A 72,089-nucleotide genomic window follows, 5' to 3' on the forward strand; every position below is an offset into this window, starting at 1 on the left:
AATAAATGAGAAGTAGCGTAGAGAGTAGAGCAGTAGTAAAGTCGCCCAAAACGACGTACCATTTAAATTAAGGGTTAACAGTTTGTAGCGGTGGTCCGTCATAAGCAACCTCGCACTGTAAGAACATCCACAATTAAGACTCGACCAATATCAGGCATGAATTGCAGCTTGGCCTCGAGGCTACGGTGTTAAGGGGGAGATGCTCCAGGACCTCTGCTTAATGCCAGTGTTTAACCGTGTGCTTTAGATAATAGAGATTAACTTGACCCTTGACCCCGTGCCCGTTGAGTACCGCAGTATAATTTGCTCGTAACAAACAGAATCACACGACGCTGAAATCAACTGCAACCACAGCGCCCCCTCACCTCAAAGAAGGGCTACTGCATGTGCTGTGTGTAGTGGTCTCAAATGACTGAAGAGTGTTGTCATGCTTTCGACAGTTATGGTATGCACATAAAGCTTTTAAATTCCCACTCGCCCTGAAATCCTAGCTATCCCACATAACACCAAAACTTTTCTCCAACTCTGACAGAAAGTCAAACACTTAATTTTTGGCCGCCAACTTTGAGTGGTTTTCCCTCCTTCCCACAACGTGATAAGAAAGCGTTTTGGAGAGGAGCAGTCTCTGGTTGAGAAGGAGTTCAGAGTATGAATATGAAGTGCTAGAGGTACGGCAGGCAGACGGACCCCTGCTGGGTCCGAGTGTTCTCTAAGCGCCCCTCAGACCCCTTGAGGCGCTATAGGGGCCCGGTAAAGACCGCCGTTTGAGCGTCTGACTGTAAAGAAAGCGGCAGCAGCGTCGTCGGCGCCTGAGACAGCAGAGCGCGGAGCGACAAGGCTGCGACAGAGATACCTTCACCGGGGAAAGCCAATGCCCTGATTGGCAATTCGAGGAGGAAATCATCATTGTTCCCCGTCCCCCCAGGGCAATCAGAGCAGGGGTTCAGGGGAGCGGGGGCGAGCCGCAGACGCGGCCCGCGTCTACGCCGCAAATTGAGTCGGCCGACCCGAGTGGAATTGACAGACGCTGGGAACGTTATCTTTGAACAGAGAGGAATGGTACCTGTGGGAAGGGGAGGGAGGGGGGGATGTTTGAGGAGGAGGTTCAGGCAGAGTGTCAACGGAGGCAGGCTGCGGTGGCGGCAGCAGTAAGTAGGTCACCACGTTGTCTGCATACATCGTGCTGTGGAGCCGTCGTATCCATGATCGTCTCCAGGAATCTCATCGCCATGATGACCCGCTTGTTGTACTATGGGATGGATTTGGAATTGTGATTTGTAGAGGAGCTCTATGGCACATCGATGCTGGAACCCGGGGCAAAATACCCGGTGTTCCCGTCAGGAATAACCCGGTACCCGGTGTTGATCACCTGGTGTTAAACTAGCCGTCGGTGGGTTCTGGCTGAGGTGATTGACAGGTGAGCTGATGGATAGTTGAGGTGATGGACAGGTGAGGTGATTGACAGGTCAGCTGATGGACAGTTGAGGTGATTGACAGGTGAGCTGATGGACAGTTGAGGTGATGGACAGTTGAGGTGATGGACAGTTGAGGTGATGGACAGGTCAGCTGATGGACAGTTGAGGTGATGGACAGGTGAGGTGATTGACAGGTCAGCTGATGGACAGTTGAGGTGATTGACAGGTGAGCTGATGGACAGTTGAGGTGATTGACAGTTGAGGTGATGGACAGTTGAGGTGATTGACAGGTGAGGTGATTGACAGGTGAGGGGACGTTACCTCTGGTCTCTCAGGGCTTTGAGAAACTGAACCTGATAATTGATTCCAATGTCATGACATTATGCTAATCAATTTAATTGACTTCACTTCTCCCACCTCGGCACTAAGAACACTTAACCTGTAATTTCTCCTTCTTTGACACGCAAGCACGCACACACGCACGCACACACACACCCACACACACACACACACTATGCTAGGCGATATTACCCCTCTTCCGAACAGTCCGGATGTCAGTTGTCTGACAAAAGAACGCCTCAAAACTCAAAACTCAAGACTCAAACCATCCACCCACCATGGGGGAGACGTTCCCCAGGATGAGGCAGAGTCGACAGATGGACGGAGGGGGATCTGGATCCGCCCGGAGAGAGGAGGAGAGGAGCGCAAACAAGGAGCACAAAGAGAGAAGGTTCTAATCCGGACGGCGGCCGTTCAGCAGTCCCACTTCAGTAGCGAGCAGCTCTGATTACGTTCTCCAGCTCAAGTCTGGGCTCTGTGGAGTGCCTTTAAAAATAACTGGAAGAATTAGAAACCGCAATTATTTGGACGTATTATTGGAACAGCTGGGGCTCGGGAGAAACACAGAAAACTTGAGCGAGACAAAGCAAATGGCCGCCTCTCCTCTGAGCGGCGAACTGGTGACTTAATTACAAAGTGTTTGGACTGAAACGAGGGGGGGAGGGGGCAGCCTGACTGAAAGCAGCGCTCGCCAGAGAGAGAGAGGGAGATGGTTTTGCTGGCGGCGAGGGCGAGCGAGGCTGCACGCCAGTGAGAGAGAGCGAGAGGGCGAGAGAGGTTGCACGCCAGTGAGAGAGTGAGAGGGCGAGAGAGGCTGCACGCCAGTGAGAGAGAGCGAGAGAGGCTGCACACCAGTGAGAGAGAGCGAGAGGGCGAGGGAGGCTGCACGCCAGTGAGAGAGAGCGAGAGGGCGAGAGAGGCTGCACGCCAGTGAGAGAGTGAGAGGGCGAGAGAGGCTGCACGCCAGTGAGAGAGAGCGAGAGGGTGAGGGAGGCTACACGCCAGTGAACGAGAGCGAGCTGGTTCTGTGCTGGCGGCAGGGCGTGCGAGGCTGGTGTGTGGTGAGAGAGGGGCCTCCTGCAGACACAGCAGATGTTAGCGTCGAGGAAAGAAAGAGATCCACAGGCGGTCCTGGGGAGAGCGATTAGACCCCCCTCTCCCTCCCCCCTTTTACCCAAATGTATTCACGGTGATTGAGTGCAAGTAGACAGCTCCCTCTCTCCTCTCTCCTCTCAACCTACCCTCTCCTCTCTGTTCTCTATCTCGTTCAATATCTCTATCCCTCCCCCATCCCTCTCCTCTCAACCTCCCTCTCACATTCTCTCTCCCCCTCCCTCCCCCCATCTCCTCTCTCCCCCTCCCTCTCCCCCATCTCATGGTCGATAACGGGCAGGAGGGGGTGAGGAGCTTCTTGCTCAAGGAGGCCTTCAGGTAGACTGTGGGCAGTGGGTTTCAAACCCAAAACCCCGTAACCACGAGACGACCCTGACTAACTTCGGCAGAGACAAGATGGCGGGTGTTACATGCTCTTGCAACACGTGTTTTCAGATGTCATGCCAATAAAGCTTTATTGAATTGAATTGAGTTGTTGTGTGAGTCCTTGACAGTTTGGTTTGTTATGTTTTGTTTATTTGTTGTTCCCAGCGGTTGTTTTTGGTTTTGGAGGTTAAATAAATAAACGTATAGAGGTCACATTGGTCTGTTGTGAAGAAGAGAGAGAGGTAGAGAGAGAGACAGAGAGAAAGGAAAGAGGGAGAGGGAGAGAGATTGAGATAGAGAGAGACAGAGAGAAAGAGACAGACAGACACAGAGAGAGGGAGAGAGAGAGAGTGAGCGAGCGAGAGTGAGAGAGAGAGAGAGAGAGAAGGAGAGAGTGAGTGTGAGAGAGAGGTGGAGGAGAGAGAGAGAGAGAGGTGGAGGAGAGAGAGAGAGAGAGAGAGAGAGAGAGAGGGGAGAGAGGTGGAGGAGAGAGAGAGAGAGAGAGAGGGGTTGTGATAACTGCTGGCAGCTCTTCAGTAGAAACACTTTAATCCCGGGTGGGGGGTCCATGGGGTGATGTCAGGGTCTAAGACCGGGCCCCTCCTGACACAACCGCTCGTTGTTTTGACGGAACTCGACAGAAGAACCAGGTGGCGGCCATCTTGATTCTCTCTGATGCACCAATTACTGACAAAATAACCTTTATAAACAACCTGGTCCCCTAGTTAGTCACCTAATTAGTCCCCTAGGTAGTCCCCTAGTCACCTAGTTAGTCACCTAGCTATCCCTTAGTAAGTCACCTAGTTAGTCCCCTAGTCACCTAATTAGTCCCCTAGTCACCTAGTTATGCCCTAGTAGGTCACCTAGCTAGTCCCCTAGTCACCTAGTTAGTCACCTAGTTAGTCAGCTAGTGTTCTCGTTCCTAGCTACACCGTGCGCTACAACATGCTCCTCATTGTAGCTTCTCCTAGTCCGTTGGTCCGCTCGTCTCGGCAAAGTCAAAGTGGACTCTGGTCGTCATGACTCCCTCTCCTCCACCCCACCTCGGTGGAGGCTGAATGTGTGGGTGGGGCTGATCTGTTCACTGTCGTTCTCACTATCAGCCCCCGCTAGGATCAAGAAGAGGCTAATTATTATAGGATGAGGGTGTGCTAGCTCGTTAGCACCGGAGATGGGACAGCGTGTTTAGCCTCGACATCACGGTTCACAACGCTCCGACTAAAGAGGAAACCGCTTCCAGGAAATTGTTTGAATTTCAACGATTACATTTCTAAAAAAAAAACGGTTAAAATATAATATTTACTGCTACAGTAGACGCTCTTATCCACGGCATAGTACATAGACAGGTCATTGAGGAGCAGGAAGGGGTTAGACAGTACAGAGACAGGTTGTTAAGGAGCAGGTAGGGGTTAGACAGTACAGAGACAGGTCATTAAGGAGCAGGTAGGGGTTAGACAGTACAGAGACAGGTCGTTAAGGAGCAGGTAGGGGTTAGATAGTACAGAGACAGGTCGTTAAGGAGCAAGTAGGGGTTAGACAGTACAGAGACAGGTCATCAAGGAGCAGGTAGGGGTTAGACAGTACAGAGACAGGTCATCAAGGAGCAGGTAGGGGTTAGACAGTACAGAGACAGGTCGTTAAGGAGCATGTAGGGGTTAGACAGTACAGAGACAGGTCGTTAAGGAGCAGGTAGGGGTTAGACAGTACAGAGACAGGTCATTAAGGAGCAGGTAGGGGTTAGACAGTACAGAGACAGGTCATTAAGGAGCAGGTAGGGGTTAGACAGTACAGAGACAGGTCATTAAGGAGCAGGTAGGGGTTAGACAGTACAGAGACAGGTCATTGAGGAGCAGGTTGGGGTTGGGGGTAGACAGTACAGTGACTGAACTGTCTAACTGTAGTGCAGTACATTCTAGTGCAACACCGTATACATAAGTTGAAGTCAGAAATGTCTTGGCCCTGATTATACATTCTAACCGTGTGATGTCTTCATTGGCATTGCTGTGGCTAAGCTGGGGTTAGTGGGGATGGATATTATGGTCTGGAACATCCTGGTTTAAGTGTGTTGCTGCAGAAGATTAAAGATTTAATATGAACTCTGGGTCCAGCCTGCTCCCTGTGTGTACATAACAGATAAGATGAACTCACACTGCATGCACAACACCACTCACACACTGAGAAATACACACACACCCGCACACAAATACACACGCACACACACACGCACACACCACGCACGGATGACAAATAAGTGTGCAATTGTTTTTTTTAGAAGTGATGGATCATCCAACCAGTAGGTGAAGTCCACTGGGGGCGGATGGGCTGAGCTACCCATCATGCATCTGGGCGGGCGTGTCACCACTTGTGATGTCACAAATGGGAAGATAATATAGGATGCCCTTTAAGGAGCAGCGGTGGGAAGAATCAGGAGGAGAGGAACAACAACAGAGCCGTTCCAAGTGTTGCTGCTCAGCGATCAACTCGACCCATTAGGAAAGTCATTTAAATGCTAACAGGTAGACAGGAGAGAGTCTGAGGAACTGAGGCACTCACACACCGAGAGAGCTGTGATCAGCAACAGAGAGAGAGAGAGAGAGAAAGAGAGAGAGGGAGAGAGAGAGATAGAGGGAGAGAGAGAGAGAGAGAGAGAGAGAGAGAGAGCGGGAGAGAGAGAGAGAAAGAGAGAGAGAGAGAGAGAGAGAGAGAGAGAGAGAGAGAGAGAGAGAGAGAGAGGGACAGAGAGCGAGAGGGAGAGAGAGAGGGGGGGCTAGAGAGGGGATAGAGAGGGGAAGGAGAGAGAGGGGGAGGGGTAGGGGAGAGAGAGGGAGAGAGGGAAGAGAGAGAGGAAGGGAGGGGAGAGAGAGGAGAGATAGGGAGATGGGAGGGACAGGGAATGGGCGAGATAGAGGGAGGGGAGAGAGAGGGAATGGGCGAGATAGAGGGAGGGAGAGAGAGAGGGAGAGAGGTGTTGGTAGTTTAGAGAGGTGGTGTAGTTTAGAGAGGTGGTGTAGTTTAGAGAGGTGGTGTAGTTTAGGTAGGAAGTGTAGTTTAGAGAGGTGGTGTAGTTTAGAGAGGTGGTGCCGTTTAGAGAGGTGGTGTAGTTTAGAGAGGTGGTGCCGTTTAGAGAGGTGGTGCCGTTTAGAGAGGTGGTGTAGTTTAGAGAGGTGGTGCCGTTTAGAGAGGTGGTGTAGTTTAGGGAGGAAGAGTAGTTTAGAGAGGTGGTGCCGTTTAGAGAGGTGGTGTAGTTTAGGGAGGAAGAGTAGTTTAGAGAGGTGGTGTAGTTTGGAAGTCTCACATCACTAAGTCTCGGAGGGAAGCCGGGCCGAGATGAATCCCACCGAGGTGTAAGGCCTCACACACAGGGCCTCGTGTTGACCCCCGACCTCCACCCCTATAACACACTTGTTGAGCCTCCGTCCAGAAAAACGCCATCCTCCCCTTCCTCATAGAAAGAGTTTTTTTGGCCCAGTCCCTGCAATGTAAATGGAATGTAAATTCCACTTTTGGCACGAGTCACTCTATCATAAATCAAAGCTGTGCACTCGCTCCGGCAAAAGGACTTAGTCGACGTTTCAGAGCTCTGGACTACATTATATTCGGGAAAACTGTGGAAATCAATTTCGCTTGCCGTATTCCCCTCCGTGTTCTTTTTCACCTCCTCAAAATGGCAGCCTGTGATGTAGTGACTATCTGAGGACGGTGTCTTACACGGCGGGCCCCCCCCCCGAGGGGTCCAGGGGGGCCACTGGGGACCCCGTGTCGCCGGGTTTAGCTCTGGCGGTTGTTCCTCATTAGGACTCCCGCGCTGATTAATCGGGACGCTGTAGAGGAGGTGCAGTGGGGGGGGGGTTGACCAGGGGTACGGCGGAGTCTTAATTAGGTATCGAGCGTCTCAGGACGGCGTCGCCGGGCCGACCCCACAGGCCGCTATGCTAATTAAAGCCTCACTCCTGTCAGGGCCCGGCGTGGGCCCCCTCCCCGTCCTGTAGAGGGGCCCCCCAGGAGAGAAGGCCTCGGCTCTGGAGGAAGACGAAGTGGGGCCCGCTGCGAGGCGACCTCTGCCCTCCGGGCTGTCGACCGGCGCCCGTCTGTTTATTACTCCAAACAAGCGGCGGTGACTGCGGCACCACGGCGCCGTCAGACAGGAAGAGGAAGTGAGAGTGGGCAGAGAGCCACAACACAGCGATGGAGACGTCAGGCGACAGGCGGCCGGGACCCTGGCGGCGGCGGCGGCGGCGGCGGCGGCGGTTGTTTCTGCCAGCGCTCAGACGACGCCTCGCTGAGTCTCGCTCGGGAGGTATAATGAGGAGGAACCGCTCGCTCATCACTTTACCGGAACAGGAGCGCTGCTCCGGTGATGAGACCTGGGAGACGGGAGGCGTGGGGGGGGGGGGGGGGGGGGGGAGGGGGGGAAGGGGCTTTGGGTTCATCTCAGAGGACCGTCTTGGCAGACTATCGTTGTTTATGGAACAACTCTCCGAATCTTTCTTTGTGCTCAGTCATCCCTGCTGGAGACGCACAGGTACCCTGGTCTTATGAAGTCCAGGTCAGTACCTCAGTACCCAGCCTAGGCAGCCCAGGTCAGTACCCCAGTACCCAGTCTTATGAAGTCCAGGTCAGTACCCCAGTACGCAGCCTATGAAGTCCAGGTCAGTACTTCAGTACCCAGCCTAGGCAGTCCAGGTTGGTACCCCAGTCTTATGAAGTCCAGAGAGGTACCCCAGTACCCAGCCTATGAAGTCCACGTGGGTACCCCAGTACCCAGTCTTATGAAGTCCAGGTTGGTACCCCAGTACCCAGCCTAGGCAGTCCAGAGAGGTACCCCAGTACCCAGTCTTATGAAGTCCAGGTACCCCAGACAACACAGGGGCGTGATTACCACACATTCTGAATTGATTGGACGATCACCATTCAGTCACTTCCCTCCCTTCCGTGCTGAGCAGCCCAGCAGGTAGCGAGGAACAGCCCATGGCGTCACCTCCTCAGTGTGTGGGCCCCTGTCCACAACTCAGGCCCCCTGGGGCCAGACTGTTTCTGTTATTTGGACCACACTAGCTTTTGGGGCCACAGGCGAGGGAGACTGTCCTGGTTCCCAGTCGGGGCAGTTCAGCGGCAGAACCTTTATCTTGTTCCTTTAGAACAAGTGACCTGCTTGTAAATAGGGTAGCGCTGAACACAGAACAGAGTGTGTCAGCTTTCACCGGGGAGTCGGGCAGGAGCCAGCGGTCCTCGGTCCTGCTGCGACGGCGAACGGAGGGTTGGCCACCGGCGGCCGGGGAAAGACGGAGGAAAAGAGATTGTGAAAGTGAAACCGAAGGTTGCTTCCCGGCCGACGCGAGTGCTCAGGAGAACCTGGAGAAGAGTTTGAATAATAACGATGATCGCCTCAGAGCAGGCAGCGGGACGTCAGGCCGCACAGGAGGACATCAGCAGGCCGGCGAGCTCGACGGCGCTCAGAGGAAGAGGAGGAGGAAGAGCGATGACCTCAATCACCACTGGAGCTCCCTTATTGAGCGGGTCTTAATGAGCGCTCCGTTGATTTCTTTATTAGTCTCCCTGTCAGACAACCCCCCCCCCCCCCCCCCCATACGAGGCGCTGAGTTGGGATTGGATGCTAATTACCCCGGATTCAGAGAAGCCTGATTCACAGACGCTATCAAGTGAGGCCCTGTTGTATAAACCGGCCAATGGCGTCGTCCGTCTGTTTGAAGCCCGGAGCGACGCCTTGGGGTGCGTAGCGTTTCCACGGCTACGAGTCCTCCAGTCTAACTGAAGGTAGGAGTGATGTGTATATCGACCGGCCGGGCTGGGATTGGACCTGATAGCGAGGGTACCTGGGTACCGCCCGACCAATCAATACCGCTCAGGGCTGGGAGAGGGAGGGGGGAGTACATTCCTGTTGGTGTCGTATTTAAAGGATCCTATTCCACCGGCAGCTGTGATTGGCCGCTGTAAGGCTGTGACACAACACCGTGTGAAAGTGTCCGCCCAGATTAGAGGAGGGGATGTTTCCCGCTCTGTCACACCATGTTGATGTATATAAAGAGAGCAGTAAACAGTACAGACGCCCCTAATGTACAGAACCTTAACGATTTACCATCCTACACACATTTATGGATCCCCGTTCTCCAGATGGCCTTCCAGGACGCCACATTAGCGGGATTTGTTGGACAATGATTGCCTTCCGTTAGCAGATTGAATTGAACACTTGTTGCACGCTGCCTTGTCTGCTTACTTCCAGGGAAACGATACAACACATTTTCACCAAAGAATAAGTGGAAGGATGGCATGAATGACTCCACTTACACTACCTTTTGGAAGGAAATGAATCCAATAAATTATTTTTATACGTCCATGCACACCTTTTTTCATCCTTGTTATTGTTTCAGCGGCCCCTATCTAGTCCCCTCTGCATTAAATTATACGTGTTGATGTTTTCAATAGGGGAGGAGCTGAAGGGGTCACGACCTCAAAGCAAAACAAAGCCCTTCTGATGCTTTAACCTGATGCTCCTCCTGAAGGACTCCTCTCAGTTGGCTCTCATTCCCACCGTGCTCCTCTAGGGCTAGGGTTAGCCTAGCCTAGGGTACGTCTAGGGTAGCCTAGGGATAGCCTAGCTGAGCCTAGAGTTAGCCTAGCCTAGGGATAGCCTTTCCTAGCCTACGGTAAGTATACCCTAAGTTTATTCTAGCCTAGCCTAGGGTAAGCCTAGCCTAGGGTTAACCTAGTTTAGGGTAAGCATAGCCTAGGGTTAGCCTAGGTTTAGCCTAGCCTAGGTTTAGCCTAGTCTAGGGTTATCCTAGGGTTATCCTAGCCTAGGTTTAGCCTAGCATAGGGTTATCCTAGCTAGGTTTAGCCTAGCCTAGCCTAGGTTTAGCCTACTCTAGTGTTAGCCTAGCCTAGAGTTATTCTAGCCTAGGTTTAGCCTAGCCTAGGTTTAGCCTAGCCTAGGGTTATACTAGTCTAGGTTTAGCCTAGCATAGGGTTAGCCTAGCCTAGGTTTAGCCTAGCCTAGGATTAGCACAGGTTTAGCCTAGCCTAGGGTTAGCCTAGTCTAGGGTACTCCCATGAGCCATTGTGTTGCGGTTCTCTCATTTATCTAAACCACCATGAGGTTATGTTGGTGATGATCCATTGGACTGTTCACCAACCTGACACATACATGTTTTTAGATGTGGATTCCACATTTCATATCACACTGGCTTCCATCTCATCTTGACTCCTGTCCCGCGGTGGAAGACTGCTCTCCTGAAGATTTGTTCTTGTTACCTTTATGGGGAAAGAGCTCCCATTCCCACCTTTTATTCCCACTCCAATTTCATCTGAATCTCAAAGATTTCCCCCCTGCCGAAGTGAACACAAAGCCCTACTTTTGAATCTTGTTAAACATCTAAATGATTGTGATTAAAGAAAATCGCTCACGGCACCGTCAGACTTTTGTACCAGCATAGTTTTGCGTCTCTCCTTAATACCCTTACCATTGCATTTTCTTGTCTCATTACAAGCAACTTCAGCTTTAGGCAAGAAAAAGCTAACAAAATGTTTTATCTTATTACAAACAAACAGTAGCCTGGTCCTCACATTCGCTGTTGCGAACAAAATGGCTGAATGTATTCTAAGCAAAAAGCAGTCTTGTATTCACGCGAGCTAAAGCTAACAAAATGGCTGATTTGCCCGGGGCTGGGCTTCAGATGGAGGGTCCCAACGGTAATTGATGAACAAAACAAGCTCGTGTTTACATTGACCCCTCATCTAGGTGAACCGTCAATAGTACATCTGCCATTGATTTAATACCATTAATTAAGTTTCGACTTAAAAAGGTTGGGTTTTCCCTCCTCTTCATCAAACCCAGAGTGTAGTGTCGGTAAAGAGCCCAGCGGGAGCATCGGGGGGGGTTAACCGTGAGAACCGGTTTGATCTGCCTTTGAATTCAACTCCCTGCTTGAAAGGGAGGCTGTAAGCAAAGAGTGTATTGAGGATTAAAACAATATTCAATATGGATAATATCATAGCCGTGTTGCACTTCAGAGGACATCTTTCAGATAGGTGTGTACTTGTTAAAAAATCGATTTGCCCGTATCTTCCCACGAGCTGGGATGTTGATAGGCCATAACAAACCATTTCAAAACCAACCCCCTGGTGACATAACAAGGGGGTGTGCTGGTAAAACAGGACCCCTTTGAGTTAGGACGCAGAACTGACTGAGCCAGCCTGAACATGAGGCTCCCCTCTGGTTCACCTCAAGATAAACGGAATCAGACCGACGGCTCGGCCCCAAACTGAAAACAGCCGGCCAATCTGTGGTAAACTAAACTCAGCCGGCCAATCGATGATAGAATAAATTCAGCCGGCCAATCAATGATAGACTAAATTCAGCCAGCCAATCGGTGGTAAACTAAATTCAGCTGGCCAACCAATGATAAACTAAACTCATCCAGCCAATCGATGATAGACTAAATTTAGCCGGCCAATCAGTGGTAAACTAAACTCAGCCAGCCAATCGATGATAGACTAAATTAAGCCGGCCAATTGGTGACAGACTAAACTCAGCCAGCGGTATCAATGTAGTGCCGAAGTTCGGACGCTGCTTTGGAGCTAGCTTTAGCTCACTGCGATACGTTTTTACCTCGACGGAAACGGCAGTGACTACCCTCGCTAACCGTGTCTGCTTTGGAAATCTCATTTCAACATAGGGTGGATCGAGGGATTCGATTGGCTGGTGTGCAGCGAATCGGCTGCACAGTAAGGTTGTCTGACGAAGCCCAACGACAAACTTTACCGACCCCAACTCTCCAGACGTCAGAGCAGAGTGGGAGACGCATCCATGTTTTATCATAAATGAGTTATCAATGCATATATTTGCATATGTTTCAGTCAAGCCCAATTGTAGCTGCCTTATTAGTTTGGGAGAGGGGCCAGGGATGTGTTCAGCTCTAATCCCACACAGGACGCCGGATTTACTGCAATTTTGCATAATTGCTACGGAATAGAAGAAGTAACCATTACAATATTCCCAGCGGTTGGATAATAAACCAAATCAAGCAAGCCAAAGTGCATTTGGAGAAGAAAGTGTCATTATTATATTGCTAAAAGACAAGCTGAAGGTTTGATCCCCATAAACGCAGGATGAAACAGTTGTTCATTAAAGGAGATATTGTGTGGAGACAATGTTTTAATTTCCTCTGAATACAGAGAAGACCGAAGAAGTTAGCAGACACAGACCCTGTCTAAGAGCCTTTGATATAAAGAAGCTCATCAAAAGGCAGTTTGCCAGTGAGTTAAAGACGAAGTCATCTGTGCTTTGGTTTGGCGGAGAGGTTTCTCCTAAGAGCTGGAGAAAGCCCAGATAGTCGGAGTGTGAGGAGGGGATTCTCTAAGTCTTTGCTCTCCCTGCAGGGGTCCTGAACCAGACCCTTCAGGTGGTCCTCTATGATCCCGGGACAGGACTGGGTGTGTTACCGGCTCAACACCCTGCCGGCAGCACATCTGAGCCAACGCTTTTATCCAATTTCTCAACACGGTCAGTGAATACGTCATCATCACTGGAGGTCCTACTGGGAATGGAACCCAAACCCTGGCAGCGTTGATGCTCTGCCGGAGGAGTTCAACCGGACTACTGCACCTGCTCCCTGGACGAGCCTGTCACCTCTAGGGGGGGGGGCAAGGTGCACAGCGACCTGCAGTCACACACACAGCGCTGTCAGAGGTGGCACCTGCCCCCAAAACTGAGAGCCAGGTGCTCCGGCTCACAACATGAGGCCAACGAGGAGAGAAACCAAACCCGGCGGAGTGGAGAGACACCCTGAGACTAGGGTCCCATTCAGAGCCCCCACCTGGGGAGAGAGTGTGACAGCCCCCCCTCCCGGGCCCTCCATCCAGGAGGAACAGGTGTGGACCAGGACGGACTCTGGAATGATCTGAGATCACCTTGGAGGAGGAGCTACAGGTCAGACGCAGAGAAGAACGGACGGTTTTAAATGATGGACGTCTCTGGACCGACAGATGTACATTCTGAGGGGTTTGGTGGATGGACAGAATGGATAGCAGGTAGAAGGACGGACAGACAGAGGGATGCTCGCAGTCTGGATAAGTCCGTCATTTCACATTTAGAAACAGAAACACTTTGAGGGCCCCTCAACAGTATCAGCTATTAACGAGAAGCCTGGCGCCCGCGGGGGGCCTCTGCGTCGGGGTCCATTAGCGCCGTTCCCCCGGAACAGAATCAGCACCAACACGCTCGTATAGAAAGACGGGGGGGGGGGGGGGGGCGGCAGTCAATCAGCCAACGGCGCTGACAGACAGCTGACTGCAGCCTCACGCGGCAGGGCGGCGTGGCTCCGGCCGCCCAAGGGGCCGCCGCCCTCCAGCGGGTCGGTGAATCAGGGGTCGTGGTGCGACCATGACGAGTGGCTCTCGTCTGGAGGTTTGAGTACGGCCGCTGAGCCGAGCCGCTCAGAAACCACCCCCCCGACAGAACGCTGCGGTGAGCGGAGAGGAACGTCTGAAAGGAGAGGAAGGCTGAGGGGAAGGCTGGCAATCAGCCGCTCGGAGCGCTCCGGTAAACAGCCGTTCTCTTGCCGCTCCGAAACAAAGGAAATATTGATGCTCCTTCTACAAAAGAGCGGACTGATTTCAATTCAAAGATCAGCCGAGTGTTAGCGCCCGGGCTAGGCCGCGTGCTGCTTCTGTTGTCATGTCTCCCCCCCCCCCAGGTCTTCTGAGAGGGGGGGCAGACGGTAAGGATGCAGAGCATGCCTCTCTGAACATCTTGAATCAGAGGCAACAAGGAGCCGACACCAGGGGCCGCGTGCGTCCGTGACCTGAACACTCGCTCCCATCAGCCCGGTGAGCTCCCGATGGGCCGACATTATCTACCAGAACACCCCGGCGCAACGCTAGCTCTGGCGGCTACGCTAAGCTACACTGTGGGTAATAAACAGTGTTCTGTACACGCCGCGACGCCACTTCCAGGCAGGGATATCACCAGTGTGTGTACACGTGTGTGAGTGGCGTGTTTGTGTGGCATGTGTGTGTAAGTATTACTTAACGATAACTTTAAGGAAGAACCTTTTTACTGAGATAATACCAATGAAGTGTGTTGTTGTAGTTACTCTAAGTGTGGCCACATTGTGTCCCTCCACACTGAAGCCATGGCCGTTGTAACATGGTACAGTACGGTACAGTACAGTACGGTTCAGTACAGTACAGTACAGTACAATTCAGTACAGTACGGTACAGTACAGTACAGTACAGTTCAGTACAGTATGGTACAGTACAGTACAGTACAGTACAGTACAGTTCAGTACAGTACAGTTCAGTACAGTAAAGCTCAGTACAATACAGTACAGTACAGTTCAGTGCGCTACAGTACAGTACAGTAAGGGGCCGGTAGCTCATCACACGCTACGCTGTGTGGGGCATCATGTGAACACGAGGCTCCAGGGGACGATAGAACTCAGGGGATTAGCGTAACACAGGTATATGGACTTCAGTTGTTAGAGGGAGCGAGAGAGAGAGAGAGAGGGAGGGAGAGAGAGAGAGAGAGAGAGGGAAATAGAGAGAGAGAGGGAGAGAGAGAGAGCGAGAGAGAGGGAGAGAGAGAGCGAGAGAGGGAATTAGAGAGAGAGGGAGAGAGAGAGAGCGAGAGAGGGAAATAGAGAGAGAGGGAGAGAGAGAGAGAGAGAGAGAGAGAGAAAGGAAAATAGAGAGAGAGAGAGAGGGAGAGAGAGGGAAATAGAGAGAGAGAGGGAGAGAGAGAGAGAGAGAGAGCGAGAGCGGAAAATAGAGAGAGAGAGATAGAGAGAGAGAGAGAGCGAGAGAGAGAAAGTGAAAGAGAGGGAGAGAGAGAGAAAGGGATAGAGACCCTCAGAGAGAGAGGGGAGGGGGGGGGGGGCGAGCGTCACAGAGCCTGGTGGCGTAGGGGAGGAGCTCTGACAGCTCCTCGCCATGGAGACAAAGATGGAGACGGGCGGTGCGTGAGTGACAGATCACAACGCAGCCTCCGCCCAATCACGCCCGGCGGCCCGCCTCCTCACGGCCCGCTCGTGAGCTCCGGGGGAGGGGGGAGTTAACGTCACATCAGTGATGACCAGAGAGGTGCCAACCGCAGCTAGCTGCTAGCTCAGCACAGCTCAGATGCTAGGAGACGGCTCTATCAGGAGGGGGAGGGGGAGGAGGGGAGGAGGAGGAGGAGGGGGAGGGAGAGGAGGAGGGGGAGGAGAAGGGGAGGGGGGGGAGGAGGGGAGGATGAGGAGGAGGGGGAGGGGAGGGGGGAGGAGGGGGAGAAGGGGAGGAGGGGGATGAGGAGAATGAGGAGGAGGAGGAGGAGGAGGATGAGGAGGAGGAGAAGGGGAGGGGGGGAGGAGGGGAGGAGGAGGAGGAGGAGGAAAACGGGAGGGGGGAGGAGGGGGAGAAGGACGAGGGAAGGGAGCGGGGGGGAGGAGGAGACGGAGAGAACTGCGTTTTGTATTTGCGTGAACTACCTGCTCGCTGTTGTCAGGGCTTCTCTCTCCTCTCGGGGAAGGTAAATATAAAAAAGTAATTACGACCTCACAACAGCAGAAAGCACCGATTCCAGAGGAGGTGTCAGAGTTGGGAGACGTCGTTAGTAGTTAGCGCTCAGGACCATTGTGACGGTTTATTCTGAGGAGCGTTTAATGGGACATCAGCGCGCTGAACTCGGGCTGAACCGACTGCATTAAGACACAAGTAGCCCCCTGCAGCAGCGCCCAACCGCCCGCCCGCCAGCAGGAAAGTTGCGGAGGAGGTTGGACTAGTTAGCGTGACTTCTAAACGAGTACAACAAGAGGGCGGTGTCGGAGACGGCCGTTAGCGCGCAGCCAACCAGAGCGGAGCTAATGGGACGAGGCCTGATGACCACAACCCCTGCCTCCGCCCATTCACCGCCCCACCCACCACAACCCCCGGGGAGGGGAACAGGAAGGAGAGACCGCTGAGTCAGGGACTGACTAACCTCTGATCAACACACACGCCGTCCCTCTGCCTGTCTGTCTGCCTGCCAGTCTGTTGGTCTACCTGTCTGATTCCCTGCTTTTTTTTCTATTTGCCCGTCTCTCTGCCTGTCTTTCAAATATCTTGCTTATCTGCCTGCCTGTCTGTCTATCATCTGTCCGTCTGCATGCCTGTCTGAGAATCCATCTCCCTGCCTGTCTGTCTGAATGTGCCCACCTGTCTGTCCCTGCGGTGGAGGGAACCTGCCTGTCTACCGTCGACGTCTCAATTCCGTGTGGGCGCCGTTCCCCCGACGGCCAGCAGGGGGCAACAGGTGAACAAGAGAGCGAGCCGGCGGGGGGCGAGAGACACCGGGGCCCAGTGGTGGAGCCGCTGTGTTCAGCGGGGCTCACCTCATCTCCTCTTGTTTCCTCCGACTCCGCTCCCGCTCGGTCTCTGTGCCGCTGTCGCTGATTGGCCCAGGGTGAGTTGTGGGGGTTGTCGTGGCGATGGTAAACCTTTGTCCGTCTGTGACAGAGAGAGCAGAAACCGCCGTTAAACACTGTGTGTGTGTGTCGTGTGTGTGTGTGTGTGTGTGTGTGTGTGGTGTGTGTGTGTTTGCGTGTGTGTGTCTATGTGCATGTGTGTGTGTTGGGAAGCTGAAGGCCTTTGTGTTCACGTTTCTAAGCAGTGAACAACATTAGTGTGTGACAAGTATGGACTGCGTGAGTGCGTACGCGGGTGTGCGTACGTACGTGCGTGCGTGCGTGCGTGCGCACCCAAGACGCGTCGCGAGGTACGGGATTCTCTCACCACGGTCACGTCAACGTTACGTCACGCATACTTAAGGTATGAAGAGCATAAAGTACCTAAAGATCAGCTCACAACACGGCGACACCTTCAAACAAACCGGCCGAGCACCCTTCCTGATAGGAGCAACAATCCAAACTCCCAGCAGCCATCTGTTGGCCGGTCGCCACGGCGATAACGACCACATCGCTCTGATCAGGTGAAGGGAGGGGGGGGGGGCACAGGGCAGCAAAATGGCCGTCCGTTTCCACAGGTCATTTGCTTAATGTCCTCTTATTAAGTTCAGCGTGGCTCGCCTCGCCTGCCCCCCCCCCCCAGCACACCAGGGTCTGCTTCATAGTTATTACCCCCCCTAACCCCTTCCCCCCCGACCCGTGATGACCCCAGGTTTAAGCGTTGTCTGTTGGGTCGGAGTCTTCGCTGAGAGTTTTGTGGGGAAGTAAAGCAACCCGAGTCCGCCGAGATCACGCCACAACGATGGCCGCCCATTTCACTGTCATTACATTGACGGACTAAAGTGAGCTTGCAGCAAGCACTAAGAGGCAAACTTCACACCCATTCTAACATTTGGGAGGGAAGGTTGACGCAGAGACACGTAAGAGCTTCCGAACCTCCGAACGTACTGAAGACGGAACTAGTCGGACGCAGGCGCGGTGTGATGACATCATCTGCTTTTAAGTTCTACTTACTGTTGAGTCGTTCAGCAGACGCTTTATCCAGTGGGGGTCGATGCATGGAGGAGTGGCAGCAGGCAGCAGCTAGGAGACCTGCTCCAGGATTCAGGTTCAACCCCATAACAAACACACACACACACACACACACACACACACACACACACACACACACACACACACACACACACACACACACACACACACACACACACACACACACACACACACACACACACACCGCATGACAGAGGAATAGACAGACCCAGACGGATGAAAAGACGGACAGACAGACAGACAGACGGACAAACACATGAATAGATAGATAGACGCCACAGAAAGCCATGCGGAGATCTCCCGACAGCAGAGGTCGTCGGGACAGTGAGAAGGCGCTCGTTGTTGTGATGTCCCGTCCTCTGCGAGCGTCTGAAGGGCATTGCGGTGGCAGAACCTTCTTTGTTCTCAGATTTATATTTTCATCGGCGGCGGTTTTCCCTTTCTTCAGCAGAACGGGGCCGGAGACGCGCTGGCATCAGCAGAACGCTCGCTGTCCTCACTCACGCCTTCTGATTCATTTTGTCAACACAGCACCTTCTGTGTTCGGATCCCCCGGGAACAGCGCTGCCAACAGATGCACAACACCCTACCCATGAGGCCTCTCTCTGGGAACACACTCATCTCAGCGTACTGGACGGGCGTGTTTCTTTGTGTACACCGCGTCGAACCTCCGTCCGAAGCCGTTCCCCGATGTATATTTTTACTTTCGGTGTTGAATATTTTAAATGAACATTTTGAAATATTTAAATCCTTTCTGTGTCGGAGGAGATTCAGTTGAGTAATCGGTTGCAATTACTCTTCCAAAGCCCCTGGTCAGGTTGGTATTCCAGTTAATTTACCCCGTCATCCATAAACCCTGTCACCACCCCCCCCCCTCCCCCTGGTGACGCTGAAAGGCCCCAGGATCAGTGTCAGGCAAGGAGGTAGACTCAGAGGTAGACTCAGGGGTAGACTCAGAGGTAGACTTAGAGGTAGACTCAGAGGTAGACTCAGAGGTAGACTCAGGGGTAGTCTCAGAGGTAGAATCAGAGGTAGTCTCAGAGGTAGGCTCAGAGGTAGACTCAGGGGTAGTCTCAGAGGTAGACTCAGAGGTAGACTCAGAGGTAGACTCACAGGTAGACTCAGAGGTAGTCTCAGAGGTAGTCTCAGAGGCAGACTCAGAGGTAGTCTCAGAGGTAGTCTCAGAGGTAGTCTCAGAAGTAGACTCAGAGGTAGTTTCAGAGGTAGTCTCAAAGGTAGACTCAGGGGTAGACTCAGAGGTAGACTCAGAGGTAGACTCAGAGGTAGACTCAGAGGTAGACTCAGAGGTAGTCTCATAGGTAGACTCAGAGGTAGACTCAGAGGTAGTCTCAGAGGTAGACTCTCAGGGATCACCATCAGTAAACTCAGCCCACATTTTAACCCTTTCTTTCAGTTTATTTAGCTTCAAGCTAAATATGGCATCGTGAAATCAGCCTCCGCTCAGACAGAGGCAGTGAGGCAAAGGCCGACCAACTAACTCTGGGGCACCTCCCTTAACGAGGGGAGGAGGAGGAGTAGGAGGGGAGGAGGTAGAGGAGGAGGAGCAAGGGGAGGAGGAGGAGGAGGAGGAGACGGAGGAGGTGAGTGGTCAGACTCCTGTCCTCCACGTCAGTCTGTCTTCCCGCTCCCGGCAGGTCAGCGGCGGGCTGCCAGATGTGATGGCGTCCACAGCTGGAGGAGCTCAGACTCAGCGGGGGCTGGATCAGGGATCGAGGCGGTGGACGGTCTGGCCCTTTACATCTGGGCTCCAGAAACGCCTCCCAGCGCCGTCCGCCATAAATCCACCACCCGCTATCTGTGCTCCAAGGGCCCGGCACACGTCACGATTTAACAACATCGGAAAAACGGCTGCACAAAGAATGGAGCGGTGAGGAGGTGATGAGGGGGAGGGGATGGAGGGGAGGTGGTGAGGGGGAGGTGAGATGAGGGGGAGGTGGTGAGGGGGAGGTGAGTCACGCCATCAGACGTCGCTCCGTCACTCGGTCACCAGGTCGTGTCCCGTGAAACCAGACAGCATGGCGTCCGGTAACACCAGGCACGCTGAGGCCTCTTCAGGGCGGCTCGTTGGTTCATCCTCTTTCCAGCGTCACACGGTCTACACCTGTCACATGACAGGGTCCGTCCCTGTCACGTGACAGGGTCCGTCCCCGTCACATGACGGGGTCCGTCCCCGTTACATGTAAGGGTCTGGCCCTGTCACGTGACAGGGTCCGTCCCTGTCACGTGACAGGGTCCGGCCCCGTTACGTGACAGGGTCCGTCCCCGTCACGTGACGGGGTCCACATGTTGTGTGTGGAAGAGAGGAAGGGTGTTCGACTCCCATTCAAAAGGCACCGGGTTCGATCCCCAAGGTACACACCCATCTCTAAGCATCCATGAAGATATGTGTCTTAATAAGGCGCTTGGATCAAAGAGTCTTAAGTCGCTAATAGAAAAGATTAAAGAATACCAGCACTTGGGGAAAGGGACCAGCGAGTGATTAATTGTATCTTTGGAAATCATTTCTTTATGTCCTATTTGTGTGTCTTATTTTTCTCCTCTTGTACTTTGGCAAAACTGTACAGTACATTTCCACTGCGAGGAGAGAGAGAGAGGGAGAGAGAGAGAGAGAGAGAGAGAGAGGGAGAGGGAGAGGGAGAGAGAGAGAGGGAGAGAGAGAGAGAGAGAGAGAGAGGGAGAGAGAGAGAGAGGGAGAGAGAGAGAGAGAGATAGAGAAGTTTGAGTCTCAGGATAATCAGCCAGGCTGTCCTTCAATTTACATTAAAGCACATCTTGAGCGACACACACACACACACACACACAAACCCCTCATCGTGTCCACATTGAGACCCAGCTGCGCCGCGTCACCATCAAGTGGCCAGTGGAGGGTTGTGCACGCAGCGGCGGAGGGCTGTGATCCGCTGCTGCTTGTAGGTGATTGTTGTGGAGCATGTGTTCTCCCCAGTAGGGTCTAGACACATTTAGAAACACCCCGAGTGGGGCGCTGACCTTTCCATGAACCCCCGGCTTGTTTGTCTACAGCTGATTAGAGCGAGGAGCGCGTCGGCGCTTCTGTTTATTCCCCCCCCCCCCCCGTTTCATCTCCATCTCAGCTTCCTGGTGCGCCCCGGGGCCCGGGCCGGGGCCGCTGGAGATCTGGAGCAGCTTTACTCTGAGAACTTTATTCCACAGACATGAAAGGGAATATCATAGTAAGCCGTCTGCCCAGAGATCCTCAGAGCGGGAGAGAATTTTAATCAGGGCGTCCTCGGCTTCTCTTCAACACTCTGCTCTCCTCCTCTCCTCTCCTCCTCTCCTCTCCTCTCCTCTTCTCCTCTCCTCCTCTCCTATCCACCTCTCCTCCTCTCCTCTCCTCTTCCCCTCTCCTCTCCTCCTCTCCTCTCCACCTCTCCTCCTCTCCTCTCCTCCTCTCCTCTCCACCTCTCCTCCTCTCCTCTTCTCCTCTCCTCCTCTCCCCTCCTCCTCTCCTCTCCACCTCTCCTCTCTACTCCTCTCCTCCTCTCCTGTCCCCTCCTCCTCTCCCCCCTCTCCTCTCCTCATCTTCTCTCCTCTGCTCCCCTCCGCTCCTCCTCTCCTCTGCTCTCCTCTCCTCCTCTCCTTTCTACTCCCCTTCTACTCTCCTCTCCTCTCCTCCTCTCCTCTCCACTCTTCTCTCCTCTCCTCCCCTCCTCTCCTCTCTCCTCCTCCCCTCTCCTCTCCTCCCCTCTCCTCTCCTCCCCTCTCCTCTCTCTCCTCCCCTCCCCTCTCCCCTCCTCCTCTCCTCTCTACTCTCCTCTCCCCTCTCTCCTCATCTCCTCTCCTCTGCTCCCCTCCCCTCCTCCCCTCCTCCTCTCCTCCTCTCCTCTCGACTCCTCCTCCCCTCTCCCCTCCTCTCTCCTCCTCTCCTCCCCTCTCTCCTCTCTACTCTCCTCTCCCGTCTCTCCTCTCCTCCTCCCCTCCCCTCTCCACTCTCTCCTCTCCTCTCCTCTCTCCTCTCCTCCCCTCTCCTCTCCTCTCCTCTCTCCTCCCCTCCTCTCCTCTTCTCCTCGGTTCTGTATTCCTCTGTGACTAACAGGACTTCACGCCCTCCTCCGTCACGCGGCCCTCCTCCGTCACGCGGCCCGGCTGCTGGTGTTACCACACAGCCGACCCTGAGCTCCACCCGCAGCGCGCTAAATACATGGATGGAGCTCGGGGTGGGGGGGTGGGGGTGGTGGTTTCTTAAAGGGAGTGATCGCTTCCTAACACCTCCAGGGCGATCCCTCTTCCTGAGAGTGAGACCCAGCAGGGCGTCGGCCCCCGTGCACCCCCTCCACCTCCACCGTCCACCTCCTCCACCTCCACCATAACCCTCCACCTCCACCATGCACCTCCTCCACCTCCACCGTCAAGCCCCTCCACCGTCCACCTCCTCCACCTCCACCATAACCCTACACCTCCACCATGCACCTCCTCCACCTCCACCATGCACCTCCTCCACCTCCACCATGCACCTCCTCCACCTCCACCATACCCCTCAGTCAGATGTTGGTGCTGCGGTGCATGAGGCTGTGAGGAGGCTGCTGGTAAAACAGGGCGTCATTGTTCCCTCCCCCAGGGAGCGGTCTAATCTCACATGAAGCAGAATGCTCTTCCGCCGTTAACGTTGTTCAAACGGCCGTGTGCCCCCCCCCCCCTTCCCCACACCTCTGAACCCCATCACTTAGAAGACTGGGCAGCACTCAAGCACATGATTGGTGGATTGCTTTTTATAGATATCCGCTGGAACTTCTGGCTGAGCGGCTCTAACCCCTGGAGAGCAGAGTAGGGGTTAGACAGTACAGAGACAGGTCATCAAGGAGCAGGTAGGGGTTAGACAGTACAGAGACAGGTCATCAAGGAGCAGGTAGGGGTTAGACAGTACAGAGACAGGTCATTGAGAAGCAGGTAGGGGTTAGACAGTACAGAGACAGGTCATCAAGGAGCAGGAAGGGGTTAGACAGTACAGAGACAGGTCATCAAGGAGCAGGTAGGGGTTAGACAGTACAGAGACAGGTCATCAAGGAGCAGGTAGGGGTTAGACAGTACAGAGACAGGTCATCAAGGAGCAGGTAGGGGTTAGACAGTACAGAGACAGGTCATCAAGGAGCAGGTAGGGGTTAGACAGTACAGAGACAGGTCATCAAGGAGCAGGTAGGGGTTAGACAGTACAGAGACAGGTCATCGAGAAGCAGGTAGGGGTTAGACAGTACAGAGACAGGTCATCAAGGAGCAGGAAGGGGTTAGACAGTACAGAGACAGGTCATCAAGGAGCAGGTAGGGGTTAGACAGTACAGAGACAGGTCATCAAGGAGCAGGTAGGGGTTAGACAGTACAGAGACAGGTCATCAAGGAGCAGGTAGGGGTTAGACAGTACAGAGACAGGTCATCAAGGAGCAGGTAGGGGTTAGACAGTACAGAGACAGGTCATCAAGGAGCAGGTAGGGGTTAGACAGTACAGAGACAGGTCATCAAGGAGCAGGTAGGGGTTAGACAGTACAGAGACAGGTCATCAAGGAGCAGGTAGGGGTTAGACAGTACAGAGACAGGTCATCAAGGAGCAGGTAGGGGTTAGACAGTACAGAGACAGGTCATCAAAGAGCAGGTAGGGGTTAGACAGTACAGAGACGGGTCATTAAGGAACAGGTAGGGGTTAGGGGTCATCTTGCGCTGTGATAACTACAGGTAGACTACGGACATTGGGGCTCAATCCCAGAAACGTTTGTCTGGGAATCGAACCACGGCCAGGGCGTGAGCAGAGATGAAAAAGGCTTCTGACAGAGTCCAGAAAATCTCTCGTTGGCCAATCAAACGCAGGAACACTTCTCCTTCTTTTTAAGTGAAACCTAAGGTTCCGTTGGAGGACTGCAGTCAAAATAAAAGTTAAACCAATCAATCAATCAACCAACGACATGTTGGTTATCTGTCACGTGCTAATTGAAAAGGTCACCTTTGTGTTTTGGGATTTGGCCATTCTAATTAAAATGTTATTCTTGCGGATTTCCTGGACAGCTCCTCAACACGCGGGGATAGAGGGCTTTAGGAGCCCTGATGAGATGGAGATATACTCCGCTTCTACATCACACATCTATTAAATCAAGCTTTCATTACTCTTTTCAATTAGGCCAGGAAGAGCCTGAAATATAATTAGATAAAGAAGGAATTATTATAACCCCACAGGCCAATATTTGTCCAGCAAATTATTATTTTAATAATTTGGACCAGTCGACTTTTCTCCGTCTCTGCTCTAAATCAAGGTGGGCTGACAGGAGGCCATGATGAAATCTTTCACAACGTCCACTAAAAGTCTAATAAATAATAATAATCATGAAGATGCATTGCCTGGACACGTCTCCACCTCGTCGGAGGAGCTCCAACATGTCTGTAGAATGTCTCTTCTGAGGTAAAGGTTTCCTACATGGACTGTGGAGACTGAGAGGAAGGTGGGTTAGAGGAGAGAGGGCTGTGGACCCATCAGACCATCAGACCATCACACAAGTGGACCATCAGACCATCAGACCCTCAAACCATCACACAAGTGGACCATAAGACCATCAGAACATCAGACCATAAGACCATCAGACCATAAGACCCTCAGACCATCAAACAAGTGGACCATCAGACCATCAAACAAGTGGACCATCAGACCATCACACAAGTGGACCATCAGACCATCAGACCCTCAAACCATCACACAAGTGGACCATCAGACCATCAGAACATCAGACCATAAGACCCTCAGACCATAAGACCATCAGACCATCAGACCATCAGACCATCAGACCATCAGACCCTCAGACCATCAGACCATCAGACCCTCAGACCATCAGACCATCAGACCATAAGACCATCAGACCATCAGACCCTCAGACCATCAGACCATCAGACCCTCAGACCATCAGACCCTAAGACCCTCAGACCATCAGACCATCAGACCCTCAGACCATAAGACCCTAAGACCCTCAGAGCCTCAGGACCTGGACAACCCAGCATGAGGCATCTTCTGCAGCGGCGTTCTCCTAGGTTGTGGTGAGCAGATGGGGGTGTGGACCCCAAGAGAGATGAAGGACCTGCCCGGAGAACCTTCGGACCATGAAGACGGAGAAGCCGGCTAGGAGGAGGGCCGTCCCAGAGGAGCTCTGCTAAATCAAACTCATATCTAGCCTCGATCGCTAGAAGACCATGCTAGCATGAAAGAGAACCACATGGTATCTCTGTCTGATCATACAGTCTGCCAGGATGCTCACACCATGAAGATCAACTTTCAACCCCAGCATTCACTCTCACACACACACGCACACACACACACACACACACACACACACACACACACACACACACACACACACACACACACACACACACACACACACACACAGACGCACATACGGTAAGTACACGGTGATTCAGGCTAGTATGTGCTGTGCACACACACAGGAAGGTAATCTTGATCGGCGGGCAGATTGACAGCTCCTGATTTGGAGGGTCTTCATGGTGAACAGGTCCTCTATACAGGTATAAGGGCGGGCTATCGATCGCTGGGCTCCATGCTTCTCTCCTTTGTTGGGATGTCACTGGCGTCTCATAAAACGTTCGCTACGCTAACTAGCAAAGACAAGTGGAAAGGAGAGAAGCGGGGGGGGGGGGGGGGAATTGGACTCTGAACCACGTTCCCGGGATTAGCGTCCGTTGAGGAGCCAGCGGACTGAACTCATCTGCAAACCGATCGCAGACGTCAATTAAAGAATCACCCTCTCTCCCGGACGCTCCGACGCCTATGGAAAGGAAAGCCAGACAACGTGAGCTCAAGGCTCCCCGATGACTTCAGAGAGGTCGCCCTCTCAGACGCTCAGACCCGGTTTGTTCCTCGCTCACCACAGATTATTCTTCTCTAAGAAATGTGCTCATCAGCAGACAAAGAGGTCTGGGCCGTGGCCTCCTTTACATCTGGTTCGGCGGGGAGGAGATGAGCGCAGTGGAGCAGGGAGATCAGAGACGCAGTCTGAACGCCTTCTGACAGCAACTGCAGTCCATAGCTCCAAGGTCAGTTAGACACACTGTCTGGGCCTGATAAGAGTCTCACACCAGCCCTGAGCCCCCCAGGGTCAGGGCTGGTGTTAGTCTGAGCCCCCCCGGGGGTCAGGGTGGGGTCAGGGTGCTCTGAGCCCCCCCGGGCTTGAGGGGCGGGGTCTCGACTGGGTCGCTGGCGAATGGAGAGAACTATCAGGTAGGAGGAGCCCGGTGGTCGCCGCTGGCGACGCAGCTGGGGGGCGGGCCTGCTCTGGATTCTCTGACCGATGTCCCGGGCACCCTAGTGACCTGCCGGGTCCGGGTCCTGGGGCGGACAAACCGGGTCTCACATGAGGTCTGAGATGAAAGGCTGAAGCACGGAGAGAACGATGTGGTTCACTCGGTTTATGAGTGATTTGTTATAGATAGGTAGATAGACAAACCTTTATTGCCCCAAGGGGAATTTGTCTTGCATTTGGGAACATTTAAGCATTTAAGCAAAAACAGCACATATAGTTACAAGTATATACAGACTCAGACAATGATAGACAAAATGACTGAAAAAGACTAGTACAAACAGACAATAAACATAAACATAAACATTCAAAGTGCATAGTGCATACTATAGGATGGCTCTCTAGCTGAATTCAACCTGTTAATCAACTGAATACTCCTTGGCACAAAAGATGTCAGGTATGTTATTAATACTTTTCTGAGTTTTCACAGCGTATTATGAGGGCCACGAATCGAAAACTTTTCCGTCCTCCCGTGAGACACTGAGTCTGGGCAGGTAGAAAAACACCAACGTCTGGAGAAAGTCAAACCACAACAACAGAGGGAACAAATACCTGCTGGTCTGAAGGGGAGGAGGCAGTCTGCTGAAACCTCTCTGTTTCCACTCCATTTCCTCATTCCTCCTTCGCTCTGTGATTCCTCCTCAACCTTACTCCCTCCCTCCCACCTCTCTGTCTCTCCTCCTGCTCCTCCTCTCTACCCTTCTCCTCATCTACCCTCCGGCCGCCCCAGGGGTCCATTCTCCACGGTTGACCCCTGACCTCCAGGAGCGGTGTGGACCCGGGAGCTGAGAGCTGTCAGAGCAGCTGATGTGAAGCCACTCAGCAGCAGCTCTGAGCAGGCTGCTGGAGCATCAACGCCCTGCTCACCAGACTCAACCTGTCCAATCATACACCATGACGAGTTTCTCTCTCTGGTGTCCCATCATGCAGCAGGAGGGGTTCCTCTCTCTAGTGTCCCATCATGCATCAGGAAGAGTTCCTCTCTCTAGTGTCCCATCATGCATCAGGAAGAGTTCCTCTCTCTGGTGTCTCATCATGGATCAGGAAGAGTTCCTCTCTCTAGTGTCCCATCATGCATCAGGAAGAGTTCCTTTCTCTAGTGTCCCATCATGCATCAGGAAGAGTTCCTCTCTCTAGTGTCTCATCATGGATCAGGAAGAGTTCCTCTCTCTAGTGTCCCATCATGCATCAGGAAGAGTTCCTCTCTCTAGTGTCCCATCATGGATCAGGAAGAGTTCCTCTCTCTAGTGTCCCATCATGCATCAGGAAGAGTTTCTCTCTAGTGTCCCATCATGCATCAGGAAGAGTCTGGCTTTTAGATTAGCTCAAGTGTAAATGGGGGTGGTTAGCTTTAAATATTATCTTAGAGATGGTTAGCTTATTAGTTTAGAGACGAATAGTTTAGGTAACGAGTTAGAGGTATCTCTAACCTAAGGCATTAAGTTAAAGATGGTTAGTTTGGGTATAAGGTTAGTGATGATTGAGTGGAGGTATGAATTTTGATTATTTGGTTAGAGATGTTAGGTATCAGATCAGAGATGACTATGTCCGTTACCGATGGCTACGTTCAGGTGAGGGTAAGGGTTTGGATGCAGAGGGATGCATCATGGGAAACACTCCCTCTAGCCCCTCCTCTGTAGATTAATTTCCCGTAAGGGGCTAATTAATGTGGCTTTACTGATAAACGTTTCTCTCTGGCTGCGGTCCCAGCTGCTCCCCCATCGCTCAGACCGCCCCTCCTTCATGAGCTGCTCATCACCCTTGCCACGCCAACGCCAACGCCGCCGTCATAAATCTCCCGGATTCATACTGCCGCGGCCAAACGGCTTTTTGGCTAACTGCAAGGTCGCGGCCGTGTCAGAGTCCACTTACCCCCCCGGTGAATGATGAGGTCCTGAGCGGCCGACAGGAAGAACGTTGGCAGCGCGTCTCTTAGTGTCTCATCCTGGTCCGTCTGTCCCGCTCCGTCTGTCCTGTAGGCTACACCCCCCTGGTCCGTCTGTCCTGTAGGAAACATCTCCTTGGTCTGCCGGTCCTATATGGCGTTACATAACCAGAGCATGAATAAACCCATGTACCAAATCGACCTTGTTCAATCTTTTTTCCTTCGCCCTTAATCAGTCAGGGCCTTGTCTGGTGACGCAGGCCCTGCTCCACTAACCCCCACCAACCCTCTAAGGCCGTGTTTCCCAAACTATTTCTCTGGGGACCCATTTTCTTTTGATTACAAACCATCGCGACCCAATATAAAAAATAGTACAGTGCTATCAAAAACATGCTTCTTATTTAAAAAAAATGTAAATGCTCATGCCGAACGGGTAGGCTGGTGTTCATGGGCAGCTATTGTTATCAAACAGTCAATTAATCAATCAATTAGTTAAGATAAGATAAGATAAAACTTTATTAATCCCCCAGGGGAGAAATCCGGGTCTTTCAGCAGCAAGAAGTAAGACAGTCAAAACTGAAACTGTAGAGATAGATGCCAAAATAGTGCTAAAGTATTTCTTTTTTTTGGCGAGCCAAATAAAATCTCCCGCGACCCTGGTGTGCGTCGTGACCCAGTCATTGGGAAAGACTGCTCTAAAGCACCAGGAGGGCCAGAGGGGTCTCGCCAACCCACAGGAGGTCCTGTCCGTCCTCCAGAAGAACAGGAGCTTCCAGCGCTCAGACATATTTAGTACAGCAACAAACACCGGGATCGTGAGAGGAAGTCCTTCTCCCCACCCCCACCTCTGCTCTCTGGTACTGAGTGCTCTTGGTGAGGGGGCTGTCCTGTGCTCTATAGTTCTGCGGTGCCCTTGGTGGAGGGGGGGCGGAGCTGTTCTGTCTGGGTCAACGGGCTGGACAGCAGCCGGAGAGAGAGAGGTCCTACGGTTTGATGCGCGGCCGTGGTCTTCCGCTCCGCTACTGCGTGCATCTGATGTGCATCTCCGTCTGACAGCCAGCCGGCGTGTGCACGGAGTGGGGTGACAGTCCGGAAACCACGGCAACGCCCCCCCTCTTCACGTCTTCAGACACTCAACCAGGGGAGGGAGGTGAGGGGAAGGGGCGTGTACCTTCTGCTAGACGACCAACCAGGTGAGAGGAAGGGGTGTGTTCCTTTTGCTAGACGACCAACCAGGTGAGAGGAGGGGCGTGTGCCTTCAGCTAGACGACCAACCAGGTGAGAGGAGGGGCGTGTTCCTTCAGCTAGATGACCAACCAGGTGAGAGGAGGGGCGTGTTCCTTCTGCTAGATGACCAACCAGATGAGAGGAAGGGGCGTTTTCCTTTTGCTAGACGACCAACCAGGTGAGAGGAGGGGCGTGTGCCTTCAGCTAGACGACCAACCAGGTGAGAGGAGGGGCGTGTGCCTTCAGCTAGACGACCAACCAGGTGTACATACATTACAATATATTCTAATCCTTCTAAGCCCCACCATAGGATATCTAAACGAGACGGTACAGCCTCAGTAAAGCAGGTTGGGTTCATCATCAAAGTTCAACACAGCCCTTACCTGAACCTGCTCCCCAGCCACGGGAAACATGGACTTCAGACATGAAGTAGTATGGCACGTTCTCCGAAGGAAATACAAGGAACGATTAGGGAGTCCCCACCATATACCAGACCAACATGGAACCAAGACAGAACCAAAAGGGAACCGAGAAGGAACTAAGAGGGTACAGAGAGGGAACCAAGACAGAACCAAGAGGGAACCAAGATGGCTGCAAAGAGAATAGCGTGCAGACAGACTGGTGTATCTGATAGGCAGACAGACTGGTGTATCTGATAGGCAGACAGACAGGTGTAAGACACCAGACAGGTTAAGATAGAGAGCGCAGCATTCCTCCTTCCTGGTTTGTCCTTACTGCAGGTCTGTCTCTCTGAGTGCAAGATGAAAAGAGTCAGGAAAAACGCTGAGCAGGAGAGACAGAAATGAGAAGGAGAGAGAGCCAGCTAGAGTGAGGGAGGTAGGGAGAGAGGGGAAGGGAGATGTGGGGGGGGGGGGGGGGGGGGGGGGGGGGGGAGAGGAAAGGGGTCTGGAGGGATAGAGGAGGGAGAAGGGGGGTTGAGAGGTAGCTGATGTATAGAGAGAGAGCGAGGATGTCACGGAGGGAGGTAGAGACACGCCGAGTCGGAGGGAGAAGCAGACATGACGTCACCCAGACAGCGCCGCGTCAGCTTCCCTTCACCTGCTGGGATCGGGGCGCCCGCAGTCAAACACTCTCTGGGACATACAGGAAGTGGCTTCCTTTGGATGCTCAACCATTCCAGTTCAGAGGAGCAGCAACACATCTCCCTCCTCCGGCCGCCGCCCCATCCGGTGCCGTTTGCTTCCCCTCTTCTGACAGCAGATTAGCAGCCCCCTCCGCCTGGATGTGTCCCGGGCGGGGCTACTGCGGAGCGGCAGGACGCTACGAGTGAGCGTGACGGAGAGAGATTAAGGGCTTATGCTTTATATAGTCTCGCCAAACAATGACTCAGCGAGCATCCCTGAAAGCAGAACGGCGGGGTTCAAAGGGAGGTTGGGTGGGCCGCGGCGGACCCCACAACACCAGGGGGTCCTGGGTGGTGTGATTAAAAGACCCCCCACCCTCACCGCCACCCACCGGCTCCCCGGCCGAGGAGAGACGCCATTTTGTTTGAGGAATATCCGAAGATGCTACTCATTAACTTCAGAGACGAGGACGGACTGGTTCCTCATCAGTAGTCTTTTATTCCATCACCACCTGAATAATAAAAAGTACTTAATTAGTGGTAACTGGTAACTTATTTACAGGAAAACTGAACTATTCCCCTGTGATTGTAACTGAAACCAGGCCTCCAAAGATGGCTCACTGTCAGCCTTCAGAACAGAGAGAGGAGAACCTCTCTCACCTAGCATAACCGGAACCTCTCTCACCTAGCTCAACCAGAACCTCTCTCACCTAGCTCAACCAGAACCTCTCTCACCTAGCTCAACCAGAACCTCTCTCACCTAGCTCAACCAGAACCTCTCTCACCTAGCATAACCAGAACCTCTCTCACCTAGCATAACCAGAACCTCTCTCACCTAGCTCAACCAGAACCTCTCTCACCTAGCTCAACCAGAACCTCTCTCACCTAGCTCAACCAGAACCTCTCTCACCTAGCTCAACCAGAACCTCTCTCACCTAGCTCAACCAGAACCTCTCTCACCTAGCTCAACCAGAACCTCTCTCACCTAGCATAACCAGAACCTCTCTCACCTAGCATAACCAGAACCTCTCTCACCTAGCTCAACCAGAACCTCTCTCACCTAGCTCAACCAGCACCTCTCTCACCTAGCTCAACCAGAACCTGTCTCACCTAGCTCCTCTGGGTTCCAGTGGAACGATGAGGAGCTCAGTTGATCGGCTGCAGGAGGACCGGTCATCATGTGCAGCGAAATGCTCATGGCTTTTGTGCGGGAATCAAACCAGTCGGTTCGCAGTACGACTGCTGCCTGCGTTTCCTGAGGAGGATGGTGCAGCAGTGAGCTCAGAGGAAAGCGTAAGGCAGGCGTTCAGAGAACACACCGTATACCAGAGAACCCGCCGTACACCAGAGAACCCGCCGTATACCAAAGAACCCACCGTACACCAGAGAACCCACCGTATACCAGAGAACCCACCGTACACCAGAGAACCCGCCGTATACCAGAGAACCCACCGTACACCAGAGAACCCGCCGTATACCAGAGAACCCACCGTATACCAGAGAACCCACCGTATACCAGAGAACCCACCGTACACCAGAGAACCCACCGTACACCAGAGAACCCACCGTATACCAGAGAACCCGCCGTACACCAGAGAACCCACCGTATACCAAAGAACCCACCGTACACCAGAGAACCCACCGTACACCAGAGAACCCACCGTATACCAAAGAACCCACCGTACACCAGAGAACCCACCGTATACCAGAGAACCCACCGTATACCAGAGAACCCACCGTATACCAGAGAACCCACCGTACACCAGAGAACCAACCGTATACCAGAGAACCCACCGTACACCAGAGAACCCACCGTATACCAGAGAACCCGCCGTATACCAGAGAACCCACCGTATATCAGAGAACCCGCCGTACACCAGAGAACCCGCCGTATATCAGAGAACCCGCCGTACACCAGAGAACCCGCCGTATACCAGAGAACCCGCCGTATACCAGAGAACTCACCGTACACCAGAGAACCCACCGTATACCAGAGAACCCACCGTATACCAGAGAACCCGCCGTATACCAGAGAACCCGCCGTACACCAGAGAACCCGCCGTACACCAGAGAACCCACCGTACACCAGAGAACCCACCGTATACCAGAGAACCCGCCGTATACCAGAGAACCCGCCGTATACCAGAGAACCCGCCGTATACCAGAGAACCCGCCGTATACCAGAGAACCCGCCGTATACCAGAGAACCCGCCGTATACCAAAGAACCCACCGTACACCAGAGAACCCACCGTACACCAGAGAACCCGCCGTATACCAAAGAACCCACCGTATACCAGAGAACCCACCGTATACCAGAGAACCCACCGTACACCAGAGAACCCACCGTACACCAGAGAACCCACCGTACACCAGAGAACCCGCCGTACACCAGAGAACCCGCCGTATACCAGAGAACCCGCCGTATACCAGAGAACCCGCCGTACACCAGAGAACCCGCCGTATACCAGAGAACCCACCGTACACCAGAGAACCCACCGTATACCAGAGAACCCGCCGTACACCAGAGAACCCGCCGTATACCAGAGAACCCACCGTATACCAGAGAACCCACCGTATACCAGAGAACCCACCGTATACCAGAGAACCCACCGTACACCAGAGAACCCGCCGTATACCAGAGAACCCACCGTATACCAGAGAACCCACCGTATACCAGAGAACTACGTCTCCCCAGCCCGCCCCGCTGTAGAAATAACAACAATACATTGTATTTATATAGTTCTCTTCAAGGCACTCCAAGCATGGCGTTTGTGTTGGGGGAGTGTTCACTCCTCGTCCTAGTGTGGGGTGCAGAGCTCACTAGCTATCCCTGTCTCTCTCCCCCTCTCCCTCTCTCTTGCTCTCTCTCTCTCTCTCCCTCTCTCTCTCTCTCTCTAAATAAGAGATGTGTGCCTCTGTGTAGCGGGCTAACGAGGGGATCTCACCTGGGGACGCCAAGGTGAATTATTGACGAGGCCATGACAGGATGCTGAGAAAACAGGCATCAAGTCAGTTCTGACTCAACCAGTCAACAATGACGACAGGTCAGGACGCGGAGGTCAGGGGTCAGGGATCAGGGGGTCAGGGGGTCAGGGGTTAGGACATTAGGGGTCAGGAGGTCAGGGGGTTAGGGAGTGAGGGGTCAGGCCTTCAGGGGTCAGGGCGTGAAGGGTCAGGGGTCAGGGGTCGCGGTGTCAGGTTGCAGACGATACGACGGTGTTGGCCGTCGCAGGGATTCACAGGGAACAGCTTTAATGGTACTTTCTTGCTTTCTTTTGTCGTAAAACTGGTGCGTTAACATATTAGGTGTGAGATTACGGGAGCGCGATTGTGTTTGTGTACTTTATGTCTTAATTGCTATTGGCAATAGTCTATATGTGTGATAAAATAGGAGGCACGGCGATCACAGAGCCATTCATCTCACTGATGGTGTAATTAGTGCAGACAGGAGGATCTGAACCTGGCGTTTCTCTAAACACACGGCAGGGCTCCCCCGTTAATGGGCCCTAGAAATGAATTAGAGGCTGGAGTTCACACAGCACACCCCTACAAAAATAGAACACACACCACACACACAAACTTAAAACACACACACACACACAAAACACACATTAACTTAAAACACACACACCCCTACGCTGCCTCACACTAGACACGCTCACTATGTACACACTCACGCACACACACCAGACACACACACAGACACACAACAAACCCCTACATTGCGTCACACTACACACACACACACCTACGCTACTCCCTCAGACTACCCACACCCACACACACACTATATACACACACCACGCACACACACACCAGACACACAAACACAAACAACACACCCCTACACTGCTGCCTGACACTACACACACACTCAAGCACACACACCAGACATACACACAATACACACCTACCCTGCTGCTGCTGCCTCACACTAAACCCACAGAACACACACTCACTAAGTACACACAGCGCACACACACACTTCCATTCTGAGTAATATTCACAGTGAGAAGCTAAACAAATAAGTTGCAGGATTCTTGCTGCTGTTTCTCCAGCAGAGAGAGCAGGTTCTAATGTTTACCCAAGTCCATAAAAACTAAATTAAAGTATTCTGTCATGTAAATACGGCACATTACAAAGGCTGCCTATGAAATTGGTACAAGTGTATTCTATTTTTTTCAACTTCAAATAAACAGCAGCGGCCCCCACCCCAGCCACACTGCATTAGCACATTATTTCCGCGCCATAAAGCTGATATGTTTCCGTGTCTGTCTGTCCTCCACAGTGTGATTACAGCCTCGTAGCGAGCAGACGTTCACTGGGCGTCGGGCGCGCTTGGCGCGTCTTGAAAGCGGCCGACCCGATACTGGAGCAATTAAAAAGAGCGGGAAGCGATGCAATCATCCCAGCTCAGAGGCTGGGCTCTATTCCCTCGTCAAGACAACATGGCCGCCTCCCGGTAATCCTCCGTTAATAGGACGGGTTCAGAGAGAGTGTCAAGAGCAGGGGATTTCAGAGCCTGGCTGACGGCTAACCCAGTTTCCTAAAAACACTCTCCCCTCCGCGCTGGAACGAGGCTTATGTGGCAGGAAGCACACCCAAAGAAATATGAAATGGAGCTGAAAGCAAGGTGATTATGACACCCTGGGTTCAGGGAGAGTGTGTCTCTGAACACAAAGCCATCCTCAAGGTAAGGATCAACACACCGCTAGGTTTCCCGCCAAAAACAATTCTCCGCGAGGGGGTAACAAAACATTGAGGTTTTCTCCAAACGAACACAACATATTCACAGAGGTGTTCTCCGGTAAAGCGGATCTGAGCGGATCTAACATCCATAATGTGACCTTTTTAAACAAGAACAGGATGTTAGGTTGAAACAAAGGGAGTGGAGGTTGGTGATCTGATTATTTAGGATCTAATTGGCCACAGTGGGTGTACCTCCGTTACCTGCTCACCAATCACACGGTCCGGCTGAGAGCTGGTCAGTAAGAAGCCACTCTTTATGTCTCTCTCTCTATATCCCTATCTTTCCCGGTCTGTCCGTCTCACAGGAGAGCACATCAAAACATGGCTGAAATTGTTCCTGTTAAAGAGCGACTTCAGACTTCATTCCTTCAGCTAAAGACCTGAACAGCTACTCTTCCACCTCAACCATCACTGCTCTCCAGGAGTACCAGTGAGGGAACCCATCTGGTCTGAAGAACGAGGCTCACAGCTTCAAAGAGACGCTGACAACAGGCCAACATGTTGTTCTCAGAAAAAATGACTTGCTGAAATGATCCAGCGTCTGATCATCGGCTCCTTAATCATGTGTTCACAGGAAACCGTTGGTGGAGCAATCCCCAAATAAATGAACACGCTTTGACCTCAATTCAAATGCAGACGACGCAGGGAAATACTTGAAGTGACATCCATTAATAGAGCTTTTAAAACATCTTGTGATGAAGACTTAAAGGGAGCCCTGAACACCGTGACTGGAACTATAGAGAGCTCAGCGTGGTTCAGACTGAGGTCGGGGAAATGTGTTGAAATAGAGAAACAGGAGAGCGGGAGAGAGATGGAGAGAACAATAAAGGGAGAGAGAAACGGTGTCAGAGACGGGGGGGGGGAGAGAGGGAGAGGGAGACGGGGAGGGAGAGAGAGAGAGAGAGAGAGAGAGAGAGAGGGAGTCAGAGACGGGGGAGGGTGAGGGAGGGGGAGAGAGAGAGACAGGGACGGGGGAGGGAGGGAGAGGGAGGGAGACAGGGACGGGGGAGGGAGAGAGAGGGAGACAGGGACGGGGGAGGGAGGGAGAGGGAGGGAGACAGGGACGGGGGAGGGAGAGAGAGGGAGACAGGGACGGGGGAGGGAGGGAGACAGGGATGGGGGAGGGAGGGAGAGGGAGGGAGACAGGGACGGGGGAGGGAGGGGAGGGAGTGACTCATAGAGACGGGTTGGTGAGATTGAGAGGAAGAGAGAGATGGAGGGGCCGAGACAGAGAGGAAGAGATGAAGAGAGGGGAGAGATTGAGACGAGGAGAGGTAGAGACGGAGAAAAAATAGATTCATGACAAATTTGTATTCCCTCAACATATTTAAATTCCTCCAATTCTGTTTTTAAATATATATTTTCTGTTCAAAGAAAAAAAGCTTAAAAGCTGTCACATTGATTAATATTCCAGATTCATTCTTGTTTGTCAGCCCTTGCCTTTTTTTAAAACTCTACCTCGAAGGACAAACACCACAGAAGAAGGAAACAGAGGAGCCAAATCTTCAGCTTAGTCCGGCCCTTTTTAAATTAGTGTCAACATCTCTTAAGAAAACGTCAACCTTTCGACAACACATAAAAACGTGTCCTCTTAAGAGTAACTGATTACCAAAACAAACGTCCACCTGACAGGATCCTTAAAAGCAGGGAGATGTGTCCTGAGAAGTGGAGTCGATGTGCAGCGCCAAGCCGCTGCCCAGAGTCCACTCCACCACTTATCCTAATACCTCCACGGCCTGACAACACTTTGGGGGAAACACTTTCAGTGCCAAGCAGCTAAACTAATATCCGACGCCTCTCATGGTGAGAAATCTGCGTGGACAGAATTTGGCCAGGAGGACCAATGCCATTTTGTTTAAAACAAACAGAAATTGTGATTAAATCTACACTTTGTATTCCACGCAGGGATTTGTGGGGCAGTGCAGTTCTACAACCTACAGAGAGGGGGCAGTAGCACAGGATGTAAGGTCGGGACTAAACAGGTTTGGATTTTTTTTTGTTTTAATAAGAGAGAAAGTGTACAGAATGGCATAGAGTTAGGTTTGGTCCATGAGCAAAACACCTCTAAGCCCTACCTGCTCCTTTATGACATGCATCTGAATTCACTGTCTAACCCCTACCTGCTCCTTAACGACATGCATCTGAATTCACTGTCTAACCCCTACCTGCTCCTTAACGACATGCATCTGAGTTCACTGTCAGTCGCTTTGCATAAAAGCAGCCTCTAATGGAAGGTAGCATTGGTCCTCTCAGACCTGATGACGCTAACGATGACTTGATTTACAAAGACAGCTTCAGAGGCCAACGAGCCGACCGCGGAACGAGCTGACGAGCTGAAACGTCGTTCGGTCTGAACTTTACTTCAAGGTTCCACCATCGACGTGCCGACTGCCACCAGCAGCTCAGCTCATGGATCCTTATTGGGAGGGGAGATGATCAAGGGGTCTATTCTATCGATCAGCCGCCTGGACGATGAATGATTGACAGGAAGTCGCTGAAAGGCAGAGATCAATGGCTGTCCCTGGGGGGGGGGGGGGGGGGGGGGGGGGGGGGGGGGGGGGGGCGGGCGCTGTAGTCCCTGGACCACATGGGACCTCCTACTGACGTTGTAAAAAGTATCCTTCATATTAAATGCCATCGTACTGCCCCGTTTCCTTTGACTTTCAATAACATATATATATAATATAATATTCCTAATGACGGATATGATACTAACACCTCTGTGGTTCTATAGTCTACGTTTTGTCATTGCTCCACGGTTTGAGACGTGAGCGATGAGGCAGAAGTGGCCCCGTTCCGCCCTTCAGAGCCGCAGGACGCCGGTGACCCCCGACTCGGAGGGGCCCGTCCAGAGCAGCGGGCCCCCGGTGCTCCTGAACCACACATTACTCACCGTGTTGGGGTCCCCGTCCCGGGCGGCTGGCGTTTAAGCACAGGTCCCGGGCCCTGACGAAGAGGAGGTGGCCCCAGAAGATGCAGCGTGTCAGGCTGACGAAGGCTCTGACTAATGAGGGATCTTCATAATCCTGTAGCCGGAGCCTAATGGGGCGTTGAAGGAGAGGGCCATGCATCTTCCTGCCGTAACCTCGCCGCTTCCCACGCGCGCTCCCGACCGTAAGGAACTCCCGTTACAAGGATGGTCGTCCAATTAACTGAGATGACAGCGAGCTCCTCACACGCTGCGCCTCAGAGCACTGAAGTCTCGTCAGTACCGAGGAGTGGGCCTCCTCCTGACGGGTGTACCTGTAGAACACGTGTTCCCCTCCTCATGGCCGTACCTGTAGAACACGTGTTCCCCTCCTCATGGCCGTACCTGTAGAACACGTGTTCCCCTCCTCATGACAGGCCTACCTGTAGAAACAGTGTTCCCCTCCTCATGACGGGCCTACCTGTAGAACACGTGTTCCCCTCCTCATGGCCGTACCTGTACAACACGTGTTCCCCTCCTCATGGCCGTACCTGTAGAACACGTGTTCCCCTTCTCATGGCCGTACCTGTAGAACACGTGTTCCCCTCCTCATGGCCGTACCTGTAGAACACGTGTTCCCCTCCTCATGGCCGTACCTGTAGAACACGTGTTCCCCTCCTCATGGCCGTACCTGTAGAACACGTGTTCCCCTCCTCATGACGGGCCTACCTGTAGAACACGTGTTCCCCTCCTCATGGCCGTACCTGTAGAACACGTGTTCCCCTCCTCATGACGGGCCTACCTGTAGAACACGTGTTCCCCTCCTCATGACGGGCCTACCTGTAGAACACGTGTTCCCCTCCTCATGACGGGCCTACCTGTAGAACACGTGTTCCCCTCATGACGGGCCTACCTGTAGAACACGTGTTCCCCTCCTCATGACAGGCCTACCTGTAGAACACGTGTTCCCCTCCTCATGACGGGCCTACCTGTAGAACACGTGTTCCCCTCCTCATGGCCGTACCTGTAGAACACGTGTTCCCCTCCTCATGGCCGTACCTGTAGAACACGTGTTCCCCTCCTCATGACGGGCCTACCTGTAGAACACGTGTTCCCCTCCTCATGGCCGTACCTGTAGAACACGTGTTCCCCTCTTCATGGCCGTACCTGTAGAACACGTGTTCCCCTCCTCATGGCCGTACCTGTAGAACACGTGTTCCCCTCCTCATGACGGGCCTACCTGTAGAACACGTGTTCCCCTCCTCATGGCCGTACCTGTACAACACGTGTTCCCCTCCTCATGGCCGTACCTGTAGAACACGTGTTCCCCTTCTCATGGCCGTACCTGTAGAACACGTGTTCCCCTCCTCATGGCCGTACCTGTAGAACACGTGTTCCCCTCCTCATGGCCGTACCTGTAGAACACGTGTTCCCCTCCTCATGGCCGTACCTGTAGAACACGTGTTCCCCTCCTCATGACGGGCCTACCTGTAGAACACGTGTTCCCCTCCTCATGGCCGTACCTGTAGAACACGTGTTCCCCTCCTCATGACGGGCCTACCTGTAGAACACGTGTTCCCCTCCTCATGACGGGCCTACCTGTAGAACACGTGTTCCCCTCCTCATGACGGGCCTACCTGTAGAACACGTGTTCCCCTCATGACGGGCCTACCTGTAGAACACGTGTTCCCCTCCTCATGACAGGCCTACCTGTAGAACACGTGTTCCCCTCCTCATGACGGGCCTACCTGTAGAACACGTGTTCCCCTCCTCATGGCCGTACCTGTAGAACACGTGTTCCCCTCCTCATGGCCGTACCTGTAGAACACGTGTTCCCCTCCTCATGACGGGCCTACCTGTAGAACACGTGTTCCCCTCCTCATGGCCGTACCTGTAGAACACGTGTTCCCCTCTTCATGGCCGTACCTGTAGAACACGTGTTCCCCTCCTCATGGCCGTACCTGTAGAACACGTGTTCCCCTCCTCATGACGGGCCTACCTGTAGAACACGTGTTCCCCTCCTCATGGCCGTACCTGTAGAACACGTGTTCCCCCCCTCTTGACGGGCCTACCTGTAGAACACGTGTTCCCCTCCTCATGGCCGTACCTGTAGAACACGTGTTCCCCTCCTCATGACGGGCCTACCTGTAGAACACGTGTTCCCCTCCTCATGGCCGTACCTGTAGAACACGTGTTCCCCTCCTCATGACGGGCCTACCTGTAGAACACGTGTTCCCCTCCTCATGGCCGTACCTGTAGAACACGTGTTCCCCTCCTCATGGCCGTACCTGTAGAACACGTGTTCCCCTCCTCATGACGGGCCTACCTGTAGAACACGTGTTCCCCTCCTAAGCTGGTGGCTCATACCCTCTGGAGCTCGGACTCGTTCGAGTCCAGGCCGAAAGGTACTGGCCTTCAATCCCCCAATACAGGCCCCCTACCTGGGAGCTAAGACCAGGAGCAGCTAGGAGGAGCAGCTAGGAGGAGCAGCTAGGAGGAGCAGCTAGGACCAGGAGCAGCTAGGAGGAGCAGCTAGAAGGAGCAGCTAGGAGGAGCAGCTAGGAGGAGGAACAGCTAGGAGGAGCAGCTAGGAGGAGCAGCTAGGACCAGGAGCAGCTAGGAGGAGCAGCTAGGAGGAGGAGCAGCTAGGAGGAGGAGCAGCTAGGAGGAGCAGCTAGGAGGAGCAGCTAGGAGGAGGAGCAGCTAGGGGGGGAGCAGCTAGGATGGGGAGCAGCTAGGAGGAGCAGCTAGGACCAGGAGCAGCTAGGAGGAGCAGCTAGGAGGAGCAGCTAGGAGGAGGAGCAGCTAGGAGGAGGAGCAGCAGGACCCGGAGGCCAGCTGGATCGTGTTAGCGTCACCTTAGCTTAGCGGCTGTTAGCGGCGTGAGCACCATTGGTAGTTCTGTATTCCCCGGGCGTCGATCCTCTCAGAGTAATGAGAACTGGTCCGTCACGTTACAAAGGTCAGAGTAGTTTAATTCAAGACCTTCTTTGTAACGCGGCTCAGCTCGGAAACGAGAGAAGCCTCTAGAACGGAGGCGGGCTTCAGCTCCCACTAATCCCAACTGGTTTACTGTGGGAACACTGGCTACCTCACCGCCTAACTGGGAAGGTTCCAGTTAACCTTTAGATTAAACAGGCCTTGTTACCAAAATCATGTTTCAGTGAGAGAGTGTGAGAGAGAGAGAGAGAGAGAGAGCGAGGGAGAGAGAGAGAGTGTGAGAGAGAGAGAGAGAGAGAGAGAGAGAGAGAGAGAGAGAGAGAGAGTCTGTTTATGAGGGTGGTAAAAAGAGAGACACAAACGTGCTGCTCTACACCATCCCACAGGACTGGTGGAGGTGGAGGAAGTGGGTGGGGCCGTTGGTGAAGAGGGGGTGGAGGTGGCTGGGTTTAGAGGGGAATGAGGTGGGTGATGGAGGTAGCGGTGGTGGTGGCGGAGGTGGAGTTGGTGTTGGATGGGGAGGTGGTGGAGGGCTGGTGGTGTGTAGGTGGAGGTGGTGCATGCATAGCTCTGAATCAGCAGGGTCCTAATGAAGGGTCTGGGCTCCTGGGAGGAGGGGGGCCTCGTGGGCCTCTGTTTGTGTTTTGCTTTTCTTAATAGATTCACCGGAACGCCAAGGGGGTTGGGGAGTAGAGGAGAGGGAGGGGGAGGGATCGCTGAAGACAGCCTGGATTGCTTTTTTAGGACCACAGCCTCCTTTACAAGAAGTGAACACCTTCAGCATTGCTGGCTGGACTTAAGAAGTCCTCCTCCTCCGCAGTCTGCAGCATCTTAGGGGGGGTGGGGTCTGGGGGAGGGAAGGGAAGACGGGGGGAGGTTGAACGGGGGGGGGGGGAGAATGAGATGGGGGAGGGGGTGGGGGGGTTGGTCTAGGGCACGTCGGGAGGCTTGTTAAAAATGGATGAGTGTTTAATGGCTGAGCGTGGCAATGTTGTGATGACATTGCACAATCCCCGGAAAAACAACTAAACAGTGCCTGAAGGGCCGCGGTCGGGGCAGAGTGCTACGGCAGAGTGTTACAGGGAGAGTGTTACGGGGAGAGTGTTACGGGTAGAGTGTTACGGGTAGAGCGTTACGGCAGAGTGTTACGGGGGCAGAGTGTTACAGGCAGAGTGTTACAGGCAGAGTGTTACGGGTAGAGCGTTACGGCAGAGTGTTACGGGGGCAGAGTGTTACAGGCAGAGTGTTACGGGTAGAGTGTTACGGCAGAGTGTTACGGCAGAGTGTTACAGGCAGAGTGTTACGGGTAGAGCGTGACGGCAGAGTGTTACGGGGGCAGAGTGTTACAGGCAGAGTGTTACGGGTAGAGTGTTACGGGCAGAGTGTTACGGGGGCAGAGTGTTACAGGCAGAGTGTTACGGGTAGAGTGTTACGGGCAGAGTGTTACGGGGGCAGAGTGTTACAGCAGAGTGTTACGGGGGGCAGAGTGTTACGGGGGGCAGAGTGTTACAGCAGAGTGTTACGGGGGGCAGAGTGTTACGCGGGGCAGAGTGTTACAGCAGAGTGTTACGGGGAGAGTGTTACGGGGGGCAGAGTGTTACGGGGGGCAGACTGTTACGGGGGACAGAGTGTTACAGGTAGGGTGATAGAGAGGAGAGAGGAGAGAGGAGAGAAGGACAGAGACAAGGCAACACGCTGCCGGCCGCCTCCCCAGGTTCAGGACCGAGGCATTAATTTGCTCTTAATTCATGTCAATCTGATTGGCTGGAGAGAAAGCGGTTCAATACTGCCGCAGGGGAGGGAGGGAGAGAGGGAGAGAGAGAGAGAGAGAGAGAGAGAGAGAGAGAGAGGTTATGCATTGACTTTGCCGCCGCTGATTTCTTACACTCAAATCAAATATTTAACAGCTCGCTTTGAACTCACACCATGGACGTCTGCAGAAGACTGATGATATGAAAACACAGACTGTGGTGTCCAAGCGTTCCGGAGGCCAGAGAATGTTCCAGAATGTGTTCTCCATCCACCGAGCCTGACGTGCGGAGGTAGTGACCAGAGCCCGGCTAGGTCTGGATCATGACAGACTTAATCACACCGACACAGGCCAGAGGAACGCTGATTTGAATATTATTACTAGTAGTAGTCATGCCAACACATGCACTTCTTTAGGAGTGCTCCTCAGCACTCCATGAAGACACTGTCTCACCCCTACCTGCTCCCTAGTGACATGTTTCTGAAGACACTGTCTCACACCTTCCTGCTGCCTAGTGACATGTATCTGAAGACACTGTCTCACACCTTCCTGCTGCCTAGTGACATGTATCTGAAGACACTGTCTCACCCCTACCTGCTTCCTAGTGACATGTATCTGACGACACTGTCTCACCCCTTCCTGCTCCCTACTGACATGTTTCTGAAGACACTGTCTCACCCCTACCTGCTCCCTACTGACATGTATCTGAAGACACTGTCTCACACCTTCCTGCTGCCTAATGACATGTATCTGAAGACACTGTCTCACACCTTCCTGCTGCCTAGTGACATGTATCTGAAGACACTGTCTCACACCTTCCTGCTGCCTAGTGACATGTATCTGAAGACACTGTCTCACACCTTCCTGCTGCCTAGTGACATGTATCTGAAGACACTGTCTCACCCCTTCCTGCTGCCTAGTGACATGTATCTGAAGACACTGTCTCACACCTTCCTGCTTCCCAGTGACATGTATCTGAAGACACTGTCTCACACCTTCCTGCTGCCTAGTGACATGTATCTGAAGACACTGTCTCACCCCTACCTGCTTCCTAGTGACATGTATCTGAAGACACTGTCTCACCCCTACCTGCTCCCTACTGACATGTATCTGAAGACACTGTCTCACCCCTTCCTGCTGCCTAGTGACATGTATCTGAAGACACTGTCTCACCCCTTCCTGCTGCCTAGTGACATGTATCTGAAGACACTGTCTCACACCTTCCTGCTGCCTAATGACATGTATCTGAAGACACTGTCTCACCCCTTCCTGCTGCCTAATGACATGTATCTGAAGACACTGTCTCACCCCTTCCTGCTCCCTACTGACATGTATCTGAAGACACTGTCTCACCCCTACCTGCTGCCTAGTGACATGTTTCTGAAGACACTGTCTCACACCTTCCTGCTGCCTAGTGACATGTATCTGAAGACACTGTCTCACACCTTCCTGCTGCCTAGTGACATGTATCTGAAGACACTGTCTCACACCTACCTGCTTCCTAGTGACATGTATCTGAAGACACTGTCTCACACCTTCCTGCTGCCTAGTGACATGTATCTGAAGACACTGTCTCACCCCTTCCTGCTTCCTAGTGACATGTATCTGAAGACACTGTCTCACCCCTTCCTGCTTCCTAGTGACATGTATCTGAAGACACTGTCTCACCCCTACCTGCTTCCTAGTGACATGTATCTGAAGACACTGTCTCACCCCTACCCGACTAAGTGAAGCACAGTATTGACCTCCTTATACTAAGAATCCTATTCCTCTTTTATCTAGTCTAATATCTTTCTCTCCTCTGATTGAAATCAATATTGTCCAACTATACTGAACATTACTCTACACTACAATAAAACACACGTCATTTCCCTTTATTACTCTACTCTAGTAAAGCCTTCATTACTCTTCTCTACAGTAAAACACTTAATTTCTCTACTCTACAGTAAAACCCTTCATTACTCATAGTAATGAGTACAGTACTCTATTCTATTCTACGGACAGCAGTGTAACTGAAAGCAGTTCCACTTCCAGTTATGACAACATGGAAAAAGACTTTCAACAGCTCTGTAATTACACATAATAAATAAATAACATCCCAGCGATGAGCCAATTACATTCATTATTGATTATAATTGGTTGACCTCAAATTTTCCAAGAAATTATGCAAGCTATGATTTAAAAATTAACATCCAAAGAAAATACCGCCTCAGTCTGTCATTATATATAATAAATAATCTCACAGTACTACTGCTCTATCCCAGAGCAATACTGAAAGGGAGAGGAGAGAGAGAGAGAGGGAGAGAGAGCAGTGGAAGAGAGAGAGAGAGAGAGAGAGGGAGAGGGAGGTGGAGGAGAGAGAGAGAGAGGTGGAGGAGAGAGAGAGAGAGAGAGGGAGAGGGAGGTGGAGGACAGAGAGGTGGAGGAGAGAGAGGTGAAGGAGAGAGAGAGAGAGAGAGGTGTGGGAGAGAGAGAGGTGGAGGAGAGAGAGAGAGCGACAGAGAGAGAGCGAGAGAGCGAGAGAGAGGCTGTAGGAGTGTGCGGTGGGGTACAGCGTTACATCAGCACTAATAACCTTCAGCATATCTCTGCTTTATTAACGGAGCTCAGAGTGAGCAGCTCATCTGGAGCGCCGCCAGGGCTGATTAGCTTGTCAGGACACACACACACACACATTAACACATGCACACACGCGCACACACATGCATGAACGCACACACACATACAAACACATGCGCACCCATTACACACACACAGATGCATGCACACACAACTGTAAGTAGATTGGAATACATGCATATTTGAATGCATGAATGTACATAATTTGTATTGGTTTAGTATCACATCTGAGGTATTCTTCAGCACTATAGCAATACATGTAGACATGAATACATGAATACATGGCTCCATGAAGCAGACAGGTATGGAGATAGAACTCTTCAGTTTAATAGGCAGCACCATATGACAACATGGCTGTACAACTGATGAACTGTCAAAATGTGCATATGTCAACAATTATTACACTAGTAGGAGTTAGTTTGAGAACTAGTTTAACCACTTTTTCAATAGGGTTACCTTCTCCTGTGTCCTCAGTCTACCTTTAAACCTCCTATCCCCTACCTACTAGTGTCCTCAGCCTACCTCCTAGAGGACCTCCTAACTCCTACCTACTAGTGTCCGCAGCCTACCTCCTAGAGGACCTCCTAACTCCTACCTACTAGCGTCCTCAGCCTACCTCCTAGAGGACCTCCTAACCCCTACCTACTAGTGTCCTCAGCCTACCTCCTAGAGGAGGACCTCCTGACTCCTACCTGTTTCGTAGTGTCCTCAGCCTACCTCCTAGAGGAGGACCTCCTGACTCCTACCTGTTTCGTAGTGTCCTCAGCCTACCTCCTAGAGGAGGACCTCCTGACTCCTACCTGTTTCGTAGTGTCCTCAGCCTACCTCCTAGAGGAGGACCTCCTGACTCCTACCTGTTTCGTAGTGTCCTCAGCCTACCAGACTCCTACCAGCTCCTGAGTGACGTTGACTGAACTGTACGTAGCTGACGCTACTGGGAGGTTTTTTAGAGCTGAAAGTGGAGGAGGAAATAGGAGGCGGATGCGGAGGACTTCTGAAGACGTTGAATTTAAACGCTATCAGGAGGGGCCAGAGATCCTCTGGCCCGTCTCTCCCCGGCCCCGGGTTGATTCCTTCCCCGGTCCGGTCTCCATGCCCCAGGGCTGGTGGCCGGCCGCCATCTGGCAGAGATCTACTGCTCCATTACCCGGGGCTGCGCTGACGCCCGGAACAAAGGCCTCGGATGGAATCAAACAATAGCAGATGAATCCGATCAGCCCATGAAGAGCCAGATGTTCTGCGGACGGCCGGGCCAACGCCGCCGCCGGCCGCCGGCAAAACAGAGCGAGCCCACCCCCCCTCTCCAAGGTGATGAGCAGCACCGTGGAGGGGGGGGGGGGGGGGGCTCTGTCAGCTGGTTATTATGGGATGTCTTTTGTAATACAGAAGAAACATCATCGTAGAGTTTATAGGTACACAACAAGGATGCAAAAACCCAGACCAAACGATAAAAAGCATTAAATTAAACCAAAAGAAGAGAAAAGCCACTCAGTAATGATCCGTCAGTAAACTGAGGACTGGCACTCAGAGCTCAGTGGGGCCTGGGGGACGTTCTGGGGCCTCATGAAACAGACCAACCCTCTCCTGCTTCGCCCTTCTGGCCGGGAGAAGGAGCAGACAGGAGGTGGATAACGCTGGTTCCTACCAGCAGCTGTAATCCGCTGACGTGGAGAGAGGGATGAGCAGGAACGAGGAGTTAGCTTGACAAGCGATATTGAGAAGACAGAGACGGGGTCAAGGTTCACGGGTCAGGGCGACGTCAGCTCTTCCGGGTTGCGGGTGAACAGAAAGTTGAGCGTGAGGAGCTGTCAGAGAGGTCTGAGAGACCAACTTTCCTCCGTGGTAAAGCAGACGACAGCTCTCTACGCATCGCTGCTAAGCCAGATTTGCCAAAGTACGACGAGCTGGAAATTTGAGGTCTGAATCCTTATCCTCGGCAATCTCTGCCACTCAAACGCCTCTGACAAGCAGCGTTTGAGACAGAAAGCTCTTTTTTTTTTGTTCTTCTTCATAGAATCACAAAAGCATTTCGGTCTGAGGAAATGGTTTGTGATGAACAAGGTGGGGAAGGCGGTATGGCGGCCAGACCAACTCCTTCATCCAGTCACTGTCAAACTGTTTTGAGACTGAAATACGTGGCAGCGAATCGTGTCAGACGACTAATATTCGAAGTGACAAATTAGTCTTTTGAAATGTCGGAGAGATAAGCTAACTTGAAGACTTTAAATCTTTTCTTTCCATCGGCCGTCAGCATTTATATAAATGAATAAATCTGTTCAATGGTCGTGGATGACGTAGTTTCAAATATCTATATTTTTCCAATTAATTCCACATCTTTTCATGGTTCTGATTTCAATGAAGTTATTAATGTAGTAATCTATTCTTGTTTGTTCAAAGCCACTTTCTCGGCTCCAATCCGTTTGAATTAGCAGCACAACACCCTAGCAAGTGTTAAAAACCAAAATATTCCTGGGAAGATCCCTCCTTATTTAACATAGAAAGTGACAGGATCCTATTATTTATCCTGAGAGTCAAGTAAAAACGTCCCATGAATAAATATGTTTCTGTGTGTGTGTGTGTGTTCCGATCCTCTGTAATCGGATGCAAGAAGGCCACCAGCACATCTAGTCCCTGACACCCAGAATTCACCCAGGAGAGACCAAGCTGGTGTTTCTTAGAGCTCTAGACCATGACACACAGAAATGGAGAGACAGAGCTGTTGTCTCTTAGAGCTCTGGGCCCTGAAACACAGAACCCATGAGAGACCGAGCTGGTGTCTGTTAGAGCTCTAGGCCCTGAAACACAGAACCCATGAGAGACCGAGCTGGTGTCTCTTAGAGCTCTAGGCCCTGAAACACAGAACCCATGAGAGACCGAGCTGGTGTCTCTTAGAGCTCTAGTCCCTGACACACAGAAGGAGAGACAGAGCTGGTTCTAGCTCTATTCCCTCCTCTCTCTATCTACCCATCTCGAGATAGAAGGGTCTTGAACAAATATCACAATTTAATGTTTGGTTGAACTCGACCAAGAGGCTTTCTCTCCCTTCCTCTTATAATCAATTGATGATCCCGATGCGAGACCAGGCTGGAGCTGAAGTGAGGCAGTGTCAGTGTGGTGGGGTCTGAACGCAAGAGACTTTATCGAGAGAACCAGAACACTAGCAGTCTGGGAGGGACCGCATGAGGCCGCAGGAGGATCTGGAAGTGATGCATTGTTCCATAAATGTCAAGTAATAACATTGGGCGACAAGGTCGTCTATTATTTTACATGTTTCTCTCTGAGTTGGAGTTGGCTTGTTCTGAATTTATCGTTGCCGCACAAAGGAACGGCTTTGCTCGGCGGTGTGTGTCTAGTCAACGCAGGTCAACTTTATTAGTGAAGACATTTATCACAATTACTGTGATGAATTCAGCTTCAGTGCTCGCTATGGACCAGACTCCACCGCTGGAGGAGAGAAGGAGAGCTCCGTGAGAGACTGTCTCTCTCTCTTTCCAGAAGGAGACCAGAGGGAGAGGAGGAACATAAGGAAGACCTGGAACCCCTCCTCCCAACAACCTCACCTCCTACCCCGTCCAGAGCCCACGGGGAACAGGATAACGCAGTCACGGTGTGTAGAAAGAGAGAGAGCCATAAAGAAGAAGGACTCCTGGGCTGTAAACGTACAGTCAGCCCTGAGATTAGTTTCAAAGTGTCGGTAAACAGGAGGACTTCATCATCCTCTCAGGCCGGGACCTCCAGAGACAAAACCACGCCACAGCCCTGGGAAACCGTGATGAACGAGTGAGGCTGCAGAAGGACACTCCCTGATGGCGCCATGAATCACCGTCTCACCCGGACGCCTGGAGGAGCCCGGAGGTCAGAGAGCAGCGGAGGGATCACTCACCGTCCAGACGTCCTCAGACACCGCACCAGGGCACCGGTGGCTGCTCAGTGGTTCAGCTCTGGGCCTAGCTCCTACACTCAGCCTAGCTCCTACACTCAGCCTAGCTCCTACACTCAGCCTAGCTCCTACACTCAGCCTAGCTCCTACACTCAGCCTAGCTCCTACACTCAGCCTAGCTCCTACACTCAGCCTAGCTCCTACACTCAGCCTAGCTCCTACACTCAGCCTAGCTCCTACACTCAGCCTAGCTCCTACACTCAGCCTAGCTCCTACACTCAGCCTAGCTCCTACACTCAGCCTAGCTCCTACACTCAGCCTAGCTCCTACACTCAGCCTAGCTCCTACACTCAGCCTAGCTCCTACACTCAGTCTAGCTCCTACATTCACCCTAGCTCCTAAACTCAAACTAGCTAACTGCCCTGGCTGTCTCCCTGCCCTGGCTGTCTCAACGCCCTGGCTCTCTCCCTAACCTGGCTGTCTCACTGCCCTGGTTGTCTGCCTGCCCTTGCTGTCTCACTGCCCTGGCTGTCTCCCGCGCCCTGGCTGTCTCCCGCGCCTTGGCAGTCTCACAGCTCAGTGAAACATGTGATTTAAAAATGGGGTTTTGATTTCTGACGTCATTAGAAGTGACTCTGGGGTGAGACGGCCTTCAGGCGTCTCTGATCTGCTGCGTGAGGTCCAGCAGGCTCAGGAACCAGCTCAGCCTCCAGGAGACCCGGCACCACTGGGGAAACCTCTGCATTATTCTGCACTTCTAATCAAGACGAATAGGAACGGCGCCTTCCCCGTATAAATATTCCATGGCCGTGTCCTAACACAGATTCATGGGGTACAGTGGAGTTGATCTGCGACAGTAAATAAGAGAAATAAAGAAGTTGTGAGCGCAGGGAAGACTGCCCTGGGATCCGCTGCTCTCTGAATGAGATGGTGTACTATGAAATGATCGTGCAGTATAAAATGACTGTGTTTTATGAAGTGAATTGACATTTATAGTTCAAGAAGGTAAGGCTTCACACAAACCCTGACTTATGGTGTGTGTGTGTGTATATATGTGCGTGTTCATGTGCGTGTTTTTGTGTGCATGTTTGTGTGTGTATATATGTATGTGTGTGTGTGTGTGTGTGTGAGTGCACGTCAGCATGTGCGTGGGCGTGCCTGTGTGTGTGTAAATCTGTGTGTATGCGTGTGTATGTGTGTGTGCATACGTGAGTTTGTGTGCGTATGTGTGTGTATATGTTCATTGGTGTGTGTGTGTGTGTGTGCATATGTGTGAGTGTGGTTGTATGTGCGTGCGTATGTGCGTGTGTGTATATAAGAGAACACTATAGTGTTCCCCATAGAGGGAACACAAAGTAGTGCACTATTTAGGGACTAGGGAACGAGGGAACAAGTGCACCAACCCAAACGGCCAGAGGCCGTGAACACCTGGACAATACCCATGATGCAAAGCAGCACGCGGCCCTGCAGAGGTGAGCTCCTGATGGTGAGAGGTTGCCCACAGCCCTGCTCAGCGCTCCACGGTACATTGAGGCCTCAGCACAAACACTCGCCTCAACCCAAACCACCACGTGCCATAGTGTGCGGTTATACGTCCCAGCACGGCGAGCTCCCGTTCAGCGTGTTCCCCTTCCTCCGCGCGGACGGACGCCCGCATCTCGCTGAAGTCTGCGTTTCACTTCCCAGAAGTTCCTCCATGAGGCGGAGAGCTCCCCCGCCACGCCTGGGCGCTAGCCTGATAGCTGCATTAGCGCCCGCGGCGCCGTTTAACCTCGTTACCAGGAGGACAGCGGCGGGCGGGCCAGGGCCACACACATGCACACACACAACCGCACACTACCGCACACACACACACACACTACCACACACACCCACTACTACACACCCAGACCCACAACCCCCCCCCCCCACACACACACACACATCCCCACACCGCCTAGCTAGGCGCTAATGTGTGTGTCCGACTGTAGCAGACGTCTCGTTTTCTCTGAGTGCAGCCTGTGATCCAGCCGTGTCCTCATTGGCTAACACTGTAGCGCTACAGTAACTAGGATGGACGGTGTCTGGCGTTGCGGAGCTAGCCGGCCTCCACGCCTCGCCTGCGGTTCTCTCTGCTGCTTGTGTCTCAAGGACGGTTCCAGCCGGTTCCAGGCGGCTGCAGCGCGGTGCTAGAGGACCTTGAGGCGCGGGCGTCCGACGCCAGCGCGGGCCGGTCATCACGCAGGGCTGCGGGCAGTGACCAGCCGGGCGGCGGTACACACCCAGGAGTACTGCGTAGGGCTCTGTATCTCCGCCGCGGACAGGGGGGGCAGAGAGCGTCAGGGAAGGTTAGGAGTTATAAATCGACCTGCAGCCCCCCGGCACCTCGGACCTCAAGCTGAGGCCGGGCGGAGACAGCCTCCGGGGACCTCCGTCCATAACTAAGATTACCTTACATTTAGAAACATGGAGTCAGACCGTAAACAAGCCCCAGCTCTACTTTCAGAGCGTTCACCTTTTTTTTTTTAGATCCAGGTCTGTCCAGAACTGTGTTGCTAGGAAACAGTTCTGCAGTATTGGTTGTGTTTCAGAGTTGTGTACGAGTCTTGGACAGGTGTTGTGCGGTACTGCTACCGTATTCTCCTCCGTTGTCATTTGTTCCTGCTCTAAGTACAGTCTTCCGTACACACTTGTCGTACTGTTAATAGTTTATGTTAATGAGGTGTGCAGCTTTAGCTGCTTAATTGCTATTATCTATCAAACTTTTTATTTTTTATGGATTTTTTTATTATTCTACCTAAACGTCCCTACTCACCCCTCATTCATACTTCACACTAACACTAAGTTCACTTTACACACTTAGAACATCCAGCAACCATCCAGAATACCCTAGCAACCGTCCAGAAAACCCTAGTTACCGTCCGGCACACCCTAGCAACCGTCCAGCACACCCTAGCAACCGTCCATACCACCCAAGCAACCGTCCAGACCACTGAAGAGGCAGTCAGTCCATTGTGCCGGCCCCCCAACAACGGGCCTCTCCATGTGGATCTACTGGATCCCAGCCGGTCACACGGAACACATTCTGCTACTTGTTATAATTTAAATAGTCATTTCTTTTTTATCCCTTCTAAATATGTCCTCCCGTGTTGAAAGATTATATTATCCATTCAGATTCCCGACTTTATGTTTTACAACAGAGGTAGTTATCAGATATTTTTGTTAAACGTTGACAATGGAAGCATTACTAATAAGTTACATCTCGCTGTCCTCTTATTCAGACATAGCCTTGGCAAACCTTTTTATATTCACTATTACTAAACCCTTACCACCCTCTAACCTTGTCATCCGATCCCCATGCTGGCAGACGGTGAACATCAAACATGTTGTTGTGCCACAAGAACAACGATCTCATCGTGTTTCAACACTTTCTCCATCTGGTGAAACAGAAAGGAGGACCTGAGAGCGAAGTGTGTTGGGACTCGCCCCGGAGTGATCTTAAACCAGCTGGGGGCCAGCTTGGCATTTGGTCTCCAGCTCTCCTCCTCGTCTGGTCTGAGGCGAGGAGGAGAGAGGAGCATCCGAGTCCTTGCGCGCTGACCTCCTGAAGGACATCTTCTAAGCCCCACAGACAGGTCAGCCGCGGGCCCCCCCACCCTGATTCATCCCCCCCAGCGTAGGGATTACCACAACATCTTCCTCGCCTGGAAGAATGTCACTCGCCTGTTTTCTTTCCTTTTCTTCTCCTTCCCCCCGAAACCTCAAACAGGTGCGGGCTTCCTGTTCTCCCCGAGCACTTCAAAACAAAAGCCTTGCATAGTCAAGCGGGGATGGGGGTCAAACACATACAGAGCATATCCACCGCTGTTTATGATCATAAATGTCAGTAGTTCTCTTCATCCTCCACACGCTTTTATTGCGACGGAGGAAATGTCAAATGTATCGGCAGCAGGCACCACACCGCTGCCTGCTGCCGACCGGCACAGGCAAAGCAGACGGGTAACCTCAGTCATGACTCCCCGAACGCGGAGCACGGCCAACATAACAATCATGACCGACTGGAACTTAGCGCAATGAAGAGTATTTCACAACAATCAGCCACTTCCTCTGCACCTCTTCACAGGATCGCTTACCCCCCCTCCCGTCTGGTCGAGGTGACGGTCGGTGACGGTCGCTAGGAGATCACCTGGCCCAGTCAAACCCAGTGCCTCAGCCCAGTCCCCATCACCTGGCCCAGTAAAACACAGTCCCTCAGCCCAGTTCCATCACCTGGCCCAGTAAAACCCAGTCCCTCAGCCCAGTCCCATCAACTGGCCCAGTAAAACCCAGTGCCTCAGCCCAGTCCCATCACCTGGCCCAGTAAAACCCAGTGCCTCAGCCCAGTCCCATCACCTTAAAACTGGATTCTAATACGATCACTCCTTCTCATGGTTTGCTGTATTATTAATTAATGGTTCAAACTAAAGCAACTTTTTGCACCCGTTCAAAAAACGTATGAAAAACGATGCAATTGCTGTTCGATTTTTCTGAGCCGTATGGGCCCATGGCAGAGGCCAGAGACACCAGCTCCCAGATGGCTGGGGCCAGAGACACCAGCTCCCAGATGGCTGGGGCCAGAGACACCGGCTCCCAGATGGCTGGGGCCAGAGACACCAGCTCCCAGATAGCTGGGGCCAGAGACACCAGCGGACCTAGGGAGACCTAACGTATGGACCTATGGCGGAGACACAGCTCCCAGGGATACCTAACGTATGGACCATGGCGGAGACACAGCTCCCAGGGATACCTAACGTATGGACCCATTGCTGAGACACCAGCTCCCAGGTTGACCTAACGTATGGGCCTGAGACACCAGCGGACTATCTGCTGTGAAGGGTTTGGACGGCGTGGCGTCTGGCCACACTTGGAAGAATGTTCTGTGAAAAATCACGCTCTCAATTTGTTCGCGGTGATTAAAACACGGCTGCGAGGAGAGTCTTGGCTGTAGACCCAGAGTGTTGATTGCGAGACGACTCCCGCACACACAAAGGCCGCAATTCTGGGAGTAATTTGTTCGGTTTGGGGAATGAATAGAAAATATCACGTCAGGCAACTTTGGCTTTTATTGCGCTGAGAGCTTTGCTTTCCCCGCCATGAAACTCTCCCCGGACGTTTGTGATTTCTCCTCCAGAGGCGGTGCGTCACAGCCCAGCAGAATAAGAGATGATCCACCCCCCACCCCCCCGCATAATCAACTCCAGCTGGCAGAGTTGGAGAGAGAGGGAGAGGAGGGGAGAGAGAGGGGGAGAGAGAGAGGGAGAGGAGGGGAGAGAGAGGGGTAGAGAGAGAGGGAGAGGAAACGCAGACGACAAGTAAAATGAGTGGCACTTAGAGGCTGACAGAAACAAATCGCTCTTTAAATTACAGACTTGTTTGAGGTTTAATCAGCAAAAAGTGTTTATGGCTTTTATGAATGGCTGGCGTGGGGCCACTGCTTGCTTCTGGAAAAGACTTTGTGTGCACTTTCCCCGTCCAACAACATCCTGAGACTGAAGAAGGCTGCGGCCGGCTAATTGCATTTCTGTTTTACTTTTTCTGAAGTAGATCAATACTTCGATGGCAGGGGTTGGGGGTTTGAATCCCACTCATGTTATAACGAATGCACTCAAAGTGTTTTGGGTTTAACTGCTAATCATATGCATGGGCTTAAATAATATATCAAATAACATATCATAATAATATATCAAATAATACAATTATCATAAGTTATAACCTATAATAATATATGATTATTATGTTGATTTGAATATTTTGGATTGATGCAATGTGTGCTTATGCAGATGGAAGTCTATGCTAAAAGCTACACTTTTATTATGAAAACAGAGATACAGGCAGCAGCATTTTCAGATACAGTCACTCAGAGGTGGTAGAAGTAGTAACATGAGGCTAGCAGAGGAGTAAGAGGTAGAATGGGTAGTTACTCAGAGTTAGTAGAGGATGTAAGTCAGAGTTAGTAACTCAATTAGAATGGGTAGTTACTCAGAGTTTGTAGAGTTAGTAACTCAGTTAGTATGGGTAGTCCCTCAGAGAGGATGTAATCATTGGACTCCAGAGAGAGCGATGCACTTTGTCTCCCCTTCAGAAGGGGAACCGAGCCGTTTACGGCCAAACGGCACAAACTCAGATCACGCAAACACAGACACACCGCCTCCTACACATCGTCACCTCTCACAGTCAAACACACACACACACACACACACACCTGACCTATCACACTCACATAGACCCATCCCACACATCTGATCTCTCACACAGCTTCCTACACACACCTCACCTCCGCGTCGCACCCAGACTGCAGCTCCTGGCAGTGTTCCATCAGACCGGGCTCACTGTGGCTAATCCCCCCAGTGAGGCTGAGAGGAGCTAACGGAGCTGTGATCCAGGATTACCTCCCCATCACCCCCAGCTCTCCCCACCTCCAGCACTCTCCTCCAGCCGCCTCACCACAGGAGCCCCCCTCAGCCCCGGCCCCGCTAGCAGCGCTACGCTAGCAGTGGTCAGCGCACAGCTGGAATCAGGCCTCTCTCTCTCTCTCTCTCTCTCTCTCTCTCTCTCTCTCTCTCTCTCTCTCTCTCTCTCTCTCTCTCTCTCTCTCTCTCTCTCTCTCTCTCTCTCTCTGAATTCGTATTCCTCACCAGTATTGGGAATTTGATTTTATTTCTGTTTTGAATAATACTTTAACTGAATTATCAACTCAAAGGGGAGGGGTGTAATTGATCATGAAGGCTGCATTGGTAGGGGCCGCTCTGATTGGCTGCTGGGAGTGGATGGAACATTTAATAAGGGAATTAGTTTAAATTTCTGGAATTTGAAATGCAACGTGAGAAATACAATTTGCTACCAAATAAATTGTACTTTAGTAAATATAGCCAGGTACTGTTGCTATAGCGGTAGACATTTAAAGATAAACAGTATACCCACATTAACCATATCGGTTAGATAAAGTGCAGGTTGCCTTCTAACGATAGCTGTCCAGATATATAGAATATAGAAGCTGTCCGGGGGGGGTGGGCAGCGGCAGGAGCTCATTAGCATATCTCTGTTCCTCACCTTTGTTTGCAGCAGGCTGTTCTGGATCGTAACGCGATTACACACAACGACGACAACCCCCCGCCGTCTAACGCAATCTGACAGAGACACGACGCACAACGTCACCGGGACACTAAGGGGAGCCGACACGCAGCAGCTGATACGATTAAACCCTCGTCAGGATCAGAAACTACCTGAATGTGCTGAGTCATCGGCAGATTCAGGGGTCAAAGGGACGCTTAGTGGGGCACATAATAACCACTTCATTATGTGACCCCTCGCCTCTCTAAAGGGCTTCACATGAAAGACAAAAGACAAAAGGACAATAAGGTAGCAGACAGTAGAACAACTGTAGACACAAACTACCTCCGACTAAACAAAGAGCTTGATATAACGATTCTTCAGCGTCCAATGTCTCCTCCCCCCTGTGATGTCACTGTGACATCACAGCTGGGAGCTCCGCCCCTGTAATTGGTTGACCTATGGACTCCCTGGTCAATGGGATGCATAAGGAGCCTGATTCCATTACCTGGCCGGCATGGGGTGACTTCAGCCATTTGCAACACAGGAAGTATCTGCTGTTAACTGCAGCATGAGCAGCTGATCGCTTTAGTGTGTTACAGAGGTTACTGTAACGTGATATGATGTTTTACAGAGGTTACTGTAACGTGATAGGATGTGTTACAGAGGTTACTATAACTATAGGTCATATAGACAGTAGACAGTATAGACAGTACAGAGAAAGTTAATGGAGGAGCAGGTAGGGGTTAGACAGTTCAGAGGCAGGTCATTAAGGAGCAGGCAGGGGTTAGACAGTACAGAGACAGGTAATTAAGGAGCAGGTAGGGGTTAGACAGTACAGAGAGGTCATTAAGGAGCAGGTAGGGGTTAGACAGTACAGAGACAGGTCATTGAGGAGCAGGTAGGGGTTTGACAGTACAGAGACAGGTCATTAAGGATCAGGCAGGGGTTACACAGTACAGAGACAGGTCATTGAGGACTAGGTAGGGGTTTGACAGTACCTAGACAGGTAATTAAGGAGCAGTTAGGGGTTAGACAGTTCAGTGGCAGGTCATTAAGGAGCAGATAGGGGTTAGACAGTACAGAGACAGGTCATTAAGGAGCAGGCAGGGGTTAGACAGTACAGAGACAGGTCGTTAAGGAGCAGGCAGGGGTTAGACAGTACAGAGACAGGTCATTAAGGAGCAGGCAGGGGTTAGACAGTACAGAGACAGGTCATTAAGGAGCAGGTAGGGGTTAGACAGTACAGAGACAGGTCATTAAGGAGCAGGTAGGGGTTAGACAGTACAGAGACAGGTCATTAAGGAGCAGGTAGGGGTTAGACAGTACAGAGACAGGTCATTAAGGAGCAGGTAGGGGTTAGACAGTACAGAGACAGGTCATTGAGGAGCAGGTAGGGGTTAGACAGTAAGACAGGTCGTTAAGGAGCAGGTCGGGGTTAGACAGTACAGAGACAGGTCATTTAGGAGCAGGTAGGGGTTTGACAGTACAGAGACAGGTCATTAAGGAGCAGGTACGGGTTAGACAGTACAGAGACAGGTCATTAAGGAGCAGGTAGGGGTTAGACAGTACAGAGACAGGATATTAAGGAGCAGGTAGGGGTCGGAGGGTATCATGCTCCAGGAGGCGTACAGTCATTCATGGAGTAGAGTCGGCCAAAATCCTTCAGCTAGGATTCAAACACCAGCCGCTCAACCATAATCCCTCATATAACTTTTTACGTCTCATAAGTCCGTTGGGCCAAACAATACATTGACGCCTCGGTTCAATGCGATTATTTCAACATTTCACCACATACAGCGTTTACAGAGATGTCCTCAGAATATTTTCAACAGATGGGTCTCCAGAGAGACCCGCTTTCAGACCAAGAAGAAACAGCTGCTTGCTCGCCCTCATCCACAGCTCTCTCTCTCTCTCTCTCGCCGCCTGTAAAACCACGCGGACAGAGAGCTAGCAAGACAATAAAAGCACGGACAGATGTTAGCCATCTGCGCGGCGGCCGCTACGGAGCTAGGAGATTAGCAGGTCCTACTGGATGGTGTGAAACGCTCTTAACACCATCGCTCATGCGGAGCTCAGGTGCTGAACGCAAACATGTCTTTAACAGTCTGCTGCGACGTCTTACCATATGGCTGTTTCTTGGTCATATACCAGGATATAGACGTGTCCCAGGTCATATACCAGGATATAGATGGGTCTCAGGTGATATACCAGGATATAGACGGGTCTCAGTTAGTATACCAGGATATAGACCGGTCTCAGTTAGTATACAGGATATAGACGGGTCTCTGTTAGTATACCAGGATATAGACGGGTCTCTGTTAGTATACAGGATATAGACGGGTCTCTGTTAGTATACCAGGATATAGACGGGTCTCAGTTAGTATACAGGATATAGACGGGTCTCTGTTAGTATACAGGATATAGACCGGTCTCAGGTCATATACAAGGATATAGAAGTGTCCCAGATCATTTACCAGGATATAGAGGGGTCTCAGGTCATATACCAGGATATAGACGGGTCTCAGTTAGTATACCAGGATATAAACGGGTCTCAGTAAGTATACCAGGATATAGACGGGTCTCAGTAAGTATACCAGGATATAGACCGATCTCAGTTAGTATACAGGATATAGACGGGTCTCTGTTAGTATACAGGATATAGACGGGTCTCTGTTAGTATACCAGGATATAGACGGGTCTCAGTTAGTATACAGGATAAGACGGGTCTCAGTTAGTATACAGGATATAGACGGGTCTCTGTTAGTATACAGGATATAGACGGGTCTCAGTTAGTATACCAGGATATAGACGGGTCTCTGTTAGTATACAGGATATAGACGGGTCTCGGTTAGTATACAGGATATAGATTGGTCTCTGTTAGTATACAGGATATAGACGGGTCTCTGTTAGTATACAGGATATAGACGGGTCTCTGTTAGTATACAGGATATAGACGGGTCTCTGTTAGTATACCAGGATATAGACGGGTCTCGGTTAGTATACAGGATATAGACAGAGCGAAGGTTATAAGTAGGAGGATTGCGCTGGGCCACAGAGTTCTAGGGGCCGGTGGGAATCTCTTCATGTGAAATAGATTTTGGCAACCCATAGTTTAAAAAAAGGAGTGAAACCCGAGGAAAGAGAGCATTTGGGAAATAGTGAGTGTTGCAGCACAGAGAGATACTAAATAAAAGGGAGAGGTGTTGTTGGAGAGGGAATACACACATCACCCGTCCTCAGGAATATACTGTAGATATATAGATAGATATATGTGTGTGTGTGTGTGTGTATCAGGGTCCATACGTCAGGCTCTGTATTGCGTGGCTAAATCACAGTGAAGCCTGAACAAAGTATTCAGAGCCCACCCCCCCCCCCCCCCCCAGACCAGACACGCAACGCTTTCCAGGAGATGTGAAAATAATCTGCAGCTGAGGTCATCTGGCAAGAATCTCTCTCTCTCCATCTCTCTCTCCCCCTCTCTCTCTCCCCCTCTCTCTCCCTCTCTCTCTCCCTCCCCCCCTCTGTCTCCCTCTCTCTCCCCCTCTCTCTCTCTCCCCCTCTCTCTCCCCCCTCTCTCTCTCCCCCTCTCTCTCCCTCCCCCCCTCTCTCTCTCTCTCCCTCTCTCTCCCCCCCTCTCTCCGTGACAAACTGATAAACACACGCATACACACAAAGGTAGGCACACAAAGAATATGTGTGCACACATACGCATGCACATAGATACATACACACACACACGCACATAGAAACACACACACACACACACACACACACACACACACACACACACACACACACACACACACACACACACACACACACACACACACACCGTACCCGGTCAGGGACGAATGGTGCAGGGTTCTCACGCGTTGGCTCTGTCCGGCCTCAGAGAACACAGGAAGGAGAACAGGAACTCAGAGGTTGTTTCAAAGAGTGTGGAATCAGGGCGGCGTTTAGGGCGAGGTAATCGAAGAGGAGCCGGTGGCCGCTCCCTGGAGGAGGGGCGGCTCCCCGGGGAGGGGGGCTCGCAGGGCGTCTATGCCCAGGAATGGAACACGCTGCGGGCCCCAGGGAGCCATGCGGGGCCTCATCCATCAGCAGATATAAATACCCGGAGCCGGCCTGCTTGTCCCACATTACAGCAGACGGGAGGGCCGGCGGACGACCGGCTGAAGCCCAGAGCCACGGAACACTCTGGAACCCCGGCCCCGGAAGACTAATGGGGCCCTGATGGGAGGGGGCAGACTCCAGGGGAGGGAGACACAGAGAGAGAGAGGGAGAGAGAGGGAGACACAGAGAGAGAGGGAGGGAGACACAGAGAGAGAGGGAGAGAGACACAGAGAGAGAGGGAGACAGAGAGAGAGAGGGAGAGAGACACAGAGAGAGAGGGAGAGAGACACAGAGAGAGAGAGGGAGAGAGAGGGAGACAGAGAGAGAGAGGGAGAGAGACACAGAGAGAGAGGGATAGAGACACAGAGAGAGAGAGGGAGACACAGAGAGAGGGAGAGAGAGGGAGACACAGAGAGAGAGGGAGAGAGACACAGATAGAGAGAGGGAGAGAGAGGGAGACACAGAGAGAGAGGGAGAGAGACACAGAGAGAGAGGGAGAGAGGGAGACAAAGAGAGAGAGGGAGAGAGACACAGAGAGGGAGGGAGAGAGGGAGGGAGACACAGAAAGAGGGGGAGAGAGAGGGAGATAGAGAGAGAGAGAAAGAGGGAGGGAGACACAGAGAGAGAGGGAGAGAGAGAGGGAGAGAGACACAGAGGGAGAGAGAGAGAGAGAGAGAGAGAGAGAGAGAGAGAGAGAGAATGAAACAAAGATGGAAGAGAGATATAGATGGATAGAGAGATAGATCTACAGGCAGAGAGATACAGAGACAGAGACCAGAGACAAGGCCGGACATGAGGCCTCTCCCAGACCAGGCCAGTGATGGGTCTAGACCAGTGAGGCCTCTCCCAGACCAGGCCAGTGATAGGTCTAGGCCTGGACCAGTGATGGGTCTAGGCTCTGCTCCCCGCTGTGTGGAGCCTGGCGTTCTCTCCGCCTCCACATCTCTTCTCTGTGAGTCGCCGTGATGCCCGATGCTTATCAAGATGGCCGCCGCTGAATTGAGTATTCTCCAAATCCTCGAGGCCGTCCGGGCCGCCGGTCATTAGGAGGTCATCCATCACCCTCTCACTATCGGTGGAAAGCACTTAACAGATTTATGACATCACAGCCTGCTCTCCCTCGGGTCCTCAGGGCCGCGAGTAAATCTGCAACCCTTCAAGTGGCAAGGAATTTCAAATGGTTTACGGTGAGAAAAATACACACAGCCACGTACCCGTGCACGCACTCACGCAAACAACCACACACACGCGCGCGCACACACACAGGCACATAAAGAATATGAAGAACAGAGGAGCCTTGTGTTATTTAAACACCAGACAGGACAGGAGTGGGGACAGGAACACACACACACACACACACACACACACACAGAGGCATAGCACCACACACAGACACAAAACACATGCACACACACAGTAGCATATCACACACACACACACAGTAGCATATCACACACACACACACACAGAGTCGCATAACGCATACACAAACACACACTTGCATAAATCGGACCTTGGTGTTTTGCTGTGGCGCTGATTTCCAGCGAAACAATGGGACGCTGAGACCCCTACCAGAACACAGACCCTCTGTTCAGTAAGCTCCCTGATCCTCTGGCCTCAGCTCAGAGTCGGGGTCTGGTGCTGCTGGGACCACGGCTTTATAAACCATCCAATCCAACAGTGGCTGAACTACGTCAGCTGGAGCACAGGCTACCAGGGCACCCAAGTGTGTGAGGCTCTGTCTGCATGACTATGTCTCTCCTCATGAGCATCATTAGCCTCTCAACCGAAGCCCATACTAAATACGTTATCTTTAACACTAAATACGTTATCTTTAACACTGTGCACAGTGTTAACACTGTGCCCGCATGTTTCTTCACATGGGTGGGAGACATGGTGGAACCCCTCACCCTGGCAGTGTGAACGCTCTGCTCTCTCCCACTAGACCTACAAGGAAGCAAACTGAGAATGGAAGCTACAGGCTAACACGGCTAGCGCCAGCAGTGGCACCTAGTGGCATCCATAGTTGTTTAGCTGCAGGCCAACAGCGCCAGAGACAGCAGTGGAAGCTAGCGGCATCCATTCTTATTTAGCTGCAGGCTCCCAGCTTGGACCAGCCCCAGCCGTCCCTGCTGGGAGAAGTGTCGGCCGCTCTGATGTGGTGCTTAAACACCTCAGGCCAGACAAGAGTCACCCAGCACGGCTCTGGTACACAGCAGCCAACCAGAATCACCAAACAAACACACAGATCCCGTTCTGTGTGTGGTTTGGCAGCGGGCTGAGACCGCCCGCCGGGGGTCCCTTCGTCTGCGGCTCTAGACGATGCTGAAGTGAGGAGGGGCGGAGTCGGTCGGAGCGAGCCGCCGGGTGAGGCGGAACAGAGACATGATGAGGATGTCAGGGAGCGTCTCCGCTAGTCCCCAGCAGAGCCCAGAGTCGCCTCGGCAACAGACGGGCGGCGATGGACCGATGAGGGGGTCCGGGATCCAGCGGGGGGGTTTCTCGGTGTGGCACATGAAACAGGAAACTGATTCCAGACTCTTTATTCTCTTGCCTTTTGCCCCCAGCTCGGGCTTTTCAGCCAGTTCTCCCTCATATTGGTCACGGTTTCAGACATGAGTCTCGCTGGTACTGTTAGTTAAGAGGAAAACATGACCTCTTACACCAAGAGGAACAGCTGGGAGTTGAACTCACAACCCCAGCCCGAGCATGCCAGCTTCACCCTTCAACCTCATAACTGCGGTGTGTGCCCAGCGGAGGTGTAGGTGTGCGACTTTAATCCGGGTATATAACAGAAATAAAGCAGGTCAAAGAGGAAGACGAAATAATTCCCATCCAGTAAATTAGCTTTTATCCAAAGTTAATCACAGTTGAATTTCAGTTTCAGTTTTATTTTATTTCATATATACCGTTCTGTTTTGCCTTACCTTTTGCACTATTTAGACTTTATTTATTGCAAATATTTCTCGTCTTACTCATCTTATTTCACCGTGGGTCGGAGATAAACGCAATCTAGATTCCTGTGTATGTCTACCGCATATTTTGAAATTGACAATAAAGTTGCCTTTGACTTTGACTTGAAGTGAGCCACCTTTCCCAGGGAGAACGGCAGACTGCAGAGACGGGGGTCGGAACAGAGGCTCTGGTTCAGACTCGGGAGGCAGGAACCGTAAGCGGAAGCCTCATCAGGGCCTGATTACGAAGCATAATGAAGGCAGAGCGGCCGTCAACACAGCTGTGTTTCCCGCCGCTGGCTTCACTTCATTCCCTGACTCCTCGGGACTCGCCAGCTCTCTCTCCTTTCCGTTCGGAAAACGGCGGCCTAATTAAATAACGGCGCGCTGAAAGCCGGCGTCGCGTGGAGGCCTTTGATAACGAGAAGTGTCTTTTCAAACGAGAACACTGGGGAACTGTTTGACACCCTTGAAAAAGAGGGAAAAAAAGAAGTCAGCCAATATTGGGGGGGAAGTTTGCATTGCTAAACAGTGTATTTATCCGACAGCTTGCTAGTCAACACTGGAAGCTAATTTCCGTTTAATGACTGAATGAGCAGAGTAAATACATGCATAAAAACGTCCGCCCGGTGTTTATATTTTACAATAATAGCGGGGGGCAGGTTGGAGGGAGGGTGTTTGCGTGCGGAGTAAGTTAGGGAGCGGATGCACTTTACCCCGCCGCAGTGAGTGATGCCGCGCCGTAAAGCCGGCGGGGAAGGTCAGGATCAGGGCGCCAGCGGTCGTCTATCAAACAATAAGCCTCCATTTTGTAGGCTTCGTAAACAACCTAAACAAACCAAGTGGAACAATGCCGTAATTCCTCGCTCGACGTCCGGTCGACGATAAAAACAGGGGAACGGGGGAAACAGGAAAAAAACATTTATAGAATATAATATTGAAATGATTCAATGTAGGTTTTCTTCCTGGAGATTGGCTGAACACATTCACCAGACTCAATGACAAGACGTTACAGAAACAAGAGAAGTAAACAGGTCGGTTTCTCTGCTTAGAACGAGGACAGATGGAAGGGACTGATATTAACGCTACAGCCTCCTGTGTTAGCCGGTATTCAACAACGTGAGCATCTTGTCAACACGCTAATTGATTCAGCAATGTGTCATCTCTTTCTTTCTTTGCCAGAGACACCTGTCTTATCAAAGGCTTTGAATCCGAACCAAAATTACCAATGTCCTTGAAATTGACAAATTAACCAAATACGCTCACCAGAGGGGAGTTTGGCTAATGTGTTTTAATGTAATCAGTTTTATAATGAATTATGTGCCAAGCAGCCTACTCATTTAAGAACAAGAATCTGATTTCTCATTATTTAAAGTACTGTTATTGTTAAGAGATTCTTCGTACCATTTACCAATAACCAACTCAATGAGCCCTTTAAAACACTCACTGTCCCAGCCGACAATAAGCTCAGGACCAGGTTTAGAGACAGTAAACTCAGGACCAGGTTTAGAGACAGTAAGCTCAGGACCAGGTTTAGAGACAGTAAGCTCATGACCAGGTTTAGAGACAGTAAGATCAGGACCAGGTTTAGAGACAGTAGGCTCATGACCAGGTATTGAGACAGTAAGATCAGGACCAGGTTCAGAGACAGTAAGCTCATGACCAGGTTTAGAGACAGTAAGATCAGGACCAGGTTTAGAGACAGTAAGATCAGGACCAGGTTTAGAGACAGTAAGCTCATGACCAGGTTTAGAGACAGTAAGATCAGGACCAGGTTTAGAGACAGTAAGCTCATGACCAGGTTTAGAGACAGTAAGATCAGGACCAGGTATAGAGACAGTAAGCTCATGACCAGGTTTAGAGACAGTAAGCTCAGGACCAGGTTTAGAGACAGTAAGATCAGGACCAGGTTTAGAGACAGTAAGCTCAGGACCAGGTTTAGAGACAGTAAGATCAGGACCAGGTTTAGATATCTCTGTCTCCATACCTTCATCAGCGGGTCCCTGTGGATGGAGGTCCCTCTGGGTGGAGTTCTCTGTGGGTGGAGGTCTCTGTGGGTGGAGGTCCCTGTGGGTGGAGGTCCCTTTAGATGGAGGTCCCTGTAGGTGGAGGTCCCAGTGGGTTGAGGTTACTCTGGGTGGAGGTCCCTGTGGGTGGAGGTCCCTCTGGTTGGAGGTCCCTCTGGTTTGAGGTCCCTATCGGTGGAGGTCCCAGTGGGTGGAGGTCCCTCTGGTTGGAGGTCCCTCTGGTTTGAGGTCCCTATCGGTGGAGGTCCCAGTGGGTGGAGATCCCAGTGGTGGAGGTCCCTGTGGGTGGAGGTCCCTTTAGATGGAGGTCCCTGTAGGTGGAGGTCCCAGTAGGTGGAGGTTACTCTGGGTGGAGGTCTCAGTAGGTGGAGGTCCCAGTAGGTGGAGGTTACTCTGGGTGGAGGTCTCAGTAGGTGGAGATCCCTGTAGGTGGAGGTCCCAGTGGGTGAAGGTCCCAGTGGTTGGAGGTCCCAGTAGGTGGAGGTCCCAGTGGGTGAAGGTCCCTGTAGGTGGAGGTCCCAGTGGGTGGAGGTCCCAGTAGGTGGAGGTCCCAGTAGGTGGAGGTCCCAGTGGGGGGACGGCCCTGTAGGTGGAGGTCCTCTGGGCGAAGGTCCCAGTGGGTGGAGGTCCTCTGGGTGGAGGTCTGAGGGGTTCGGGACAGCATCCTGGCATTAACCACCAGGTCTGCCTGATTAAAACAATGTTGTTTAGTATTTATAACTCCAACTTTCTTTAATATATTCTTCCTGCAGCGTTTCCCGCCCTCCTCAAAAAGGGTGTATAATTAATGTAAATCTGCCCTATCAGAAGCAGGAATTGGCAGAAAGTTGAACTAAGTGATGCTATGATACAATCATCTGGTGCTGTAGGACATGAGCGTAGGAAGCTAGCATCCGAGCTAGCCTGTGAACACACCGGTGGTAAAGCGGGGGGGGGGGGGGGGGGCTCTTTGAAAACATTGCAATTAACGACCCCTTTATGCTAATTCAGATCAACCGCAGCAGAAACAGTAAATTACATGTGTACATTAAGCACAGCATCACCACACATCCACAGACAAAGCCAGCCTGTGTATTAGACGTTATGTAAATGCAGGGTTTTGTCCTCTGTGCTTTGCATTTCATTACAATTGAAAGCTCAGGAGAATACATGAATTCTTGTTATTTTTGTATTGTGTAGGAAAGTGGTACCAAAAGATAGCTTCATAAAAATGATTATGTAAAGGATGTCACCATGGCATCACATAAAGCTACCGATATAAATGGGCCAAAGCAGATGAGTTTGTGGAGAAAAACAAAGTTTCTATTGCTTGAAATGGATTACTTTACCTCAAAAGATTCACTTTTTCAGTTGGTCAGCTTTAGCTTGGCCATCTAGCATTCAGCGACAACAGCATGACTCACTTAACGGCAGATCGCCCCAGTTTAAACATTCGCTGTTTAACCTTTATTTCACCAGGGGATCTGAATCCTGTTTTTACCAGACAGACCTTTACCAGAGGGAAGGTTTAAAACCATCTTCAAACATGAACAGATCGATAAAAACTGTCAGCTGATTCAAGACCTTTAACAAGGCTACTTTCTTATAAGAAAATGAATTTGCTAAAAGATATCAGCGAGCAAGGGGCTAATATGCCTTTTGACTTGCTCTTTAAACCTCTGAACTATGATGGTATATCCAAGCGCTTAACGCAAGTTCTAAAGTTTAGCTCTGAATGAAACTCAGTGTAGAGCTTTACACTGCAAGAGCTCACGTTTCAAACTCATGTTTCAATTAGTTTCATACGACTTTTGAACCTGTGCTCGAAACATGAGTTCTAAAAAGTTAAGGGGTCACTTAGTTTAAGAGCTCATCATGTTTAAAGACATGGTGGCTTAACATTAGCTCTTAACATAAAGTCTAAACATGGGTCCTAAGCATGAGTTATTGATGCTAGCTCTAATCCCAGTTCTAAACAAGAGGCCCCTCGACTGACAGCCCGTAGAGTCTGAGCTAGCTGAAACAGCCCAGCGCGGTGACCTTGTCTGCAACAGTGTTTCTCCAGCAGGCTCTGCTGGCTCTCTGGTCACACAGCGGTGAGCCGTTCCCCCCCCATCACCGTGAGGGGATGTTCCTGTCCTCCACGGTGTAGAACAACTGGAACAACACGCTCGTTACACAGGCCTGACTAAGGCGGTCAGAATAAACACCACGTCGGGGTCATTCATGAGGGAGGAACGTTGCCAGCGCAGAGATTGGAGGTGATGTGATGAGAACGCTGCTGTAAACACAGGTATTAAAGGTAAACAAGCCAGTGAAACACACAACGAAATACTGGGATGGGGAGAGCGCACAATAGAGGAATATCCAGACCAATCAGAGGAACCATGCTGGAGGCAGCTCTGCAAGGGAGACACACACGCATACACAAACACACACGCAAACAAAAAAACACACACACACAAGCGAACACAAACACACACACGCATACACAAACACACGCGCAATCACAAACACACGCAAACACAAACACACACCGACGCAAACACAAACACACATACGCAAACACAACACAAACACAGAGGCATACAAACTAAAACACGAACACACACGCATACACACGCACATAAACACGCACATACACAAACGCAAAAACACACACACAAACACGCATACACATACACAAACACACACGCATGCACAAACACACACATACACAAACCCACACACCTACACACGCATAAACAAACAGACTCGCATACACCCACAAGCATACACGCACATATCAAACACCCGCATGCACACACGCATACTGAAACACACACGCACACACCGGCACCAACACTAAAGCAGTATATTCGATTTCCTTTGTGTTTTGTTTCTAAGCGATCCTATTATGCGTCCGCCTTCAGAACAATTCCATATCCACTGATCTCATTCAAGGACCCCGACAAAGAGAAACCCGAGATCAGAAACCCTCTGGGCCTCTCTCCTGGGTGGGGGCTCTGGTAGACCGCCACGCCAAACACATGGGTCATAGTGGAGCAGTGGCGGGGCCTGGTCCTGGAGACCCCCCCTCCTCCAGCCCCAGGCCTGGGAGTACGACCCCTGTGGAGGCTGGCGGTGGGCAGGGCTTTACCTGAGGGGCCCTCATGGTGTCACCGTCATGACGCCTTAATCACGGTGTCATAGTCATGGTGTCATAGTCATGGTGTCACAGTGTCATAGTCATGGTGTCACCGTCATGACGCCTTAATCATGGTGTCATAGTCATGGTGTCATAGTCATGGTGTCACAGTGTCATAGTCATGGTGTCACCGTCATGACGCCTTAATCATGGTGTCATAGTCATGTTGTCTTAATCATGGTGTCATAGTCATGGTGTCATAGTCATGTTGTCTTAATCATGGTGTCATAGTCATGTTGTCTTAATCATGGTGTCATAGTCATGTTGTCTTAATCATGGTGTCATAGTCATGGTGTCATAGTCATGGCGTCATAGTCATGTTGTCTTAATCATGGTGTCAAAGTCATGTTGTCTTAATCATGGTGTCATAGTCACGGTGTCATAGTCATGTAGTCTTAATCATGGTGTCACAGTCATGGTGTCACCGTCATGGTGTCATAGTCATGATGTCTTAATCATGGTGTCATAGTCATGGTGTCATAGTCAAGGTGTCTTAATCATGGTGTCACAGTCATGGTGTCACCGTCATGATGTCTTAATCATGGTGTCACCGTCATGATGTCTTAATCATGGTGTCACAGTCATGGTGTCATAGTCATGATGTCTTAATCATGGTGTCACAGTCATGGTGTCACCGTCATGGTGTCATAGTGATGGCCGGGCTGAGGTCGTGTGGTGTTTCTGGGCAGCAGCAGGCAGAAGTTAAACGCTGTCCGTTATGAAGCGGTCGATACGTGCTTCAGAAACGACCTGACGGTCGGTTCTACAGCCTCCTCCTCCATCACATCAACGAGCCAGAGATCCATACGCTGCGTCATCAAGGGGGGGTGTCCTCTCGGACGTGCGATTGGACCGATCCAGCTCCAGTCCCCCGGTTGGTACGGCCCACCCCGTGATGACATCATGGCTCATTCTCAGTGCGACAGGTGAATTCATCCCATGCTTCAGCAATACCGTGGCGATAACGTCCGCTGAACAGAAGCCCCTCTCCTCCGTGCGAGCGGCGGTCCGATAACGAGCGGTAATTGGTTTAGCGGCGGCGGCGGCAGCGAGGGCGGCGGCAGGACGCTAATCCGCCCGGCGACCCAGCGGAGAGCCGTCCAACCAGCCCCCAGCGCTCTGCCCTTTATCCATCCAATTGAATCTTGGCGCTGCGTGGTGCAGGGAGCGGGGTGCAGCAGACCCAGAACGCAGCATTAATGTTTTAGTAGTACTAACATGGCACTACCAGTAAACTCACTAATAGCTACAACCTGGGACATATTCCACTAATCACAGAATAATTGAGACACTCGCTCTGAAAAGGTCACCGTGCTGCCGCCAACTCGCACCACTGAAATCCCTCTTCAAAATAAAAGTCCTCAGGTCTGGGGAGGCCCAGATAAGTTCAGCCCACAGGAATAAAAGCTCTGTTTTGCTAAGCCCTTTGCTCTGAGAGGCTCGGTGCTTCACAGCGGTGGAGACATGAACCCATAACCTCCTCGTACCAACACCAGCCTGTCTGTTAGCCAGCCCAACCATCGCTTTGATGTGTGCTGAGGGAGCGCTGGGTTCTAAATGTGGAACCAACGCGTCGGGAGGTGCTAAAGGAATATGCCTGTGTGTGTCAGTGCATGTGTGTGAGTGCATGTGAGTGCGTGAGTGCATGTGTGAGTGTGCGTGCGTCCGCGTGTGGGTGCGTTGCGCTGCTCATTAGTGAGGATTCAACACGTCCCGGGGACAGTCCCTAACTAGAAAGACCCAGTTTAACGTGCAATTATGTTGAAACAATACTGTTCATTTGAATGTCCATTATCGTGGATGGCCATCTCAGAGAGATACCATCACAGTCCAATCACATTGAACCGTCAACTTATCGGCATGGAAACGAACACTTGCAAAACATTTACCAACACAATGAGGACTATCTAAAAATGAAGGCATCAGGGAAAGTACTCAACGAAGACGGTATACAATTACAGGAGTGTGATCATAGCGATTAGGGTTGTCTATGAATTATATAAAACTAGCATCGATACACACACACACACATACACAGAGGCAACAACAAACACGCACACACAGAGGCAAGACACAAACACAGAGGTAACACACACAAACTCACACACACAGAGGCATCACACAAACCACACACACACACACACACAGAGGCATCACACAAACACAGACACATGGCATCACACAAACACACACACATACATAGAGGCAACATACACAGGAAGGCCCACTAAGACAGCCCGTCCTCAACGCCGTTGAAACACAAAAGAGATGACATCATCCCCCTTCCAATACAACCCCCCCCCCGCCCACGACCGCCATAAGACCTGTTGCCGTGGCGACCATAAGCCGCCATATTGTTGCCGCCTGGCCGCGCGGCTGGCAGACAATCCGCCGCTGAGCGCCTTCATTTCCCGCCTCGCCGCCATAACTCCCAGCATGCCGCGGGAGCCAGAGAGTCCGACGCTGCCTCGCGCCTGGCAGGCTCTGGGGGGGAGTCGGGGGTGCCTGCGTGGGTGTGTGTGTGTGTGGTGTATGTGCTTGTGTGTGTATATGCATGTGCGTGTGTCTCTGTGTGTATGTGTGTGTCTGTGTGTGTGTGTGTGTGTGTCTTCGTGTGTGCGTGTGTTTTCTTGAGGGATCAACATTGGCCGTTGTCAGGGTATTCCTGGTAAAGAGGGACTGATTCTTTCTGCTCCGTGTTCTCCGTGTCAGCTGAACCCCCATGGTGCCTGGGGGGCTAACCACTAGCCGCGGCTACGCTAAGTCCTTGGTACCTTAGATACCTTAAACACTAGCCGCGGCTACGCTAAGTCCTTGGTACCTTAGATACCTTAAACACTAGCCGCGGCTACGCTACGTCCTGGTACCTTAGATACCTTAAACACTAGCCGCGGCTACGCTACGTCCTGGTACCTTTAGATACCTTAAACACTAGCCGCGGCTACGCTACGTCCTGGTACCTTTAGATACCTTAAACACTAGCCGCGGCTACGCTACGTCCTGGTACCTTAGATACCTTAAACACTAGCCGTGGCCACGCTATGTCCTGGTTCTTTAGATACCTTAAACACTAGCCGTGGCTACGCTACGTCCTTGGTACCTTAGATACCTTAAACACTAGCCGTGGCTACGCTACGTCCTTTTAACCAGTTTTTATATGTTCAGTCCATTGTGAACTTCTGTCTGGGTCTTCAGGCAATAAGTTATCCTCCAGAGCAGGGAAAAACTAAACTATATTAGTTTTATTTCCAATGTTTTCTAAATGATCCCAAACCATAGGGCAATGTTTACATAGATAAGGCTCCCCTTAACCATGGAAGGATCAGATGACTCGGCGGTGTCGGGCGCTTTATTTTGAAGTGCTGATATGAATTATAGATCGGACACCAGGGAGCCCTTGTGACCCAACACTAAGAAATACTAAATAAAAAGCACCAGGAATAAATCAAACCGGGGAATCAATGCTGCTCTCCATGCCCCTGACCCTCATCACCCTCTCCTCACCCAAGCCTTCCTCTCCTCCTCCTCCTCCTCCTCTCCCATGGAGTGGCCAAGTGCCGCCTTTCTATTTCCGGTACATGGGTCCTCAAAATAAATCTCTGATGCACGTGTTTCAATGGCGGGAAGAAAATAATTTCCTGGTCCTTTCTGAATTGTGCCATGAACTTC

This window comes from Pollachius pollachius (assembly GCF_949987615.1).
Source record: "Pollachius pollachius genome assembly, chromosome: 16".
Taxonomy (NCBI): Eukaryota; Metazoa; Chordata; class Actinopteri; order Gadiformes; family Gadidae; genus Pollachius; species Pollachius pollachius.